Source organism: Nannobrachium achirus (assembly GCF_963921795.1).
Source record: "Nannobrachium achirus genome assembly, chromosome: 13".
NCBI lineage: Eukaryota > Metazoa > Chordata > Actinopteri > Myctophiformes > Myctophidae > Nannobrachium > Nannobrachium achirus.
In genome coordinates this window covers 2,848,748-2,920,836 of record NC_137833.1, presented here as the reverse complement: position 1 = coordinate 2,920,836, position 72,089 = coordinate 2,848,748, and the positions used below count along the sequence as shown (strand labels likewise).

The 72,089-nt window shown below is 43.5% G+C and overlaps 2 protein-coding genes across 2 annotated transcripts in view; both read left to right on the top strand.

Annotated features, from left to right (window-relative positions):
- Positions 1-18,721: 18,721 nt before the first annotated feature.
- Positions 18,722-48,271, top strand: LOC308296668 (FERM domain-containing protein 6; the record flags this gene model as incomplete). The annotated part of the gene is made up of 12 exons (XM_080739996.1): positions 18,722-18,799; positions 20,118-20,208; positions 28,260-28,339; positions 28,591-28,667; positions 30,032-30,230; positions 33,830-33,985; positions 37,534-37,599; positions 39,957-40,025; positions 40,850-41,024; positions 42,331-42,678; positions 46,479-46,549; positions 47,954-48,271. 12 exons carry the CDS (start codon positions 18,722-18,724, stop codon positions 48,269-48,271), a joined length of 1,728 nt encoding a protein of 575 aa, XP_080596122.1.
- A 5,686-nt stretch (positions 48,272-53,957) lies between these two features.
- Positions 53,958-72,089, top strand: part of tarbp1 (TAR (HIV-1) RNA binding protein 1) — a 62,775-nt gene continuing 44,643 nt past the window's right edge. Inside the window, exons 1-9 of the mRNA XM_080741058.1 lie at positions 53,958-54,382; positions 56,590-57,143; positions 57,305-57,482; positions 57,945-58,042; positions 58,725-58,794; positions 62,448-62,602; positions 63,151-63,203; positions 63,886-63,983; positions 65,780-65,915. Of these exons, the coding sequence (XP_080597184.1) occupies positions 54,052-54,382; positions 56,590-57,143; positions 57,305-57,482; positions 57,945-58,042; positions 58,725-58,794; positions 62,448-62,602; positions 63,151-63,203; positions 63,886-63,983; positions 65,780-65,915 (1,673 nt within the window). The 5' untranslated portion in view covers positions 53,958-54,051. The remainder of the gene's footprint in view (positions 54,383-56,589; positions 57,144-57,304; positions 57,483-57,944; positions 58,043-58,724; positions 58,795-62,447; positions 62,603-63,150; positions 63,204-63,885; positions 63,984-65,779; positions 65,916-72,089) is intronic.

Sequence of the window (72,089 nt, the reverse complement as noted above, 5' to 3'; positions counted from 1 at the left end):
TCCTGTTTTTAGAGTTACTTAAATAATAATCTATCTAGTCATGCAGAGGTGCTTGCCAAAACATAACTGAATAAAGTGGGCAAGAGTGAACTGCTCGCGCGACGCTGTCGCACAGAAGCCTATAGACAAATTAATTATGTGTTTTGAGTTTTACATCTCATTCAACCTTAGTATGCAAACCTACAACTTTTGTTTTGTTAATGTTTGGTCATGATGGCGCAAGGAAGGTTGACCTGCCTGCAATCAACATGACACCAACTTTTACCACTTAATCCATTGCTGTGACAGACAGCTGTGCTTGTTTGTATAATATCTACACAACCCATAGGAGTTCGGGTTCTTGTTTTATCGTCAACTGGGTCCAACTTAGTTCAGATTACCTTTGAACCCCGGTTCTGTTTGTGTTTATCATAACAAAAGTAACCCCCGAGTCCGAGCGAACCAAGAAAACCCATACGCAGGCAGCGTAACTATCAGTGAAATAAAACTAAACAAAAAGCTATTTTGGGGTGGTATTTAAAGGACCAATATTTGTAGAATCTCCAGAGTCAACAGTTCATACATGCTCAGCCCTGGACAAAACAGAGTCATTGGATTAATTTGATTTAGGGTGGCAGGCCCATAATTAGGGACGGCAGGATGAAAGTGGTTAAAATTGGGACAATCGCCGGCATAATTGCAGATACCTATAAGTCTAGTGTGTGTGTGTGTGTGTGTGTGTGTGTGTGTGTGTGTGTGTGTGTGTGTGTGTGTGTGTGTGTGTGTGTGTGTGTGTGTGTGTGTGTGTGTGTCCTTGTGTGTTTGCAGGGAAGAAAGCGTGTGGGAACCAGAAGACAACCTGGAGTGTCCCGACCTGATGGCTGAGTACATGATGCAAAAAGAGAGAGAAGAGAAGAAAAAAGAAGGCAGCGAGATGTCTGCAGACAGAGGAGAGGAGATAGCAAGCAAGAGGATTAAATATGAGGTGAGAAGAAAGGGATAGAGGAGGTATAGAAGGAGGAGAGGAATGGTCTTATCTTAAAAAAAAAAAGAAGAAAAAAAAACAGCAATATTAGAAGTACTGCTAGGATTTAACAGTAGTTCTGAAACATTTAACTGGTTAATCAGACTGCTCGATTTAGTCGAGTTTAGCTCCTCGGTTATTCGATTAACCTACATGAGCAAGATCTTTTTATTGCAAGGGTCTTCAACAGGGGGTCTGGGATGCCTAGGGGGTCCTCATAGTTACTACAGGGGTCCTCCAAATCCTTGTGTGATAGAAACATTTTTCTTCTTATTTATATGCATGTACTTGAACCCTAGTGTCTGTCCGTATCCTGAGAACTTGAGCCAAAAATAGCGAGGCATTGTGAGCTTGTAGATCGGCTCTTTTTGGCAAAGCGGTTTGGTGTAGAGGGGAAAAGTGCAGACCAATTACTGAGTGAAAGGTCAAGTTTATTAAGTATTGACAGTTCAAGTGGTTAAATATCTGAAAACACAAATTGACATGAATCCAAAATACACTGATGATCGTGCTGTCAAACAATGAAACTATATGGAAACTATGAACAGGTTGTGAGGGTCCCTGCTTCATCTCCCTCTCTCAACTAAGGGGTCCTCGGCCTGAAAACGTGGAAGACCCCTGTTTTATTGTATTTATGTTTTACAGGTAGTGCTCTCAGAGGACTCCTGGGATGAAGAAGAAGATGTGACGGTGCCAGAGGAGGACAGCTCTGACAGTGATTTTGATCCCAAGGGTCACCACAGCGACTTGACAGAGAGTGACTCAGGTATGAGGCTGCAACTGTCAGAATCAATTATTCTATAGCAAGGGTCTTCAACAGGGGGTCCGGGACCTCTAGGGGGTCCTCAGAGGCGTTGTGAGGCGCTGCGAGGCGTGAGCGTGTAGATCGGCTATTTTCTGCAAAGAGGTTTGGTGTAGAGGGGAAAAAGAGCAGACTAAGTACAGAGTAAAAGGTGTGTAAAAAGTTTTTGAGCCTGGCAATCTGCTGCTTTTGCTAAAATCCTGAAAAGTTACAGTTTTGGAGGTTTCCACGATAGATTGCTTTTTGGGTACATTTGTTTGGTTCAATTACATATTTGTTTATATATGAACAAATTGATTAACCACTTATGGCTATTTTATACGTAATCGCAACAACTTTGTGCAGAAATTGTGAAAATAACTGATCTACTAGCTCACAATGTGTTCACTATGTCTGAGCAAAATTTGCCTATAATTACATGAATTTGCCTATAATGACATGCCCAAAATTGGGATCGATTATTCATCGATTACTTTTTTCTCTTTTTTTTAACAATATGTTTATTGTTTTTTCATCAACAAACTTATAGAACATGGCAATAAGTTTTACATAAATGCATAGATTCATCGATTACTTAGCAATGTTTTTTTTTATAATCTCTTTAATCAATTAGTTTGATTAACTGTTGCACCTTTACTCAGGTACCGATGAGATTGACGAAGAGGACGGAGAAACAAAACGCCAGCTCTGTCCCCAATGTGGAAAGTTACTCTACAAGAATCATAAGAAGACTCACACGTGTGACGACTACACTCTCAAGCCCTATCCTTGTCATCTGTGTGGCAAGTGTTTTGTTTCCGAGGCTCACCTGAACATCCACAGCAGGATCCATCGGGAAGGCTACGAGCACAGGTGCACCTTCTGCCTCCAAACCTTCAAAGTAAGGGGAGACAAGGTTGCACACGAGAAGCGGCATCCGCCCGTGGAAAAACCCTACCAGTGTCCAGACTGTCCGGAGGTGTTTTCCAAGCGCAAAGAGCGCCACGACCACCGGAGGAGCCACCGAGGCCCCTACTGTCCCATATGTAACATGGAGTTTCCTAATCGCTTTAAACTGGACAGGCACATGGTTGTGCACACAGGAGCAAAACAGTTCGCATGTGAGGTGTGTCAACGTTCCTTCAGCCAGGCGAGCCACCTGAAATCTCACATGCGCGTCCACACAGGAGAAAAACCCTACCGGTGTCGACACTGCGATCAGAGCTTTAATCACAACGTTCGCCTGAAGAGTCACGTCCAGCGCTACCACGGAGAAGTCCCCTCTGACACGGGGAAGAAGAGGGAAAGGAACTGTTCTGAGGCTGAATTAGATGTGACCAATGAACTGGAGAACAATGCTGTGAGGAATGAACTGGAGAACAATGCTGCTGAGGCTGAGCAGAGTCAGAAAGACACAGAGTACAACCCTGAGGAGGAGGAGGAGATGGGAGAGGAGTTGAATAAGCGTGCAAAGAAAGGCTCTCAAAACGCCACAGGTAGACCCAGAGGAAGGCCTAAAAGAAATGTAATGCTCATCTCAGATTAGGGCGGGGCAATTAACCGAAGATACTGTATTTCGAAAACCGATATTTAGAACCTGCCTGTAATCTTAATACTTCATCTTATTGATGTAGGTTAATTAAATAATCTAATGAATCACATGTTTGTGCAGTTATTTCTTAGATGGCAACAACAATAATAATAATAATCTGTCTGAGATAAAATTATCATTCATTAATTGTAACAGAGGCAAAAGTTTGAAATTGTGATGTTTTGAAGTCACATCGCACAGCCCTAACTGAGATCCAAGTAAAAGGGTGGGACTCAAACCTGGAAGGACAGAGGGAGGTCAATGGAAGGTCCATTGGTTTGACTGTCCTGTAAATGACAATTTGCAACTGCAATTTGAAGATTTGTTTCTGTTCTTGCAGACGAGATTGGAAACCGTTCATCCACCAATATTGCTACATGAATCACTACTTGAACAGAACGTGTTCACCCACTAGATGGCAGTGTGTCCTCGGCTTGTACTAATAATATTGGGATCCAAATGAAACATGAGCATGTGACATTAACAAAAGGTTACTTGTTTTAACATTTCGCAGTGCTCCATTCATAATGAGTGTGAATGTACTACAACAGCATTGTAACTGTATCTTGAGTATTTAGGTTAACTTTCATTTTTTAATTTTCCCACTTGCCAGTGAAGGGAAATTCTAAAAAACACTGTTGGAAAGTAACAAAATACTCAACTTATTGTGTTGTCAGCTTCTCCCCAAAGGTTTGAAACTATTGAAAAAAGTTCTGTACTTTTACTTTGAAACTGTATCCAACAGTTAATAATACTTTTGTAATGGTCTTTCAGTAAAAAATGTTAATACAGGACTTATACTCATATCAGAGTTTGTTTTTTTAATAAATATTGAGGTATTGCTGCATGTATACATACTGCATCTGGGTTGTGAAAGGACCTGCCCCACCTGCCTCTGATTGGCCCACTGAAGTTGTGTTTGCAAGACCTAAAATTCAAACAGAAATGTAATTGCTATTTATATGTTCAAATGTTCAATGCCAAAAACACAAATTGTTAATCGCAATGATTTAAAAAAATAAATAAAAATAATAATAATTAAATTAAAATGCATTTACATCTCAAATAGTTCAAATATAGTAGATGTATGTGTATTATTACTAGGCAACACATCAGTGCTGATAATATATAATATAATGTATAGCACAGATTATTACATTTTTTTGTGTTTTCGGCATTGAATATTGGAACATAAATAACAACCATAACAACTAGGCTAAGCAGAGGCAGGTGGGGTGCGGGTATATTTTTGAGCGGTGCTAACCGCTCCTATAGACCGCTTAAAAAAAACATGATGTCACAAATGATGATGACATGAGTCCGCTAGACCAATGAAACACTTCGATTCTGTTGATCTGTCCATGATGTCATAGTCACATAGGCACCCGATTGGTTAACTCTGATTTAGAACGCGTTTAGGCCGCCTAAATTACGTCATAAAAAATTATTGAGCGGTGCTAACCTTGAATTTCATGTGGTTTATTTTCATGTATTATAGAGATATCCAGCTCAAGACAATTTTGAAATTCAAAGAATATAAATAAACAGCTTATAATTATCATGTAGATCGAAGTACGAGCTTTACCATGCCTAACCAACCCTATATCCTGGACACTTCATGGGAGCGAAAATACAGTAGGCCTACAGCCATCATTTTGCAAGAAGACATCAAATATCGTCCCAACAGAAATAACACTCTGCCACATGCCAGACTTGTCATTTCGAATGACTTTGTCTTCAAAGTATCTGAACATGACCTTTCAGGGTCATTAGAATGCACTATCCTCATGTATTCTAATTGAGCGGTGCTAACCGCTCCTATAGACCGTTTTTCTACCAAAACCATGATGTCACAAATGATGATGACATGAGTCCGCTAGACCAATGAAACACTTCGATTCTGTTGATCTGTCCATGATGTCATAGTCACATAGGCACCTGATTGGTTAACTCTGATTTAGAACGCGGTTAGGCCGCCTAAATACGTCATAAAAAAACTATTGAGCGGTGCTAACCTTGAATTTCAAAATTGTATTAGATCAGGACAGGACAGGAGTCAGGTCAGGACGTTCTTTGAATTTCTCTATAATACATGAAAACAAACCACACTTTTAGACAGAGCGCTTTAATCACAGGGCCCTGTCTAAAAGTGTGGTTTGTTTTCATGTATTATAGAGAATATCCAGCTCAAGACAATTTTGAAATTCAAAGAATATAAATAAACAGCTTATGATTATCATGTAGATCGAAGTACGAGCTTTACCACGCCTAACCAACCCCATATCCTGGACACTTCATGGGAGCGAAAATACAGTAGAACCTCCTTCTCCTCTTTGGATCTGCAACTACTGTTGAATTTTGTACAATCGGTCTCTCATCTTGCCGGCCTTCTGGCTAAACTGGGACAGTGATCATGAAGGTGATACCTATAATAATGTCATGTTTGGCAGATCCTAGCAAATCGTGGTATGAAATTCAAATACTTCGGCTTTGCCGAAATAATTAGTATAGGGTCATAAACAAAATCTAGAGGCAAATAAGGTCCCTGGTTGCCTAACTGGCTCTGGTGGTAGAGCTGGTTCTGTCCAGAGATGGTTCCGTCCTCTATATGGATTCGTCGTTTGATTGCTCTTAGGGCTACTAGCATGGCTCTTACCATTTACCATCTAAGAAAGAGAGAGAAAGAGAGAGTGATATCTTCTAAGACAGTTCGGGCACTTACAGAAGGTCTTCTTGAAAGATTCAGTCAAGTCAGTGGTCTTGAACATAGCTGACAGCTGTCGTACCTGGCTGACAGCTGTTGTACTTGGTTGTACAGCTGTTGCTGCAAGGTCTGTGGTTCCAGAACCTACAAGGCCTGCTCTTCTGGAGCCTCCTGACCCAGGTCCTGTTGCTCTGGATCCTCCTCACCCATGCTCTTCTATGGTTCGACCCTCCACCATCTTGAAGAAGGATCTTTTTTCTAGAACATCCTGACTCAAGGTCTGTGGTTCTGGAATCTCCTTGACAAGGGTCTATGGTTCTTTTGTATTCTTGCCCAGTTCTTCGGGCTGTTCGGGCCCAGCTCTTCGGGCCTGCAATTCTGGAGCCTCCTGACCCAGGTTCTGTTGCTCTGGATCCTCCTCACTCTTTTGGGAGTATTCTGGTTACCTCCAACATTGAATGACTTAATAACTCTTAACCTTTAATTGTATCTATTATTTATGTTGTGAATGATGTAAGACCTATGTCATATCTTCTAATATAATATTTTGAAAGCTTTATTAAATGTGTTTCTCAATATATACACCATTAGTATTAACCAATTAAACTTCATCTGAGAGATGACGTTATTGTGATATCACAATAAATGTTATATAATAGGTTAATCATAGAAAAGGATACATTGGTAAATGTTATGGGAATTTGTATTAATGCAGAAGAGGCTATATTATCAAATACACAACGTTCCAAACTGATATTATTTAATATCTTCAATTTAAAATTATTTAAAGAAAAGGCTTGAAAATCAAAGTCCACAGAGTATCATACTCCCTAAATATTTTTGCACCGCTCACTTCGCACCGGTGCGATTTTTTTTTAAAGGGAGTACTTTTTCTCACCACAGCCAAAAAAGCTGTTTTGCAAGCAGCTGATTTGGGGAATTCTGTATCCCATGGCAACGGCGGGGCCCCCATTGAGAGCAGCCTCCCCCTCCCCTCCCCTCCCCCACACACCAACTCTTCATCTCAACACATTTTGCACAGGGCATTGTGGGATTACGTAAGTGGTCCAAATCCAGCGTGGAGGGAGGGACCCTCATGCATGGGGAGGGAGGGGACCCTCATGCATGGGGAGGGGACCCTAAATTAGGCTAGTGTTAGAAAGAAGGATGAGTGAGTGGTGATCAAAGGAGAACACACTAGTGGATGGATGGCAGGGACATGTGGTGACCAAAACCACAATAATTGTTGTAAATCACTTTTGTGATGACAGTGATTATACTTTTTGATCAACGTAAAAGCAGCACTATAACCTTTTTTAATGTTTTTTTTTTTTACAATTGGCATTTTTTAATGCCAATTGTAATTATACAATTGGCGTGGCTGTATTCTGTCTCCCTGCTCTCCTGTCGAGACATATTTAGACGGTCAAAGATCATGTCTTACCGAGACACAGGATCTGACACCCTGACCGTTTGTCAGCCTTCTGATTGGTCCCTGAGACTCCCTGACTGGCCAACCAGAAAAAAACATTCACTTTTTGCTATCGGGGGTGGAGTTTGTGCAGTGGAGAATGTTGCTTCAGGCTTTCAACAACTGTCCGCACTGCGCGACACGGCGTGCGTCTAGTACGGCCACGCGAGGTGATCGCGATTTCGCTCAATATAATGAATAAGCTTCAACAAACTAGTTCACATGGACCTTATCAATATAACTAAGAGTTACGATTGGGTACATATATTTTAAATGGGCAGAATTACGAAAGCCAGCCTATTATGTGAGGAGAACTATAATCTGGCTGTCATCTTCCTACCCAAGATGCACTGCGCTTTACTTTCTATTTCTATTCTCTCTCTGATCCAGGGGATTAAACTAATTAAAACATATATTTTCGGGGGAAAACTACTGTTTTGCTATGTGTTTTTTTGGGTACTTTATATAGCTGTAATGAGGCTATGAAAAAAAGAAAAATCCCATCCACTTCCACTATAAAAGAATCTGCAATGGTGATTCTGTCCCACTGGGATTAAACAAATTAAAACATATATTTTCGGGGAAACCCCCTGTTTTGCAATGTAACTACTGTACCTTTGTCTTCCCTTTTTATTAATATCACCTAGATGTTTTTCCTTTGGTACTTTAAATTGCAATAATGAGGCAATGAAAATATCCTCTCCCCCCATTCACTGCCACTATAAAAACAATCTGCCCAGGGTCATCTGTACCACCATAGTAACAGGGCAGAATGGGGCGGGATTTGCAAATGGGAGAATTGTGACCTGATGATAGCAGTGTTCATTTTGTTGTTAAAAGTCTATGATTTGTTTATATTTAGTCCTAAGACTAACAATTTCAGAAGACTAAAGGCCTGTCCATACTTTGACCGAAACCGAACCTTTCGGTCAAAAGGTCCGGTTCGACTACAAAATGACATCACTCGTGATTTCTGAAAAGCATTAGACCGAATTAGAGTTCGAAAATGTGCACGTCGGAAACTCCAACTCGCCGAACATTTCGGAGATACTATGGACAGGCCTTTAGTCTTGATGCAGTGTTAATCTTGAATATGGTGTGTTATTCAAAAGACTTGGACTAATCTTTGCTGTCAAGATTTTGAAGTCGAACCGGACCTTTTGACCTATTTGCTCAATGATAAACGTTTCAGCACTTGCTCAGGAAACCTGGTCCAAACAGGGTAGAAGAGGAAAGCTACATAGATAGTGCAGCTTTAATAAATAAGTGTGTGTGTGTGTGTGTGTGTGTGTGTGTGTGTGTGTGTGTGTGTGTGTGTGTGTGTGTGTGTGTGTGTGTGTGTACAGTATGTATATATACATATATATGACTGCTAGATAGTTTGCTGGTAAATTACTTACATAACTAATACTGACTGACCATTTGGTCCAAGGCAGGCTATGGCACCATAAAGAAAGCAGATGTTTTACAGATTTGGCAGAAATCACAAAACAATAGCCTGATCATAAGTGACCGTCACACATAGGGCTGTAATAGGGAGTGAGACTGTCTATTTGATGTTGAAATGGAATGTGGGGCAGTTTATCTTTATTAAATGCATTATCACATGGACACATTTACTTGTGGGCTTGCTGAAAAGCGAGGCCATGTTCTCGCAAATCATTATACGGTTAATCTCCTCAAAAAAGATGAGCGACAGTACAAAGGCAGGGCCTTTAGCCAATGAGGGAGCAAACATGACATCACTCTGTAGTGTGACATCTTTATGCCCATATATGATGTTCCATGTTGGAGTGACCGTTGGCCAGATCTATAGTGTGTGCCAGCGGTGACGCAATTGTAGTCCTTAGCGGCCATTTCTTGGGTCAAAACACAGGTGTTTCAATTGTTTGATTGCATAGAACTAATGCTATAGTCTAATCAGAACACCTGTGTAAGGCTGTGTTGACCCAAGAAATGGCCGCTCTTAGAACTACATTTGGCACACCCTATATGCCCATACAAGGTTTCCATGCGAGCCCACACTGTTTCGTAGGAACAGTATTTCTAGTTGAATTGGTTGTGGTGAGGATGATGATGATGAAGTCAAACCCCTCAAGGACCCCTAGGGGTCCCCAGCAAATAGCCCTATTTTATACTTCAACAAGGGTAGGCTAGGTCTGCAATTCTTTATTTTTATTATTATTATTATTATATATATTTTTTTCCCCTTCATTTTTGATCCTTTTTTTTTTACTATAGCAGCTAACTTGTTATGGTGTTCATTATACGCATTCACACACTGATGGCAGAGTAAACCATGGCTGAACTCATACTTGGTTCAGTTCAGTGTCGACAGCAACAGTCTCCTAACCTCGCCTACCAGTCTGTCTGTCTCCTATTCCAACCCAAGCAGAGTCATGCCATGGGCATGCATGATGCCATGGGCATGCATGATGCCATGCGCATGCATGATGCCATGCGCATGCATGATGCCATGGGCATGCATGATGCCATGCGGGCGCTCTGACTACCTCCGTCCCCAAAAAAACAAACAATAAACTCTTCTCTAGTCTTCTGGGTGTGCAGCACAACAACTTTTCAGATGGGGGTGCGCAGCCAATCTCAATAAGGGGGTCCGACATGAAAGATGTTTGAGAACCACAGAACCACCCCTCCTCCAGCCAGTGAAGTTGGTACGGTCCAATCCTGGAGAGCAGGGGCGTCACAAGGGGGGGAAAAGTGGGACTGAGTTACTAGGGCCCAATCGGTGGAGGGGCCTGGAATTATTTTATACTTTAGCTATTGAGAAATAGCAGATCTACAAGCTCGCAGCGCGGCACCGAGCTTGTAGATCTGCTATTTGTTTTAAAGTCGTGAAAACGTGTGCAAATCTTTGAATAGACCTATAGGCCTATGTATTTTTTAAGCGAACATTTGTAACTCAAATTTTGCTTCTGGGCCTGGGGGGTCCCTCCCTGGAACTAAATATTTTGAGATGGGGGTCCGTGGCCAAATACATATCATTTTGGGGGTCCTTCACATTAAAACGTGTGAGTGAGCACCACTGACATATAGAAACATTTGAAATATCCAAAGACTTTTTTCATGATTTCTTCAAAAATAGCAGATCTACAAGCTCGCATGCAGCTCAGCATGCGTTCCCAGTCTAAATTGGGTTAAACCCCCTCCTCCCCCTATGAAGAACATTCATGGGGGGCCCCGCAGTGAATCCTTGTACCCAGGGCCCAGAATTTTGGTGTGACACCCCTGCTGAAAAAAAAAAAAAAGAACTTGTAGTGAATGAGTTGTATCAGTGTGTGTCTGCAACTCCATACACCACCACACCACACTATCATCACACAGGCTGTTCACAGGCTGAACCAAACCCAGCTGAAGTGCGTCTCCATGCGGCTCCGCTCATCAACATCTGATCTGCCAACAAACACAGCCATGGATGCAGTGATCAATATTATCCTCCTATGATGTAAAGGTGAGTTGGAGACCTTTGTATTGTATATTAAAAGCGACGAGTTGCAGCCTGCTTGATGCACTTGTTGCACCGAACACACACACACACACACACACACACGCGCACACACGCACACACACACACACACACACACACACACAGTTACACACACATTTATATGAGTTAAAGAAAAGGACCCCGATTGAAACGAGCCCCAAAGTTTTTTTTAGGTGTTAATCCTTTTAGTTTAATAGTTGACCTTGTACCAGCTAGTGAACTGTACTGTCATGAAACTGTACCTTTGTCCTTTTCCTATCAAACTTCTAATAAAGTCTTCAATTAATCAAACAAAAACACACACACCATTCAGCTTATAATTTTGAAGTGCTTTAATTGCTACGGTTTGAGGTTATAAGGTTTATTGTTGTATTATCATTATCATTAATATAGCCTATCTCCTATCATAGTTTTGTCTGTTCTCATATTTTACCTGTTTTGTCCAACCCATGCAAGATGTTGTTTAAAGAGAGGAAGCTATTACCTGCTGCAGCTCTTATGATGCTTTTTGCTTGACTTTAAAGTCAACCACATTATTAAACTAACCCGATTATTGCATTTACTTTGAATTCAAATAAGTTTAAATTGGACAGATTTGTTTTATCATAATGTGTGTATTGTGACCAAATGAAGAATTGGTTCATTGCTCTGCATGCACTCCAAACACACTGATGTCTTCTTGTTCATCTCTATATTCTATAATAATAATAGACTGCATCTCCACCTCTCAAAGGAGAAGACAAATGATTTCAGTTTCTCTTTGCAGACCTTCTCATCCATTGCGGTAGTGTTCAATGCATTCAGTGAGGGTAGTTGTGTTGAGCTTAATTTGAACAATTCAAAGGTCTAGTAGCCTGCTACCACCACCACCATGCAAGCGGGAATGTTTGTATTGTCATGAGGAGGGATTAAAACAGTCTTGAGGGGGAATTAAGGCATACAGATGGCTACTCATGTGATGAGGTTCCACTCTGCTAGACACCCCGAGACTTGGTCTGACTGATTGTTGCAGACTTGTTTTGAAGATGACGTGATGTCTTGGATAAGGTGCATAGGCCTTCATCACCTTATTTTACACTAGACTGGAGCTTTAGTCTAACTGTGTAAATTCATTCATTTAATTGGAAGACCTATATTGTATGCTTTTTGCTTTTGATCAATTATGGAGGTTTTTTTCACAGTACATCTCTGTTACACTTCCTTCACCAGCCTGCATTAGTAAGATTCTATGCTTCTATCTTAAAATAACATTAGCATTTCTCATGGAGAACAACGGATACAGTACTACCTGTCTGCAGGTTGCTGGTCTGTGACTCATTTCCGTCTCTAAGAAAGAAACACAGCACTTGTACAATACATGTGTATATACAGAATATTTTATCTCTATGACCAACACCTACTCTTTTGTTCTTGATGTGGTTACTGAAGGAAGGTGTTGTAGTTATAAAACTGTTAATGATTAAACCACATGATATTATAGGGTACAGTATACTGTGGTTGGCCCTATTATACTTTATATTATAGGGTACAGTATACTGTGGTTGGCCCTAGTATACTTTATATTATAGGGTACAGTATACTGTGGTTGGCCCTATTATACTTTATATTATAGGGTACAGTATACTGTGGTTGGCCCTAGTATACTTTATATTATAGGGTACAGTATACTGTGGTTGGCCCTAGTATACTTTATATTATAGGGTACAGTATACTGTGGTTGGCCCTATTATACTTTATATTATAGGGTACAGTATACTGTGGTTGGCCCTAGTATACTTTATATTATAGGGTACAGTATACTGTGGTTGGCCCTAGTATACTTTATATTATAGGGTACAGTATACTGTGGTTGGCCCTAGTATACTTTATATTATAGGGTACAGTATACTGTGGTTGGCCCTAGTATACTTTATATTATAGGGTACAGTATACTGTGGTTGGCCCTAGTATACTTTATATTATAGGGTACAGTAGACTGTGGTTGGCCCTAGTATAATGATATTATAGGGTACAGTATACTGTGGTTGGCCCTAGTATACTTTATATTATAGGGTACAGTATACTGTGGTTGGCCCTAGTATACTTTATATTATAGGGTACAGTATACTGTGGTTGGCCCTAGTATACATGATATTATAGGGTACAGTATACTGTGGTTGGCCCTAGTGTACTTTATATTATAGGGTACAGTATACTGTGGTTGGCCCTAGTATACTTTATATTGCAAGTCTGTCATTTGAAACATTTGATAGAAGAACAACCCTGAGAGATCACAAGTGGCTCTCTCCCCGATAATATATATTTTTAAAAACATTACCCATTTCAGTTTCAGACCCATTTAGTATTGCTAAAAATGTACTCTTGAATGCCAATCCTGCTCCCAGTGTGTCAGTAATCCAAGTAGGCCTACTGGTGTTTTGGGTGTTTGCACACAGCTCATTCAGACCTCCTTTAAGCTGTACTGAATGTCATACTGGTCCTGGTGCATACCACTGTGGCATTGCCACATAGGCATGGATGGATGCCTGGCGGCGGCGGCGGCGCCGGTTCGATTCCCGATCAGGACGACCTTTGCCGCGTGTCACTCCCCGTCTCCCCCCCCATGTCCTGTCAGTCTAGTCATAAAAGCCCCAAAACAAATCTTAAAAAAAAGAAGCACCATGTCATATAAAGCGTAAGAGAAAGGACATTCATCGGTTGACCGAGAACATTATTAGTTACATTGATTAATCATTTTGGAATTCAATATAAAAATAATGGTAAACATCAGAACCACTAAAGCTGTGTGAAACATACTCCGCCCTTTCTGAAGTAAACCTTGGCTCCGTAACGAGCTGGTAGCATAACGTCACTGTCGGGCAGAAACCTCCAATCTCCAAGTTTCAAATTTGTAATTTTTTTTGCAAAGTAAAGCCCTGCTTCATCATACAAGACTGTCGCACAAAAAGTAGTGAAAACAGCTGATCTACAAGCACACAACGCCTCGCGGTGCAAGGCGTTGTGTGCTTGTAGATTGTAGATCTGCTATTTTCACTAGTTTAGTTGATTTTTAAAATGATAAATACAAAACAACGAACGGTCCTTGGACATACAAGGTTTCCAGTCACCGACAACGACGATAATTTAGGCTACTGGATTTTCAGGTCTGTCTCTTTGCTCCGCTGGGGCAGATGTAGAAGAGGCTGATGTGTTTAAACATGTTCTTCCTTCAGCGCAGCGTCCTGTGACTCTAGATTAGAACAATCACAGCGTAGTTCCCACACCCTGGGTATTGGGAGCAGGGGTGTCACACCAGATCCTGGGCCCTGGGTCCAAGGATTCACTGCGGGCCCCCCATGAATGTTCTTCATAGGGGGAGGGGGTTTAACCCATTTAGACTGGGAACGCATTGTTACGCATTATTTTGTGCTTTAACTATTGAAAAATAGCAGATATACAAGCTGCGAGCTTGTAGATCTGCTATTTTTGAAAAGTCTTTGAATATTTCAAAACCTTCTAAGGTTTTGACATTTTTGTCTCCACCAGCCGAAGGCTGAGGGAGAGTATGTTTTCCCCTCCGTCCGTCCGTCCGTGCGTCCGTCCGTGCGTTCGTGCGTCCGTGCGTCCTCGCAGTTTGTGAACAGCTAATCTCAGTCACCGTTGGCCCGATCGCTGCCAAACTGAGCACACACACTCCCTGGATGCTAATTCAGAACCTCTGCCCCACAATTTTTAAATCAGCCTCATGGTGGCGCTATAACAGGCCGATTTGTGTGGCCTGGTTGTTACCAGCTAATCTCCGGCGCCGTTGGCCCGATCGCTGCCAAACTGAGCACACACACTCCCTGGATGCTAATTCAGAACCTCTGCCCCACAATTTTTAAATCAGCCTCATGGTGGCGCTATAACAGGCCGATTTGTGTGGCCTGGTGGAGACCTGTGCTCGGAAGAGCACTGCTTCTAGTTTTTAACTGTTTCTATGTCAGTGATGCTCAAACCTTTTCATGTGCAGGACCCCCAAAATGGGCCACGGAACCCCATCTCAAAATATTTCGTTCCAGGGACCCCCCAGAAGCAAAACTTTAGTTAAAAATGTTCGCTTAAAAATTACATACATTCAAACATTTCCACACATTTTCATGACTTTTCAAAAAATAGCAGATCTACAAGCTCACAGCGTGGCACTCGGTGCCGCGCTGTGAGCTTGTAGATCTGCTATTTGTCAATAGCTAAAGTATAAAATAATGAAGGCCCCTCTCTCCACCTTGGGCCCTAGTAACTCAGTCCCACTTGTGACGCCCCTGATTGGGACCTGAATATAATGACAGGTGTGAAGCGTCTTACTATCTTTTTTTTATTTTTTATAATCCGGCAGAGTGGCATGTCGCGTCATGTTGCTTACGAACAAGTATTTTCACATTATGAGTGCTTAGCTTCTGAAAAGCAGAGCTTAACAGAGAAACAGACGTTGTGTCTACGCACAAAACAATAATCCACTTGGTTCATTGAGCTGTTCCTTTTATGCAACATTCAAAGATATTTGTTTACTGCAGGGTTCCCCAATCGGCGGCCCGCAGGCCATTTGCGGCCCGCAGGGGGCTACTGTCTGGCCCACACCAACCCCAGTAATAATGGTGGTATAAGAGCAGCAACAACACTAGTATATCGTCGTTGTCGGGTGGAAATCTCGTATCTCCAAATTTGTACATTCTTTAGGCCGTCGCACAAAAGTAGTGAAAACAGCAGATCTACAAGCACACAACGCCTCGCATCTTGTAGATTGGCTGTTTTCACTAGTTTAAATCATTTTTAAAATGATAAATGCAAAACGAACGGTTTTGGACATACAAGATTTTCACCTGACAACGACGATATCTGAACTGTCGCTAGAGTAGCAGGAACGCCACCGTCGCCTCCTGCAATGTTGTGGCCCTCGGCTTGGTACCCTAGACATAATTCAATGTTGTGGCCCTCGGCTTGGTACCCTAGACATAATTCAATGTTGTGGCCCTCGGCTTGGTACCCTAGACTTAATTCAATGTTGTGGCCCTCGGCTTGGTACCCTAGACATAATTCAATGTTGTGGCCCTCGGCTTGGTACCCTAGACATAATTCAATGTTGTGGCCCTCGGCTTGGTACCCTAGACTTAATTCAATGTTGTGGCCCTCGGCTTGGTACCCTAGACTTAATTCGGCCCTTGGGGAAAACTAATTGGGGAACCCTGGTTTACTGGCAATCAGAGCGTACTTTGCTTCATGATTCTTTTAGTTTTTTTTTATTGTCCAGATTTAAAATGGATCAGAATGGTTGGCGTACTGTAGCCGTTAATCAGGTTAATTGATTTTGAAACTAAATTCGTACCAATTGCAGGACCAGGGGTTCACAACATTACGGGGAAACTTCGGGTGGGCTTTACTTTGAAGCCACACAGATTCTGCCTATTCTCTCTTCAGCAGATCTCAGCGTAATCCAGTTTTTACTTTTTATATTGTGTGCTGTTAGCAGGTTGTAATGCTGTTTCCCAAATAGTGGGTCACAATTAAATAATATATTATCCCTTTTTTACATTTCCTAAATTACAAAAAAAAGGAAAAAAAAAAAGAAAAAGAAATGAAACATTTTTCAAAAGAAATTCAGATATATATAATTTTTGAAAGCCCTTAAATGTCGTGGGCTGTATTTTCACTATTTCTAAAATAGGAGCTAAGTGATTTTGATATACCTCTCTACGTGTGGGTCCTGTGTAGAACATTTTTGCATAGGATTGTATCAGATTGGTTAATTGATCCATTATTGTTCCATTGTTCCATTTATTTCAGTTAGTATTTAAATCATTGAACAAAAAGTGAAAGCACCTTCCATTACAATGCCATTAATGTCGTCTGTCACTTACTTAGTGCCTTTATAAGTAATGGATTTAGTAGACACTAGACATTCCTAAACCGGTTCTACATCACTGCATCAATATATTTATTGACTGATTAATATTGGGTATGATTTCTTTCTTCCTGGCAGGAGCCCCCACCAGGAAGACGTAGGGCAGTGGTCTTAACGTTTTCAGGCCAAGGACCCCTTATTTGAGAGAGAGAGATGAAGCAGGGACCCCCACAACCTGTTCAGAGATTCCATATATTTATATTGTTTGACAGCACTATCCTCAGTTTATTTTGGATTCATATCAATTTCAGATATTTAACCACTTGAACTGTCAATACTTAATTAACTTGACCTTCCACTCTGTACTTAGTCTGCTCTTTTTCCCCTCTACTGTACACCAAACCTCTTTGCCGAAAATAGCCGATCTACAAGCTGCGAGGCGTTGTGAGCTTGTGGATCTGCTATTTTTGTTTAAAGTTCTCTGAATATATTATGGACGCTAGTGTTCAAGTGGTTGATAAAAAAAAAGAGAAAAATATCACACAAAGATTTGGAGGACCCCCTGTAGTAACTCATGGGACCCCCTGCCCCTGCCCAACACTTCCCTCTGACAGTTGCCACCCCAGCCCGTAGGAGTACGTGTGATAACCAATATCACCCTCCCCACCCGGCTTCCCTCCACCGAACACGGGGCCAATCTTGTTGTTCACATAGACGCCCACAGGGACGTGCTGGGCCCCTGATTCAGCCCGGGAAAAAGAGTTGGAGAGGCCCTCATTGCGCGCTATAGAGAGAGATCTCTCTCTCTCTAGCGCTGCTGCTACTCAAAGATTTGCCATTTCAGATCATGACAAAGTGACAAGCCAGTGGGCCAATTACATGAGTTATATTTTGTCGTTGTCAGGTGGAAACCTTGTATGTCCAAAACCGTTTGTTTTGTATTTATCATTTAAAAAATGATTTAAACTAGTGAAAACAGCCGATCTACAAGCACACAAGTAGATCTGCTGTTTTCACTACTTTTGTGCGACGGCCTTGTATGATGAAGCAGGGCTTTGCTTTGCTAAAAAAAATTACAAATTTGAAACGTGGAGATACCAGGCTTCTGCCCGACAATGACGATTTACTGTTGGCCGCCCAGCACCCAAAATGGAACAAAGGCCGACATTTTATTTGTATTTTTTTTCCTAATGGCCGGCCTGGACCGGCCGGGAATGAACCGGCCGTTTGGGAGTTGTCCTGCTTTTCCCAATGGCCAGCACGTCCCTGGACGCCCAACAAAGCCGGATGGTGGCGGGCAAGGAATAAATCTGAATTTAGGATGTGACAGAGGCCTGTTTAGAGTTAATGAAGGTGGTTGGATCATGGCAGGAATGCAGACTCTCTCCATGTTGTTTACTTATGTCTGGATATGGGATTTCTTTCCCTGGCTGAGTGACTGCATACCAACCAACATCACGTCAACACAAAAAGCTAGCCTACTACTTATGAAACGTTTAGGGAGAACAGTCTGAACACAGAGCTTAAGGGTTATCTTAAAGCTGCCCTCTGTAACTTTCCTGTTCTACCCCGGATTTGAACATGGGTCTCCTGCGCAAGACGTAACCTTTTTTAACACTGTGTATGAACAAACCTCACCTCACTGGATTGTTTAACAGTTCTGTTGTTGTCATGTTTCATTCCTTCAGAACATGGAAGAGGCGCTACCGCAGGACCGATAAAACGCTGATCGCGAGGCCCGACTCAAGCAGGGAGAGGATCATTTAAAAAGTGCACCAGAGACAAACCATCTTCTTCCTGGACGTCATGTCTGTCTCGGCCAAGCAGGAGAGAACCATCTGCGTCTTTCTGCCCAACAAAGAACAGCTGGACATCACTGTAGGGGTGTGTGGAGCTGACCGTCTTCTTGTTTGACCCAACGTAACCCATTAACCTGGAAATATTCTCTGGTCTATAAATCCTAATGGTTGTCTGTGTTTCTATGTCATTGATGCTCAAACTTTGTAAAATCAAGGACCCCTAGAATTATATGTATTTGACCGCGGACCGCCATCTCAAAATATTTAGTTCCAGGGAGAAACCCTGAGAAAGAAAGATTTGAGTTACAAATGTTCCCTTTAAAAATCTATATATTCAAAGATCTTTCAAAAATAGCAGATCTACAAGCTCACAGCGTGGCACTCGGTGCCGCGCTGGGAGCTTGTATATCTGCTATTTTTCAAAAGCCAATGCTAAAATGACACTGATGCTTTCCCCGTTTTAATGTTTCAGTGGTTCTCAAACATTTTCATGACGAGGAGGACCCCCAAAGGATTTGGCCACGGACCCCCTTTTGGGGGACTGCCCCATAGGTCGAACTCACGTTGGGTCGAACAGCGTTGGTAGGTTAGATAATCACCCGCGAGCGTCGGCAGGTTAGATAATCACCCGCGTCACGGTTACTGAGGTTAGGTTTAGGGTTAGGGTTAGAGTTAGGCATAGTTTTACTGAGGTTAGGATTAGGGTTTGGGTTAGAGTTTGGTGGTCGATCCAAAGGGTGTTTGACCTAATGACAAAATATGTTTGACTTGCAAAGTACACCGTAATGATGTCATCATGGTGTACTTTGCAAGCCAAACCCCAAAATCAATCCTCCAGTTCTAGGCCAGTGGTTCTCAACCTTTTCAGGCCGCGACCCCCAAAATAATAATATTATAACTGGGGAGTGGGTACCCCCCCCCCCCCCCCCCCCACCCTGACAAGCAATAAGAGTTGAGGCATTTTGCGTTGCGAGGCGTTGTGAGCATGTAGATCGTCTATTTTCACAATTTCAGCCTCTAATATTTGACATTTTGGCCAATGTTTGATTTGCCGTTTTAGAAATGTGCAGATACCCTCTAGTCTACAACTTTATGTTGGATTGTTTACTGTTGAGTGAGAAAACAATGCTGCACATTAAGTTAATCATCTGAGGACCCCCGCAAAATAATTTGGCGACCCCTCTGGGGGTCCCGACCCACAGGTTAAGAACCACTGTTCTAGGCAACACAGAAGGGGGGGACGGGGGACTTTTTTCTTATTTCCACATAACAACTCAAAGGTATATTAATGACATGGTTCAATATTGAAAATGGGTGGTTCTCCCTTTTAAGTAATGCAATTTCCTGTCTCCATGTTTGATGCATGTTATGAATTAACAAGCATACTTCCTCTCCTGCTCCAGCTCAAGTCTACGGGCCAGGATGTGTTCGACAGCGTGTTGGAGCTGCTGGGAATGAAAGAGCTGCACTTCTTTGGCCTCACGGTGGTGAAGGGTAAGCAGAGCTCTTCATCACAACCTGAAAACGCTGTTCAAAGCATTGCTTGACGATCACAACAAGACCTAGCCTGACACTCAGCCTGAATTGACATTTCGTTTCACTTCATTATTCAGTCTGAGGTCGCTTCCCCCCAGGGCGATTGCAGAAAAGAGGCAGTCTTCAGCGATTGGTTCACCGACCAACACATGACATAGTGTTGTTATCATGGTTGTTATGTGTGGCTGGCTATTGGCTAGACTGTTGCTTGCTAGTGCTACTTGCTAACCAAAGAAATAGAATAGGAGCACTACGAACTAGTAATCAAACACAACATAACATGCCTGCTACTGGTGTTTCATAGCGAGATCGATACGATCGCATTTTACCGCTATTTACTGCATTTTACCGCGACGCCATGCGCGGTACGGCGGCGGCGCTGGTGTACTTGGAAACACACATGAGTTCTGGGAAACCCCCACCCACACTGATCACAAGACGCTGATTCACGACGTTGATTCGCCATACAGATTTTCAACCGAGGCAGGCCTCTTCAATGAGAGCACTTCTAGACCCCTGAATCGCCAAAACAAAAAATGTAAAGGGGTGTGGCTAGCGATTCAGGGTCTGGAACTAGGCTAAACAAGACCCAGAAACCACTTAAGCCCTACACACTTCGTTATACCAGTGGTTCTCAACCTTTTCAGGCCGCGACCCCCCAAATAATCATATTTTAACTGGGGACCCCCCCCCCCCCACCCTAAGAGCACTAAGAGTTGAGTCATTACATTTTGTATAACACGGTTCTATTGTGAAAATAGCAGATCTACATGCTCACAAAGCCTTGAGTTGCGAGGCATTGTGAGCATGTAGGTCGGCTATTTCCACAATTTCTTCCTCTAATATTTGACAGTTTGGCTAATGTTTCATTTGTCATTTTAGAGGTATTAAACAGTCCTTAGATTGACACTTTAGAAATGTGCAGATATCCTCTGTACACTTAAACTTTATGATGGTTTGTTTACTGTTGAGTGAGAAAGCAATGTTGCACATTTAAGTTATCATCTGGGGACCCCCCGAAATCATTTGGGGACCCCCCCTTGGGGGTCCAGACCTACAGGTTGAGAACCACTGCGTTTTACGATGAATAGTGAAAATAGACAATATAATATCTCATAAGCTTGCAGATCTATATTTTCACTACTTTTGAACGTTTGTGAAAGTAATGGAAAAGCTTCACCAATAATGTTAACTGATCGTTATGTCCGAAATGGGGATTCCCAGGTTGAAAGTTCGCTTAACATGTCCATCAGACACACCATGTTTACAGTCATAAACAACACCATGTTTACAGTCATAAACAACACCCTATGTGCAGTGAAAGGCAGCAGTGATATAATTATTGTTTGGCGGTGTCCATTTACACAATATACTGTTGGAAATAGTTATGGTGGCAAATGTCTGCGACAACTAACAGGGTAATATCCTTCATTGTTACGTTCACGCTCTGATTCGGCTTCTCCCTTCGTACGGATGTGTGGCAATGCCTCCAGTAATCTGGTATGGGCTTCACCTCTTTGAACAAGCAGCCTTTTGTTTTTGTGGTGTCGGTCCGGCGACCACTTGGGCCTGGATTCCAACAATATTAACTTCATTAAGCCAGGAATGCAGGAGTGCATTCCACGCCTTCAGTGGAGGGAGGGACGGATTGATGACTGGACTGGGGGGCGGGGGGGGGGGGGGGGGGGGGGGGGGGGGGGTCTCAGGGGAACTGGACAGGGGTGTCGCACCAAATTCTGGGCCCTGGGTGCAAGGATTCACTGCGGGGGGCCCCCCACGAATGTTCTTCATAGGGGGAAGGAGGGGGTTTAACCCATTTAGACTGGGAACGCATTATTACGCATATTTTGTGCTTTAACCCTCTAAGGCCCACGGTTGTAATATTACAACGTTTGTATTTTATCCAAAAAAAGGTTTAAATCATTTTATTTTAGCTCCCCCTACCACCTAAACACCACCATTGGATTCTATTGTTTAGTATTACAATGCCATTGGCCACAATATTTGCATATAAATACGCCCCACAGGGGCTGACATTCACACCCGCCACACCCGCTGAAATTCCAGAGTTTTGACGAACAACATCTCACTTTTTCATGGAAGCTATACCTCAAAAAAACATAAGTAAAATGCCTGTACTATTCTTTTTGGTGATCATTAGAATGTCTAGAACATGTACATATGTTATTATTTTGAAAAATATCCCCCATATGTAAATTAGAGCATGATTTATGATTTTTGATTTATGGCTATAAAATCTTACAAAAACATTTTTTTGAAAAAAACATTACATTTTCCTCTTAATAGGACTCCTACAACACCATCTGATTTTTTTCAATTTTTTATTTCAAGTATTTCTTAATGCGGGCCTTAGAGGGTTAAAGTAGCCATAGTCAACTTTTTCTTGAAAAATGGATGCTAAAATAAAAATATTGTTTCGAAAACATTTTATTAAAAAATGATGCTTCATATATGTGTTTCTGTTCAGAAATGTCCACAAAAAGCGTAAAATAATGATAAAATAATAATTTTGGCCTTTGTCAGACCAACACTTTGTTTACGTCCTAATTTATTCTTTTATATGGATTGATAGGATGTAAACAAAGTGTCGGTCTGACAATTGCCAAAATGATTATTTTATCATTATTTTACGCTTTTTGTTGACATTTTTGAACATAAACACATATATGAAGCATATTTTTTTTTTATAAAATCGAACATTATTTTTAATTTAGCATCCGTTTTTCAAGAAAAAGTTGACTATAGCTCCTTTAACTATTGAAAAATGGCAGATATACAGGCTCGCAGTGCCGCACTGCGAGCTTGTAGATCTGCTATTTTTGAAAAAATCATGAAAAAGTCTTCTAAGGTTTTTTTTTTCTATGTCAGTGGTGCTCAAACTTGTTCATGTCAAGGACCCCCAAAATGGTATTTGGCCACGGATCCCCTATCTCAAAATATTTAGTTCCAGGGACCCCCCAGAAGCAAAACTTTAGTTACAAATGTTTGCTTAAAAAATACATATTCAAAGATTTGCACGCATTTTCAGAAGTTCTCAAAAATAGTATCTGCTATTTTTCAATAGCTAAAGTATAACATAATTAAGGCCCCTCCTCCTTGGGCCCTGGTAACTCAGTCCCACTCCCCCCCCCCCCCCCCCCCCCCCCCTTGTGGCGCCCCTGGAACTGGACATGACACAGACTTACAAAAAAAAAAAAAAAAACACCCCAGTGAAAGAGGAGTGGAAAGGTGGAGTGAGTCAGAGTGAGTCAGAGAGGGGCCCAGGACAGTGGCGTCAGTTCAGCAAAAGCTAGGGTATGGCAAAGATGGGAGTCCTCATGGAAAATAGGCATTACATTTTGGATAACACGGTTCTATTGTGAAGATAGCAGATCTACATGCTCACAACGCCTCGCACTGCGAGGCGTTGTGAGCATGTAGATCGGCTATTCTCACAATGTCTGAAAAAAATATATATACTTTTGTCAGTTTTTTACACAGGTTTCTACGGTTTCTTGGGCTGGATATGGCAGCCTGGAATGTTTTTTCAAGTGCAGCTAAACTTAATTGTGGCTGCAACTCAAGTGCAGCCACAATTAACAATAATGAATTGCACCTGTGCAGCTGACCTGTGGAACCTGGGAATATACCATTTTGTCAAGATGGGCAGAATACAAGTGTGGAGAATATAATACCTTGTTAAAGTGACCATTGCATTTGTAGTTATTTTACTGTAATTTAACAACATAATAACCAGCACAGATAGACAAAGAGACATTCATGGACTTATATTTAAAAGCAACTTTTATTTTCCCCCCTGGACCCAGGGTATGGCAGCTGGCAGCTGCATACCCCTGCCATACCCAATTGACGCCCCTGGCCCAGGATGAGATCACAGATGGATGGATGGTTGGAGGAGTGAGGTCTGAATAAGTAAATCCGTGGCGTGGCAAATTAGTTGCGTAACAACAACGGCAGTCTGGGGGGAAAAACAGGCAAAGCGGTGACGGATCGGGCCAACAATTTGACTCTTAAACCGCGGTACCAGAGGCAGGGTGGTACACAGGCTCTGTGAGATGATGTGATCAATGTTGCAATATGTCTGTTCTCGTGGTCGTTTTAAACTGCTTTATCAACCCCCTCTACTGAGACAGAACAACTTATCATAGTTGGAGATAAAACAAGACCAAGCTTTAGTATTTATTTCATTTCATTGCTTCATCCGTTGACGTAAACCACAGTAATTGCCATCCACATCAAGCACTATAACGGGGGTCTCCAACAGGGGGTCCGGGACCCCTAGGGGTTCCTCAGAGTTACTACAGGGGGTCCTCCCCGTTGTGAGCATGTAGATCGGCTATTTTCACAATCTCAGCCTCTAATATTTGACAATTTGGCCAATGTTTGACTGTCATTTTAGAGGTCCTTAAATTGTCACTTTAGAAATGTGCAGATACCCTCTATACACTTAGATTTGTTTACTGTTGAGTGAGTGAATGGGTAGGTTCAAGAATTCATTAAAAATGAACACCATGGGACATTAGTTAACCACGGCAACAAGAAGAAATCATAACTAGACACCATAAGGGTCCTAAAAAAATAGGTTTTGAAAAAATGTCATCCGGGTGCTGGTGGAGTCTTTCTCCTGCCCTACTATAGACCCGTTTCTTGTTTACAAACATGTTTACCGATTTCTACAAATGTCGTCTAAATCCTAAAGCCCCTATCATAGTAGGCACCGCGGTGATAAGCTATCCACCGCGGTGTAGTCTTAAAACCTTAAATTAAGTCATAAAACTGCAACATTACGTCATTACTCGTGGTGAAGAGCTATCCACCGCGTACCCCGACACATCTCTCTGTTTTTACTATCAGACAGATCGGCCCATCACCCCGTTCACTGATTGGTCGATCTCGACCAGTCAGTCACAGTAATAGGACTTCACCGGGACTGACTATGATGGCCTCCACTTGTTTTCTCACTTTAGGTGGATTATAAATTTGCGGTGGTAGGCTCTTCACCACAGACTCTGATAGGGGTTTAACAGTTTATGTTGCTCTATCAGTGGTGCTCAAACCTTTTATGTCAAGGACCCCCAACATGTATTTGGCCCGGACCTCCAAGATTATTTTTTTCTTTTGCACAAATGATCAAGATCTACAAGCTCATGTTATCAGCTAAAGCCTCTATCAGAGTCCAGGGTGAAGAGCGATTCACTTCACCACGTTGTAGTTTCCTAGCTATCACCTAGTATTTTTAGGTGATAGCTAGTAAACTACACCGCGGTGAAGTGAATCGCTCTTCACCCTGGACTCCGATAGAGGCTTTATAGACCTATCTGCTATTTTTGAATATCCAACCAACGTGCTATACAGTATATAGCTCAAATCTAAAACGACACAGATGCTTTCCTGCTTTTTTATGGGTTTACAGTTTACAGTTTACAGTTTAGGCATTTAGCAGACGCTTTTAATCCAAAGCGACTTACAATCAGCAGATAACATCACAATAATAAACAAGATAATATGTCAGTACATCATCAACAATATAACAAATGCAAAAGGATATCTATCTAGAAAAACACCATATAATCAAAGTTCTAAAAAACATAAAAAACAAAACAAATGCTAACTAGCTTCATGTATTCATTGATTTTTCTGTAGTGCTAAGGGTTTAGGTGGAGTCTGAAAAGGTGAGTCTTCAGTCCACGGCGAAAGCTAGCGAGTGAGTCCGTTGTTCTAAGTGCGACAGGGAGTTTATTCCACAACTTGGGGGCCAGGAGGGCAAACTGTCTCGGACGAGTGGATTTTTGCCCTGGAGTTTTTAGCGAGGGTTCTGTCAGCATCCCTGTGTTGGCTGATCTAAGTGACCGGGTGGGGGTGTAGGGGTTGATCAGCTTCTGGAGGTATGGAGGAGCCATACCTTTGGCTGCTTTGAAGGTCAGCATCAGTGTTTTGTATTCAGTGCGGGCCGCAACCGGGAGCCAGTGGAGGCTGCGGAGAAGGGGAGAGACATGTGAGAACTTAGGCTGGTTGAAGACCAGTCGTGCCGCTGCATTTTGGATCAGTTGATTTTTTGGATGGGTTAACTAAGTAAATGTAAGGGACCAGTCAAAAGAGGGGTTACAGTATTGGCATGCATACATTATCACTTAGTAATGCTAGGCATGAAGTATTGACTTGCTAAATCAACAATGCTCCTGCCACCAAAATGTGGAAAGCCTTACCGAAGGCCATAAAGGAGTGTGGATCATTAGCATCCTTTAAAATTGCCCTGAAAAACCACTTACAGGCAGCAGCCGTTCGCAACTGGTAAAAAGAAAAACTAACCTAGCCCACCCTACCCTCCCCTGCCCCTTCTTTGTATATACTTACTTACTTACTGTTTAGACTCTTTTTTTCTTTTCTTTACATATCTACTGCATAGTACTGTGTTCTATTCGTCTGTCATTCAATGTTATATGAGATACTTAAATGGTTTCCTGTGGAAATAAGCTTAGTCTTTTCATGGATCTCCTTTTAGTAGACCGTGTACCAGTGAACTGTACCGTCATGAAACTGTACCTTTTCCTATGCAAACTTCTAATAAAGTCTTCAATCAATCAATCAAACAGACACACTTGGCACTACATCGGCATGTGGACAACCGACCATGGCACGCACCTAATATGAGCTTGTTGAACCATGGCCATCCGCTTCCAAAAACATGGGCAGTTAATGCTTCCTTTTGAAGCCAAAGGTTGCCTTAATTTTGTGAAGGCTTTTCCTAAGATTTTGGAGTGTGAATGTGGGTGTTTGTGCCCATTCGGTCAGTGGAGCTTTTTGTGAGGTCAGGCGCTGATTTTGGAATGAGAAGACCTGGCTCGCAATGTGGCGCTCCAGTTCATTCCAAACGTATTGATGGGGGTTAAGGTTAAGGTCACAACAAACCGTCCATACATGTCAGGGCAGGCACGTGCACACATAGACAGCAAAGGGGGCTTGAGCCCCTGCCCTTTTATCAGTCTCTAAAAAGGTGCCCTCTCCAGACCATGAATGCGGTTTTTAACTATTGTGAAAGAAATGCAAATGCCCCTCTTTCCGTGCCATACCTGAAGGCAGCATTCAAGAGAATTGCCTTGTCCAAACTCTCATGAACTTTAATACAGCGTCTTATGTTGAAAGAAATGCCCTCTCTGTGTAGAAATCCATGCCGACCTCCAAACTCACAACGTGTCGCGGCGTGTACGCTGTGAGCTTGGAGGCCTGCTATTTTCGATATTTTCACCAAAAGGCCCTTTTAGAAATGTCAGCCCCTGCCTCTCTAACATTCTCTGCATGTCCCTGGTGGACTTCGCTTTGTCCTGCTGGAACAGCGGAGGGTCTTCCCCCAAACTGCTGCCACAAGATATCGTTGTAATGTTCTATTTTGTCCATATTGCCCAAACGTACAATCTTTTTTTAACAAATACCTAAATATTCATATTGTGACCATATATAAAACACATTTTTTCCCAAACATACAAAAATAGCAGCTCTACAGTACACTCACAACGCCTCATATCATGACGCGTTGTGAGCTTGTAAATGTGCTATTTTTGAACAAAAAAATAGAGCTTAAGTGATTACAACCAGGAAGAGACAACAGTTATGCCATATCCTGATATGATATCTGATGTCTCATGGTTTCGATATAATATCTATTTAGAGCTCAGCCCTATCTTTGTATCCTGTTGCATTAAGATTAGCCCATACTGGAACCAAGGGGCCTAAAGCCTAAAGCCTGAAAAACAGCCCTCCTCATCAGACTCGATAATTAGTAGGGGTGTCCACATACTTTTGGCCGTGTTGCATAGCTGTCATTCACCTCCCACTAGCCTCATTCACAAATCGCACAACAAGGTTTTTTTTCTTTCTTTTCTTCTAATTAATTCCTTTGTTAAGCAAATTTTACGCTCGGTTACATGATGCTTTTGTTTGGATACTGAGGCTGCTGTTGTTTGTCTGCCTGTCTTCTCTTCTTCCCCCAGACAATGAGCACATATTTTTAGACATGGAAGAGAAACTCACCAAGTACTTTCCTAAGGAATGGAAGCAAGATTCAGGAAAGGTAAGGTCATATTTATGGTGTTTTTATTATTATTATGTGGAGAAAAGAAATGATCGGAAAATGTTGTAAGGAGGAAATTTGGGAGCGTTTAACTTTGACCCACAGTCTTCATTAGCCTATGCCGCCCAGCAACAGTCGGCTGGCCTATTTAAAGACTGGCTCATTATTCTGTAGCATGACAAAAACGTATGCGAGCAAGCCGCGCATCACTAGGCTTAATCCTATCCAACATGGCTTTGTTTTCAACACAGGCCTTACAGAAGAGAGCCTTGCCTCTGGTCCTCTTCCTCAAGGTGCAGTACTACGTGGAGAACGGCAGACTTATCTGGTACGTCTCAGTGATGTGTTTTTCCACCTTTCATCAGCTTCTAATCTATAGTGTTCACATTTTGTGTGTTAATAGTTTTTTCATTTCATCATGTCCGATTTCACTTGTTTATCCTGTATGAGTTCTCTCTCCTGATGGGATGAAATTTGACTGGTATCTCCGACCATGAGAATGTATTATTTTCTTTTTAGTGAAGAGGTGAAGAGAGACTGGGAGACCCCTGTTATCTGAACAAACACTATAGCAATGATTTAACAGAAGAAAAAAAAATCACTTACACCCTTTTAATTCACTGTTTGTCAAATCCCGCCCCATTCTGCTCTGTTACTAAGTAGTACAAATTACCCAGGGCAGATTGTTTTTATAGTGGCAGTGAATGGGGGAGGGGGTATTTTCATTGCCTCATTATTGCTAGTTAAAGTACCAAAGGAAAAACATCTAGGTGATATTAATAAAAAGGGAAGACAAAGGTACAGTAGTCACATTGCAAAACAGGGGGTTTCCCCCGAAAATATATGTTTTAATTTGTTTAATCCCAGTGGGACAGAATCACCATGGCAGATTGTTTTTACATTGGAAATGAATGGGGGAAAAAGATTTTTCATAGCCTCATTATTGCTATTTAAAGTACCAAAAGAGAAACATCTACTTGATATTAATAAAAAGGGAAGACCAAAGTACAGTAGTTACATTGCAAAACAGGGGTTTGCCCCCAAAAATACATGTTTTAATTAGTTTAATCCTCTGAAAAAATCGGAGGAGAGTTACAGAGAACCTTTTTGTCTCAGGGCACCCCATGAATATTTTTTTTTAATCCGAGGCACCCCTACATTATAATTTTCACTCCCAGCACCTTATATTTATAGCATCGTCGTTGTCGGGTGGAAACCTTATATGTCCAAAACCGTTCGTTTTCTATTTATCATCTACAAAATGTACTAAACTAGTGAAAACAGCAGATCTACAAGCACACAACTATATCAGCTGTTTTCACTTGTTTTGTGCAACAGTCTTGTATCATGAAGCAGGGCTTTGCTTTACCAAAAGACGTACACATTTGAAACTTGGAGATACAAGGTTTCTGCCCGACAGTGACGATATTTTAGTGATTATGTTGCGAGGGAAAACGTTGAGATTATAGCCATTTTGGTTAGAACTGACTGAAAATAAGTGTCCAAATAAATTCCAACTATTATCAAATGATCTCGCGGCACCCCTGGACTGCCGTCACGGCATCCCAGGGTGCCCCGTCACCCACTTTGAAAACCCCTGCCCTAGTAGGGGTCCCGGACACCCTGTTGAAGACCCCTGCTGTAAACAGCTGTTGTCATAATCTCCTCTCTCTCTCTCCTGCATGGTACCAGCGAGCGGAAGGCGCGGCACCTGTACTACTCTGACCTGCGGGAGCGGGTGCTGCGCTCTGAGTGTCGCCAGCAGGAGGAGGTGTACTTCCAGCTGGCGGGCTACGCCCTGCAGGCGGACCTCACGGACCACCCTCTGCCCGGGGAGGAGGAGAAGGGGGGCACGCCGTACTTCCAGCCCAAGGATTACTTCCCTCCATGGGTGGGTGCAGTGGTGGTGTTGTTATCATGTATTCTTTTGTGCTTTAACCAGTGAAAAATATTAGATATACAAGCTCACAGCGCGGCACCGAGTGCCGCGCTGCGAACTTGTAGATCTGCTATTTTTGAAAAAATCGAACCTCTGTTCGAAGTGGAGCTGTGTGTGTGTGTGTGTGTGTGTGTGTGTGTGTGTGTGTGTGTGTGTGTGGGTGTCTGGCCTGGCCTGAACAACAGCGCCCTCGTGTGGTCACAAAAGGTCCTGTAGGCTACAGACAGACAGACAGACAGACACGCAGACATACCCACACACACGGCCACGTATAGGGAGCTTGTGTTCCACACAGCTCCAAAAAACCTAAAAGTCTTTGAATATTTCAAATTCTTCTAAGGTTTTTTTGAAAATCCTATGTTTCTATGTCAGTGGTGCTCAAACATTTTCATGTGAAGGACCCCCAAAATGATATGTATTTGGCCACAGACCCCCATCTCAAAATATTTTGTTCCAGGGACCCCCCCCCCAGAAGCAGAATTTGAGTTACGAAAAAAAAAAAATACATATATTCAAAAATGTGCACACATTTTCAACAGATCTATAAGAGTGCCGTGCTGTGAGCTTGTATTTCTGCTATTTTTCAATAGCTAAATACCGTCCACTTGGGCCCTGGTTAATCAGTCCCCACTTGGGTGTCATCGTGTGGCAGTGGACTCTGAAAGGACTGAGCAATTATTAGGGCTGTAACCATCGGGTATCTTAACTCATTCTCTGCCTTTTCAAAATGGCTGCCAAGTACCAGGATGCCAAAACATGTAATCTTTAGTGCACGGATCTGTGCACGCCCATGCCTAGATTGTGCACCATGTGTGTGCATGCTGTTCACACACATCTTTCAAACAAAAAAATCCGCTTGGAAATCCGTTCAGGCATTCATGAGATACTGTAGAAGCCATTATGTTTTCTTCAAATGTAAACAAACATGGCTGCCATGTTTGAAAGATGTGGTTGGTATGGGGGTTAAACATGCAATTTTGCGATCGCGATCATGCCTACTAAATTTTTTTTCTTCAAAATGGCTGCCAACTCGGGGAAACTCGGGCCCTGGCGCCCTATAACAACGATAATAACTCGGGAAACTCGGGAGGGGGCAACAAATGAGTTAACGATTATCCTGTTGATTCCTTTTTTGGCAACTGTTGCACACCTGGTGTCATTATGTGGCAGCAGCTTCTGAAAGCCATTAAAGGACAACTTTGTTTTTTTACAACAAGGGTTCATATTTTAGATAGTTATTAGAGCAAAGAAAAGATGAGTGTTAAAATGTTTTCATTTACTTCTTTCTATCGTTTTAGTGGTTTTTGCATGCATGCCCCCATGTTGGGGGCATGCATGCAAGTGGCTAAATATGTATTTATTTCATCCTTCATGGGCAGATGTGTCTTATGGGGGCTGGTGTAAATACTAACAAAGACATTGCCGGCTTATTGTGTCTAAAAAGTCAGGCAGAAATCTCCATATTCAAACTTTTTGTGTTTTTTCGTAAATTAATGCCCTAATTGATCTTACTACAGCGCCACACAAAAGCATCAAAAGGCCAAGGACCCCTTAGTTGAGAGAGAGAGAGAGAGAGAGATGAAGCAGGGACCCCCACAACCTTTCAGAGATTCCATATAGTTTAATTGTTTGACAGCACAATCATCAGTGTATTTTGGATTCATGTCAATTTGTGTTCTCAGATATTTAACCACTTCAATTGAACTGTCAATATAAAGTTGACTTTTCACTATGTACTTGGTCAGCTCTTTTTCCCCCCTACACCAAACCTCTTTGCCAAAAATAGCCGGCGATCTTGTAGATCTGCTATTTTTGGCTAAAGTTCTCAGAATAAGGACACTAGTGTTCACGTGGTTAATATAAATAAGAAGAACAAACGTTTCTATCACTCAAAGATTTGGAGGACCCCCTGTAGTAACTCTGAGGACCCCCCTAGGGTCCCCTGGCTTAGTTGAAACAACGGTAAACATGGGCGTCTCATGGTGGATAATGATTCAACGTGGGGTTGTAAATGAGCGGGTTGTCGGACACCACAGGGAGGATCAAAAGAGCGGCGCTTCTCTCCAAACGTTGAACTGTTTCCAGCCTGTAGCGCCCAGGGCTCTCTCTCTGCCAAGGAACGCTTGGCGCCAGGGAACGCTTGGGCGCTGGGAAGAGTCTGCCATAGACATGCGTGGCAGACTGGCAGCTCAAAAGACACTCCCTATGGACACGGTCATTAATGCATTTATGTTTTAAACAGCGATGCAGACATTGTGGTGGACGTATAACTGGATTCCAAGTTCAAACCGTAGTCTCCTGCATGGGGGGGGGGGGGGGGGACACAAACATCTGTTGTTCAGTGAACGGGGGCAGAGGGAGGGAGGTTTTGGGCTTAAGGCATGGCCACTCATTGCAACCCTTCTATTGTGTATACCAGGGGTAGGCAGCCTTAGGCATGGGTGCCAGCCAACATTGGCACAGGGGTGGGTGATCACTGGCACACTGGCAGAAGTGTGAGAGAGAGGATTTATATTTTAAAATCAAATGTTGTTTTAAACATGGTCAGTTACATTAAGTCACCCAATTTGCAGCAAATTACATCCTGCACATGATTCTACATTCATTACAATTCTGTACTTTGATTGTGGAGGGAATCGGGGAGATGGGTGGGTTATTGTCTAATGATCCTTATAACAATATCCTGACAATCAAAATATGTCAGAATCGTTATGGGGTGTCATTAAAATCTATGTTGACATGGCACACTGACTATCTAGAAAACAAAAATCAAACCTCGGTTCGAAGTGAAGCGGTGGACTTTTATTCTATGTGTTCTAGAGCTATGAACTCTGTGATCTATACATTCTACTAATTCTGAATGAATATCTGGAGGGCCGAATTGTCATGTGAAGCTTGGGTTTAATCATCCAATCATCAGACCGGGGCGGACGTTACACACATATTCTGGATGTACGGGACAGATAAAACCTGTTCATTCTGGACTGGAATGACCATATATGGACATGAACGGGACACACATGTACGGGACAGATAAAACCTGTTCACTCTGGACTGGAGTGACCATATGTGACTGAGCATGACACTGGGGCAGTCATTTCGGAAGCCACTACTTTAGACCACAGCTGAAATTCCTTTTTTCTTTTTTTCTAAAATGTGATAAAGCCACAAAAGCATGTCATAAATATCAGGCTACATTTCACTTAAACGCCAGAGCTTAACTCTGCATGTAAATAAGACTTTTTTTTAAATTAATGTGAGAGATCGGGACATAATTCTGTTGGTCCTCCCAAATTTAGAACTTCTCAAAAGTAGTATTTCAGCATGGCATCATTCTATAAGCCATATCTTCAAAAACTGTTGGGTCAATCTCCACAACCAATATATCATTTTGTAGCTATGATTCCCAGCTTTCAAATGAAATGAAAATGAACGGGACACACAAAGCCACTCCTTGGAAGCGGCTTTCACCGCTTCAAAAACATGGCCCTTGATTTCAAAAAGGTAGCTGACTCCTGGTGTATACGTACGTTTGTGTTTATTGTCTGCAGATCGTGGCCAAGCGTGGCGCCAGCTACCTCCTGGTCCACGGTCCCAAGGTGCACCAGGAGCTGTGGGGGATGCCGGCGCGGGACGCCATGCTGCACTTCATCAGGGAGTCGTGTCGCCTGGAGGACGTGCCCGTCACCTTCTACAAGCTGCAGAAGGTCAGGGGGCACACGGCTAGGGCTGTCACCATATGACATTTTACATGACGATTGATTGTCACTCAAATAACTGCGATTAACGATTTAATTGTGTTTTTGTCGTTGATAATTACATTTCTGTTCAGCTTGTAGGCTTTGAAGTTGCACATGGCAGATATGACACATAACCTAAATATACAAAGAAATGACTGACATATTTGACAACTTTCTACTTAAAAAATAACATTGGTAGTGGAAATAGCCGATCTACAAGCTCACAACGCGTCGCATCGCGGCGCGTTGTGAGCTTGTAGATCGGCTATTTCCACTATTTCTGAAAATGTTTATCAGTGGATGAACATTTTTCAACATTCACGATTATGACGATTATGAACAAATATGTGCGATTATGTCAAATAATTACGATTAGACGATTATGTAATAATTGTGACAGCCCTATCAGGGAGCACACAGCAACCCAGTACAACATGTCAGTGCTTCTGGCACATGGAGAACTAAAGCAGTACCCCCCCCTGCCCCCCCCCCCCCGCGGACCCCCATCTGAAAATGTTTTGTATGCAAGGGACCCCCAGAAGGGAAGATCTGTGTTAAAACATAACAAATTATTATAAAAACGTTTTAAAAAATGTCCGGGGCTTAAAGGGCCACTTCACCTCTGGGACAACCCGATCTTATTTTATTGTTGTTTGGGACACGATCAACACAATCCTGAGTTATTTTTTGTGTTCAATCTGTGTTTTGAGATATTTTAGTATTTCAGCATGTACTAGTGATGCATTTTGCATCATATGATGCATTTTGCATCATCATGCTGCATCATGTGATGCAAAATGCATCACTAGTCATGCTGAAATACTAAAATATCTCAAAACACAAAAAATAACTCAGGATTGTGTTGATCGTGTCCCAAACAACAATAAAATAAGATCTAGTTGTCCCAGAGGTGAAGTGGCCCTTTAAGTAAACTGAAGTGTGGCCTACATCTGGCCTAGATAATGGCCTACATCTGGCCTAGATAATGGCCTACATCTGGCCTAGATGTGGCCTACATCTGCCCTAGATATGGCTTACATCTGGCCTACATCTTGACACAAACGGCTCAAAGTGTGTTCTACGCCCAGGGTCCCCATTGACCAAGCTTCGCAGGACACTGATTGGGCTGCGGGACACTTGATGAAATTAACTCACAAATAGCACCGCTCACTTAACACTAGGTGTGATTTTTTCCCCCAAAAATAAAATTGCAGGTGTACTAGCTCGCAGCGCAGCATGAAGTGACATGCTGTGAGCTTGTAGATCTGCTGTGTTTGAATAGCCAACATATATTGTGACGCTAAATTCACTAATTTAGCTGGGGGACCCTCTGGAACCCACCCGAGGACCCCTTGAACTCACCCTGGACCCCACTTTACTGTAGTACAGGTCATTTCCATTCATCAGTATGGTGGTTTTTGCAAAGGTACTGTACTGTATATACAGTACATAAAACAGACGCACAGGGAATGCCAATGAATGTCATTACAGTGAGTTTACAGTATCTCCACTCGGACTATAAAACTCCACCTTTCCCTCTATTCAAGGTGTTTTAACTTTGTGCTGCTGAATGGAGGGGGGGCTGTGGGCCAGTTACATAACCTTGTATCTATCCTGGTTCATTGTTCTCTCCATTTTTAGAATTGTTCCGATTATCAATACCAGCATCAGATACAGCCTCACACGGCCGGATCGGGTATCACAGCATACGCAAGACTGTGTATATAATATACAGCTTGTTTATGCTGCACAGGCAGACCACAACACGTGCAGTGCCAATGGAGAGTGTAATGTTAGACTCAGCTAAAAATGTCATTGTCAAAATGGCGTTCCTTCTCTGTACTGTATGTATTTGTTTATGTTTCACGTTTCAAGTGTTTAACCTGAACCAAACACGCAACAATGAGCAATCATATCACATCCATACAGGGTTGGTAGTATACTGTACATCTAGTGTATATCCTCTGGTATTCTGTATTCTCTTCTGACTGACAGTATATGCCCTGGCATCAGAATCTGAATCAAAAATGGGAGAAAAAAAGTATGGACTGGACATTTCTAAATTGCTCAGCTGGTATGGGCTGGTACTAGGGATGGGACGATATTCACGATAAGAACATTTCGTATCACGAATATTGTGACAAAATAAATCGCGATTTACGATATTATCACAACTAGCCCTTACCCGTTCAAAGATATATGAGCTCTGAAATGATGTGCAGTGTGTGGGTTATGGGGTGTGCACTGTGCACACAGTATATGAGGGATGGAAAGTAACTTTAACTGGTGTTTGCATGATAATATGTAGGAGCATCAATGTAAGAAATACCCGTTTCGTTTAAAGGCTACAGAGATACTGTGTCGTCCCCCCCGCGCCCGCCCGCCCACCCGCCTGCACACACACCCGCCTGCCTGCCTGCACACACACACACACACACACACACACACACACACACACACACACACACACACACACACACACACACACACACACACACACACACACACACAGAGCTGGTTAAACATGTTGCCTCATGCTAGATGCAGAATAGATATGCCTCATGCTAGATGCAGAATAGATAGTAGATACACCATAAAAATGCTAATGTACAGCATACGATTTGTGAAAGTGACAAACGGGCTTCACAGTTATGTTAGGTGTGTTCATATGCTAATGGTGATGCGATTTCAGATCAATTGCTCCAGCCACTGAGGAGAAACGCTGTTACAGACAGACAGATACACCATAAAAATCATAAAAATGCTAATATACAGCATACGATTTGTGAAAGTGACAAACGGGCTTCACAGTTATGTCAGGTGTGTTCATATTCTAATGGTGATGCGATTTCAGATCAATTGCTCCAGCCATTGAGGAGAAACGCTGTTACAGACACTCAGACAGACAGACTTTTGGAAAATTATAGATAATCAGAATCCATTATCCTGGGGCGAAACATTAGCTGATCTACAAGCTCACAAAGCGCCGCGACGCGTTGTGAATTGATCCCAGTGCATGACGGAGGACCATGTCGCGATAAATTACATCTCCACGATGCGATTATCATGAGTGTTTTTCATCACGATAAACGATAATATCGCTTATCGTCCCATCCCCAGCTGGTACAGTGGTACACTAATACTATCACTCTTTAATGCAGTGTTAAGTAGAGCTGCCTGAGACATGTCTTTAATGCAGTGTTAAGTAGAGCTGCCTGAGACATTTCTTTAATGCTGTGTTAAGTAGAGCTGCCTGAGACATTTCTTTAATGCAGTGTTAAGTAGAGCTGCCTGAGACATTTCTTTAATGCAGTGTTAAGTAGAGCTGCCTGAGACATGTCTTTAATGCAGTGTTAAGTAGAGCTGCCTGAGACATTTCTTTAATGCAGTGTATCGTAGAGCTGCCTGAGACCTTTCCCATTGAAGTGGAAGAGGGGCTGCTGAGCGGTGCAAGGGTTTCTTATCTGAGGGCTCAGATGCCTGTCTTGACGTCTCATCTTTCATTTGTCTTTCAGGACAAGAAGGCAGAGAGAGGGACGGCACTGCTGGGTCTGACCCTGAGAGGAATGCAAGTTTATCAGGTGCGTGAGGAGTTGATGGAGAGTGTTATTAATGTGCACATGTCAGCATATACGTATGTAAGAAAGGGGGAGGAAAAAAGTAAAAAAAAAAAAAAAAAAAACGGGTGTCATGGAATGCTACTCTGTAGTGGGTTCAGTTCATTCTTATTTTCTGAATTTACAGAGATTTCACATGCTGCAACTGCAGTGCCTGAAAAAGGCATTGAGCTAGGTCAGGCCGTACCTAGCCTGGCTCCAGACAATAGACCCGCCCACTCTCTGAGTGAACGGCATCTCTTGGTCTGGATGTGTCATATGACGTGGCTCTTGCTAACGAAAACCTCTCAAACCGAGCGAAACCGACCAATGAATTCAAAGCAAGAGAGAGGGGGGGTGGGGTGAAAATCAACAGAAACAGTGGAGGGAGGGGTGGCTGCGTGGCTCACCAGAGTTCTTAATTGCTCCCTTTGAACTTCAAAAGGGCAGTCATTGATTGAGCCATACAAGTGTCGAATAGCTTGTTAGTGATTCTCTCTAATCAGTGAAACATCAAAGACAGTGACCTGTTGGGTGCATGTCATTGAGGGGAGGGGGAGGAGGGATTGTTTTGTGTGCAAAAGTCAAACAACCCCTCCCACCAGATCGCTTGTGATTGGGAATTTCAAATTTGAAATCCCCTCCCCTTTTCAATCAAATAGTATGCAGACAGGCTCAGACTCTTAAGCTCCAGCGTAGAGTCTTGAAATCAGGCTAGGCCGTACCCATGTTCCTCAGGTTCTATGTTCCCCACTAACCACCAACACCTAACCTTAACTCTAGAGGTTACTACCTTAGAACCTGGGGAACATAGGGAGGCCCGTCAGGCCCTACCCATAGCCTGGTATTTTTTCTTTTGTTATTGATACTCTTACTTAAAGGACGACTTTGCCACTTTTCAACCTATCTTCATATAATAGCCTACTGTAGGTCTTCACTAATGTTCATGATAAAATAGCAAAAAAAAATAATAATAATATTCGATCCAAGCCTCTTAGGAGAGCTGTGGGAAGTTCAGAAATCCATAGTCTTGTGACATCATAGTTTGACAGATTTTTTAACCATATCTTTGAAAGAATATTTGGATTTTTACTATCACAAGAACAATTGCTTCCACTTTAACATTGCAACTTTTCGGGTATAGAAAGCCTGCATTTTCTATTAGCATCCATCGATGATGTCACAAGACGATGGTTTTCTGAACTGCCCACGGCCCTCCTCTGAGAGAACAACATTATGCTATTTTATCATGAACATTAGTGAGGACCAATTATATGAAGATGGGTTGAGAAGTGGTGAAGTCGTCCTTTAAGTAATAGTTGGAGTACTTCTCCCACCACTGCTGTTAGGAATGCGTGGGGTTGCCACCAAGCAGCAGTGGTGCATCAGGAGATAGGGTCTGTTTGATGTGTCCATCAGGGGCCATCTGGGGGGATTAGGCCTCCAAGCATGGCTGATTACAGGGTCAACAGACCATCACATGTCTCAAGGACCCTGTCAGCTCATATAGTAATTAAGTCCAGATGCTCAAGAGAACAAAAAGATGATAATTAATTGCTAGATTAATTGGATCAGATATAAAAAAAAAAAAAGATTAATGAGGAAGATTATTCTCAAAATAAATCTGGATTCAATATTTTATAGCTTGATCCTAGATTACTGAAGCACTACACTGTCTCTATGCATTTGATGTATTACCTTGTGTTTACCTTGCTTAAAGTAAATCTCTCTGGATTAAGAGTGTTAAATGTCTAAATAATAATAATCTTTATTGTCCCCGAAGGGAAATTTGTCTTCTCAGTCTGTTCAAACAAAGAAACAACACAAACATATCACAAAGACAGATCATCAGTATCCCACTATACACAGAAAAACCCTCTTAGCGAAGCGGGTGATTGTTTAGCAGATTGATTGATTAGCAGATTGATTGAAGTGCAGCGATGGCTGAGGGGACAAAACTCCTGCTAAACCGAACCTTGTGCCACTTCAAGGTTCTGTATCTTCACCCTGATGGCAAGAGGTTGAAGTAGCGATGCAGAGGATGATCAGTGTCATTTGTTATTGAGAGTGCTAAGCGTGTGATGGCCTTATTGTTCATATCAGCAAGTGTGGGTGTGGGAAGTTGGATGATCTTGGAAGCAATACGGGTGATACTGTAAAGTTTGTTTCTGTTTGGCATGGACAGTATAGTGAAGAAACATGCAGAGCAGTACAACAGAACAGGTTGAATAATGCTTTTGTACAGTAATAATAGAAGATGGGGGGCAACAGATAGTGATCTTAACTTAACGGATTACATGAAGTCTTCTGTGTGTGCTTGTGTGTGTGTTTGATATTCATAGGAGGTGAACAACATACGGCAGCTGCTATACGACTTCCCCTGGTCCAATGTGGGGCGTCTCACTTTCCTGGTACGCACGCACACACACACATACTGTACACACACACACACACACACACACATACCGTACACACACACACACACACACACGCACGCAGTGGCGTCAGTTCAGAAAAAGCTAAGGTATGGCAACATGACTGGTGTCTTGCACGCGTGCCTTCGCGCACGTGCAAGACACCAGTCATGTTGCCATACCTTAGCAACAGGCATGATACATTTATTTTAAGATGTACATTTTATTTTTTCCCCCTGTTTCTACGGTTTCTTGGGCTGGATATGGCAGCCTGGAATGGTTGTTGAAGTGTTCAAACTTGGCACGTTAGTAAATGTGCCACAATTAACAATAATGCATTGCACCTGTGCAGCTGACCTGCGGAACCTGGGAATATACAATTTTGTCAAGATGGGGAGAATACAAGTGTGGAGAATATAATTATAAAACTTGTTAAAGTGACCATTTTGTAACATTTTGCAATTGTAGTTATTTTACTGTAATTTAACAACATAATAACCAGCACAGATAGACAAAGAGACATTCATGGATTTATATTTAAAAGTAACTTTTATTTTCCCCCCTGGACCCAGGGTATAGCAGCTGCATACCCCTGCCATACCCAATTGACGTGTGCGTGCGTGCAGGGGCGTCAATTGGGTATGGCAGGGGTACTGCCATACCCAATTGACGCCCCTGCACGCACGCACACACGCACAAGGGCACTTTCTTTTCATTGTCTGTTAAACAAAGTGGAGCCGTCCTAATTATTTAATGTGCTTGGACTAGCGCAACAATGGCGCGGGGTGTATTAAATTAATGCCCATGTGGTTTCCATTCAGGGGAAGAAATTTGAGATCCAGCCAGATGGCCTACCCTCGGCCAGGAAGCTGGTGTATTACACAGGCTCTCCGTTCCGCTCTCGCCACCTCCTGCTCCACCTGAGCAGCAGCCACCGCCTCCACCTCAGCCTCCAACCGGTGCTCAAACGCCTCCGTCAGCTGGAGGAGGTCGAAGGTAAGGGGAGCAGTCGGATGCATGCACACTGCACAGATTAAGTGAATATGGTGTTCAGTCTTTTCCATTATTTATTATGACCTATTAGGGCATTCACGAATAGTGATTTTTAGTATTCGAATTATTCAACCTCAAAGTATTCGAATAGAAGAATATTCTACAGGACAAACTGTCAAATATTAAGTCAGCAAGAGGCGAACATTGTGAAAATAGCCGATCTACATGCTCACAACGCCTCGCGTTGCGAGGCGTTGTGAGCATGTAGATCTGCTATTTTCACAATATTTATCTGCTGAACCGAGTCACATTAAATGTAACACCTACAATTCCAAGTGCTTGTCAGGGTGGGGGTCCCCAGTTCAAATATGTTTATTTTGGGGGTCACGGCCTAAAAAGGTTTGAGAACCCCTGGTATAGATTAGATTATATATAGATTCATCCACCAGGGGCATTGACAACTCATTCTTATGACTTCCTATCTAGCCAAGCTTTATAAACTAGACTATATATTTTTTAAAGAGAAAACGGTAAAAAAAAATGATGGTGAACAACGTCGAATAGTGACTTTGATATTCGAGTATTAGAATATTTGGTGAATGCCCTATGACCTATATTAAAAGGATAACCACTTGAGATGTATCATCTCATTTTCGAGAGGGTCCCTATTACAAAATTACAGAAAATACAATAGACAGAACAATGCATTACACACAATAACAAGACAACACAATACATCCATACGGACAGACAAGAGGAAAAGCTAGCCACTCCTCACCAATTCAACCCACAAACAGGGAAATTACTATATGTTCCACATCAACATAAGAAAACAAATGCTTTAGGATTTGCGCATTTTAAAGTTGTTAAACTGGCACAATAATCTTATGAATTGAATCGTAATTGAACATTTATTTCATTATCTATTATTATTGTTACACCATTGTATCTTAAGTCGCTGCTGGATTGGAATCCTGTGACGTAGGCCTATAGGACACGCTCTTGTTACTGGCTCACACCTCTAAAGGTCCCCAAAGAAAACGCTGAACTGGGGAAGACAGCCTTTTGCTTTAATGTCCCCACCACTTGGAATGAGCTACAGCTTAAATTCAAGAAGGGTTCTCCTATAACATTATGGTCATTTTAAATCTTTGATTGCAGATCTACCCACAAGTGTCTGCAACTGTTTCTAAACTTGTTTTGTAAATGTTCTGTAAATGTTTTGTGAATATTCATTGTACTGTGATGTATTTCCATTTCACGGTGATTAATGCACAAATGTTCCTCCGTTTCCCCTCGGGGCGTCCAGAGAAGAAGCGCTACAGAGAGTCCTACATCAGTGACGACATGGACCTGGAGCCCCCCGGCAGCGAGGGGGGCAGCCCTGGCCTGTCCCGTCACTCCACCAGGAGCGAGGGGGGCAGCCCTGGCCTGTCCCGCCACTCCACCAGCAGCTCTGGCATCGAGGTGGATGCCCGGCAGTGCAGCGTGTCCATGGACATGGACACCATGGAGGGAGAGGAGGAGGAGGAGGGAGAGGAGGTGGAGAAGTGCTTCAGCTCGGCGGCCAGCCATGGCAGCTCACACACCTCGGGCATCGACGTGACGGGCTGCAAGGCACGCACGGAGGAAGAGGGCTGGCACGAGGAGGAGGAAGGTCCGAAGCCATTACGTTGTATCTAAAGCACCATTTCCACTGTAGGGCCGACCCAGAACTAGAGCCAGGACTTTCAAGAACCTGTGAAGTTCTGGGACCAAGTTCTGCTTTTGTTTCCATATAACCAGAACTAACGGGGAAGGTCCAGAATTGAGAGCAGCAACGCTGTGGGACCCGCCAGCAGGGGAACCTATAACTCAGTTTATAGTCCAGTCATTATATGAAAAAACCTAAAACAAATTGCAATAGTAGCAAACTCAACTGATTCTGTATCCTCATTATGTCCTTAGTGAGGGAAAGAAAGTCCCAAGTCCCAAGGAATCCCATCAGGGGAAACTTACTATACACTACACTATAAAGGAAAATATGACTCCCAAAAAATCTGCTTTAAGTGGGATGTGAGGGGTCAAACTAGGGGTTTTTAATTATTCTGAATCCATTGCAAGCATTTGTTTTGCATGAAAAACATTCCTTGGGCTAAAAACGGACCCCAAAAGACTGTGAAAATTGATGACTCATCACTAAACCATCGTTTTGAGGGGCCATTTCTTGCCCAAGGAATGTTTTTCGTGCAAAACAAATGCTTGCAATGGATTCAGAATAATTAAAAACCCCTAGTTTGACCCCTCACATCCCACTTAAAGCAGATTTTTTGGGAGTAATTTTTTCCTTTATAGTGTAGTGTATAGTAAGTGAAGGTAGGTAGGGCGTTTTCAAAACTTTCCTGTGATGGGATTCCTTGGGACTTTCTTTCTCTCACTAAGGACATATTGAGGATACAAAATCAGTTGAGTTTGCTACTATTGCAATTTGTTTTAGGTTTAGCCTAATTTTGGCCTAAAATTACTGGACTATTAGTTCTACCTCAGGAGCAGACCCAGGAAAAAAGGTTCCTGGAACCTTGTCTGAAACCGGGCTGTGCGCAATGGAAACAAAACCAGAACCAATAAATTAGGTTCTGGTTCTGGAAAGTTCTGGTTCCTCCTTGCAGTGGAAAAGGGCCTCAAATTTGGCCCCCAAATTGAGGTGTATTTGTGATGTGGACCGTGAAAATGTTTTGAGCCAGGGACCCCCAAAGATAATAATAATTAAATTATTCAATGTTTTCAAAAATGGAAGATGTACAAGCTCGCAGCTGTGAACTTTGTATATCTGTTATTTTTTTGAATCCCCGTTTTAAAGCAGTGTTCTAAATCCTAAGAGATTTTCTGAAAAAAACTATGTTGAAAGTCTAAAATGACACGGATGCTTTCCCGGATTGTCTGCTGAAGTGCTACTGTGTTGATCGAATGAACGTGATTATGACTGGTTGCTAACTGTGTGAAATTGCCCCAACTTTTCTAATGACCAAACACTTGGTCTAAAAGGATAAGTCCTTGCGGCATTCCTTCCATTGGTGTCCTATGATTCAATTACTCATGTAAAAAAAAAGAAATACCAAAAATATAAATCACAAGTATAAAACACTTTTTTACTATATATACATATTTCTTTTAATATTTCAAATAGCTGATCTGCAAGCTCACAACGTACAGATGTAGATCAGCATTTGAAGTATTTAAAAATGTTTTTCAAAATAGTAAAAAAAAGGCAAAGAAGTTAAGGCATAAGGCAACAAGACCTGGATCATAATAGAGCCCTATGAGTCAAAAGGTAGAAAAGGGGGGGGGGGTCATTTCAGTATGGTGTGAACATTTATGAGATAAGGAAATTGTTATCCATTGTTTGACAAATAAACATGCTAATATAAGAAATGTCTCATTCCCAGAAATCCAGGCCGGTACCGGCAGTCCAAAGACTTTTGAAGACCCGGTGGAGATGCTTCACCTGGCTGATCTGTCAGTGGACTGTCCAGTAGTCACTGCACACACACACTGGCCCGGTAAGGACTGTCCAGTAGTCACTGCACACACACACTGGCCCGGTAGGGACTGTCCAGTAGTCACTGCACACACACACTGGCCCGGTAGGGATTACAATGCAGACATCCCAACTTGGAGATCAGCATTTCCGGGAGGTCCCGCGTGCACGCGAAAAAATATTTTTTTTTCTCTCTGATTTTACTCATTTTTCTACGGTTAAAAATTGTTAAAAACTGTTAAAACGCTTCTGAACGGCGGCGGAACCATTTAAGGCTTAATATAATCGGGTTAATTTATAGCATGATGTTTTTCTTGCCTATTTGGGAGAAAGTTCTGTCACTCTCTAGTGAGACACACAGCAGGCTGCCGTGCGTCGCACAGGCTGACGCAGCTATATGTCCAGTTGTAGTACGTTCAGAGAAAAAGAACCCACAGTTGTAAAGCACTGTTTATTCATATTAAGAAAACCTGTCTGTTTACTGCTACGAGCTGCAGCGCACTTGAGAACCCTCTGCATCTGAGACCAGTGGTTGGTCACTTTTAGGCGCCCACGTCTCCCACAGCGAATGGCAATCATTCATTTGCCAGATTGACAGTTTGACGACAAATGAGAACGCATCGCAGGTTTGCAGATCCGGTGTCTAGACCGGATCCAGCCGGATATGGCAGGCATTTTCGGGAGCAGACGGGATTTCCGGGAGGTTCAGTGCCACTCGCGGGTGAGCGGGAGGAGACGCTGATTTCCGGGAGACTCCCGCAACATCCGAGAGACTTGGGATGTCTGACGATGATTACATGGCTGCTAGAAGGGCTGCTCTCTTAACCCATTTAGGCCTAGGATTATTTAATGCTTTAGCTATTGAAAAATAGCAGATCTACAAGCTCACAGCGCGCTGCAAGTTTGTAGATCTGTTATTTTTGAATATATATATTTTTAAAAGAGGGGGTCCCTGGAACAACATATTTTGAGATGGGGGTCCACGGCCATCTGCTGCGTTCTTTCGTCCGAATACTGGAGCAAATTTCGGAGCACATGAATTAAAATAATCAACCTCACATTACAGTATGTCAATCATGTTTTCACACTGCCGCCGGGTTCGTATCTATTTTCGTAACAGGTTATATAATTTTTTTTATTCATTTTTTCGCAACTGTCTCCACTGGGTCCCTTGCTCTCTCTCCTCTCTCTCTCCTTGGCCTGAAAACACAACGAAAAAACAGCAGTGTGCAACCAGCTTTAGCAGGGGTGGGCAACTTTGGTGATGGAGAGGGCCACTATATTTCCACACTCACTCCAGTGGGCCACATTGCATATTGTTACTGTCGAGCAAAAACCTCTCATCTCCAGTAAGAGTATCAAAAATAGCCGATCTACAAGCTCAAAACACGTCGCGCTGCGATACGTTTTGAGCTTGTAGATCAGCTATTTTTGCTACTTTTGAATTGGAATCCTGAATTATCTTTTGTTATATTTTAATTGTAATGTAAATTTTTTATCTAATTTCAAATTTCATTTAGTTATACCTATGTTAACTTTATGAACTGAAATACAAATACATTGGACATAAAAAAAGACTAACATTTTAATACTACTAGTCATTCAACTACTATCTAGGTCGTCCTCAGACGAGCCCTCCATCGTTGTTTCCAGTCATCTCGGTTCTCCATACATCTGGCCAGCTCATTGGTGTTCTGTGTCCCTACGTCTTCAACTACTAATATAAACTGAAGTAATTAAAGCGGATCATGTTTGCATGGTTGGAATTTTAACTGGCTGAAATCAATATTATATCAGTATTCCGATATCAACCTGCGGGCCGCATTAGTGAAGGTGGGGGCCGCATGTGGCCCCCGACCCGCCAGTTGCCCATGTATGAGCTTTAGTCTTGTTTTCCATTTGACTGTTCTTATTTAGTCATGTTGTGTTCTAATCTACAGGAAGCACGGGGCTTCCCCCTGACAGTGATGAGGATCCAGGAACATTGCACAACCAGGACACTCTAGGACAGGTTTGTTGTTGTTTTTTCCTGCACTGTCAAATTGCCCTTATCTTCTACCTGTCGTATCAATTAGGACTATCGTGGTTGTTATGCTGTAGTTGTGGTGTGGACGAGGGATGGGACGATATGAAAATGTCACATCACCATTATTGTGACCAAAGAGATTGCAATTTACGATATTATCGCGATAATCAAAATCCATTATCCTGGGGCGGAACATTTGCCCAAAAAATTGCAGATCTACAAGCTCACAACGCGGTTGCATACCCGACGCGTTGTGAGCTTGTAGATCGTCTATTTTTTTAGCAAAGACATTTGATAGAGAGTGAAAAAAAGACTATCAAGTACGTATATTATAAGTACCCTTTACCAATTATAGAGGGTTTAAGTTACCAATTATAGAGGGTTTAAGTTACCAATTCTAGAGGGTTTAAGTTACCAATTCTAGAGGGTTTAAGTGGTACCGGATATGCAGCTCGGCAAACACAAGGTGAATTGATCCCAGTGCATGACAGAGGACGATATCACGATAAATATAAATCTCCACAATACGATTATCGTGAGTGTTTTTTTTACCACAATAAAGGATAATATGGCTTATTGTCCCATCCCTTGTGTGGACTCTTATCGTCCACTTCAGTTAAAACAATATAGTTATAATTGTTGGACCTGTTGGACCCCAAAAAAATCAGCTATTGAAGAAAAACAGAATGTCTGCACACAATATACTGCTTTTATTTTATTGTATCGACAATAATCAGAACGTTTTGCCCATGTGTAGGGCTTCATCAGGTTACAGGCTTATGGCTCTGGTAGGTCAGAATCAGGGAATGTTGGGGGGCACGGTGGCACAGTGGTTAGCGCTTCGCCTCACAGCTAGAAGGTCCTGGGTTCGATTCCCGCCGGGCGACGCTGTGGGCACTGGGGGGCGTGTTCCTCCCTGCGTGTCATCAGCACCCACACCCTTGGTGGGGTCGGCGATGGGGCCTTTCTGTTTGGAGTTTGCATGTTCTCCCCGTGTCTCCTAGGGGTGATACCCTCACAAAAACATGCAGTAATCCTGGTCTCTATACTGCCTCCCCCTGGCCAGCCGGGGCGCCTGATGGAGGGGAAAGGAACTGGTTGGAATAACGTGTTCCTTCCACGCGCTACGTCCAAACCAGGGAAATCCCCACTGTCAGGTGAAAAGAAGCAACTTGGACTCCTCATGCATAGAAGGAAGCATGAGGTCAGTCCGTTGTCTCCCCAGGCGCGGGAGAGCAGAGCCCAGGATTACATTGGCACTGGGTGAAAATGGGTTACAAAATCGTGGGATAAAAATTATATACAAAGAATCAGTGAATGTTGGCTCCAGATTAGTGTGTCTTTGCCTATTGACTAAATTGTAATCTTACGTTTTCTTTTTAAATATAGCTGCAAAAACCTGCTGCTCATCATACCTGCGTGGATGGACACAGCCTGAGTCTGGATGATGTGCGTTTCTTCTCCCTTCCGGTGCCACTGAGCACCGCGCTGCTGCCCGACGACGCCTCCCACAGCTTCACCTTCGGCCTCCCGGACCCCCAGGCCGTCTTCGGCCTCTCGGACCCCCAGGCCCTCCCCCAGACCCCCTCCACCGAGGGGGACCACCACGGCTACCCGGCCAAGCCTTCCTTCTACGGCCGCAGGTCCTCCAACTGCCTCTCCCTGGACATGCTAGGAGATGAGCAGCTGCTGGAATACATCCTCTGAACCCCACAAAGCATTGATCACCTTATGTTCCATTTACACTCCATTATAGAGAGGAGTTGCCGCATGTGGACATTTCTTTTTGCGTGCGTTATTATAGCACTGGTTCTCAAAGTGGGGTCTGCCTGGGGACCCCCAGGGGACTTTTGAGTGGGCTCCAGAAAAATGAGGAACAGTTTTAAATCACTTGAGCCCCCCCCCCCCCCCCTTTTTTTTATAATCGAAAATAGCCGATCTCTCGGCTTGTAAGATATTTTGCCAGGGGGTCCCTGGCACTGATCTTTTTTTAAAATTGGGGTCTGTCTGCAGCCAAATACTGTACATATCAGTTTCGGGGTCCTTGCCATGAATGTTTTGAGGACCGCTGCATTATAGGACTCATCTTTGTGGGGACGGTATTGAAGAAGCTGAGAAAAAGCTGACGAGAGGGCCTTCTTGCTATGCCAATCATGGTTTGTTCTATGTTTTCAGTCGACAAAAAGAACCTATTTATTCACACTTGTTTTTCTTTTATTTTTTATTATTGTATATTATGTACATACTTGCACTTTTTTTATTACTCATTTCAAACTTTGGAGAAAAACAACGGTCAAACTTTTAAAAATGTTTTACAAAATTGAAAAAGGTATTTTATGACTCGTACCTCCCTGAAACCGCATGCTGTTGAGCGCACATGAACTTTACAGTTCCAAAGTATGTGAAAATCTGGGTTATTCTTGCCATGTGACATGCAAAGGAAACAATACAGCAGGGTTCCCCAATTAGTTTTCCCCAAGGGCCAAATTATGTCTAGGGTACCAAGCCGAGGGCCACAACATTGCAGGGGGCGACGGTGGCGTTCCCACTACTCCAGTGATGGTTCAGATATCGTCGTTGTTGGGTGAAAATCTTGTATGTCCAAAACCGTTCGTTTTGCATTTATCATTTTAGAAATGACTTAAACTAGTGAAAACAGCCGATCTACAAGCACACAACGCCTCGCACCGCGAGGCGTTGTGTGCTTGTAGATCGGCTGTTTTCACTACTTTTGTGTTTTGACGGCCTTGTTTGATGAAGCAGAGCTTTACTTTGCGAAAGAACGTACACATTTTGAGATACGGGTTTTCCAACCGACAATGACGATATACTAGTGTTGTTGCTGCTCTTATACCACCATTATTACTGGGGTTGGTGGGGGCCAGACAGTGGCCCCCCGTGGGCTGCAAATGGCCCGCGGGCCGCCTATTGGGGAACCCAGCAATACAGTATATGGTCACATAAGTATTTGTAGCAGATTGCACGGGCCGACGCATACTCCACTTTTAGGTAGGCGATATGGAAAAATAGTATACAATATCACAATATTTTTCCAATCACGATACGTAACGCAACCTTATCGTCATTCTTGGGGAGTCAGTGAATGTCAGAACGGGGACGCACGGATTCATCTGGTTCATCATCAGATGACCCGTTTGTATTGTTAAACCGTGTGTGTGTGTGTGTGTGTGTGTGTGTGTGTGTGTGTGTGTGTGTGTGTGTGTGTGTGTGTGTGTGTGTGTGTGTGTGTGTGTGTGTGTGTGTGTGTGTGTGTGTGTGTGTGTGTGTGTGTGTGTGTGTGTGTGTGTGTGTGTGTGTGTGTGTGTGTGTGTGTGTGTGTGTGTGGTAGGGCATTCACGAATAGTGATTTTTAGTATTCGAATTATTCGACCTCAAAGTATTCGACAGGACTGGCCAAACTGGCAAATATTAATTAAGCAAGAGGCAAACATTGTGAAAATAGCCGATCTACACGCTCACAACGCCTCGCGTTGCGAGGCGTTGTGAGCATGTAGATCTGCTATTTTATCTGCGGAACCGAGTCACATTAAATGTAATACCTACAATTGCTTGTCAGGGTTCTTATGACTTCCTATCTAGCCAAGCTTTATAAACCATGAAGAAATATATATATTTTAAAGACAAAACAATAAAAAAATTAAAATAAGCGAATATTCGACTTCGGTGAACAACGTCGAATAGTGACTTTGATATTCGAATATTTGGTGAATGCCCTAGTGTGTGGTCTTGTCTTGCTCTCTTGTTTTCCTTTTGTTTTTAAATAGCACATGTTCTCAACGTTGGTTCTGTAACTCTGAGAGTGTACAAATGGACACTCTCAGAGTCTGAACACTTTACAGTGTGGATTGATGTCCCAGAGGTGAAACGGTTGGAACAACATGGCCAATGCATATATTTAAAAGAGAGACTCTGTTTTTATAGCATTTCATAAAATATGTTTTTGTGTAGACTCTATATGAAAACATTGTGTATACCTGTATAAAAGTATTATGAATGTAGAGAGAGTGTTTTTTGGAGTTGTTGTGCTGCAACAAACCTTGCTTTTCTTTATGATAACGTGGTCCAAATTAAATACAACGTTGTGGAAAATGCTATTCTGTCAAATCTGTGTGTTCATCCATCGTTTAATTGTGCTATAATTGTCTCCTACTGCACTGTTTCTCAACCTTTTTTCTGCATGGGCACACTTTTCATGTCCCAAGAATCCATGGGCACCCCAACTAACATAATACGGAGGTGTAAATATCGTCACTGTCGGGGAGAAACCTTGTATCTCCATGTTTCAAATGTGTACGTTTCTTCGCAAAGTAAAGCCCTGCTTCATCATTCAAGGCTGTCGCACAACAGTAGTGAAAACAGCAGATCTACAAGCAGTGCGAGGCGTTGTGCTTGTAGATCGTCTGTTTTCATTAGTTTAAATCATTTTTAAAATGATAAATACAATACTGGCTCTCAAGCAGTTTCAAGGGGCACACTTGACCATTCTTAGGGGCACACCAAAGGTCCCCAGGCACAGTGGTTGAGAAACACTGTCCTACTGTACCAATGTCATAACTAGCACACAACCATTCTAGTTGTAAAGGAATGATTTCTGTTGCCTTACGCCTTAATCCTCTTCGCTTCGAACGGAGCATAGGGCTTCTGCGATTTGCCTCCAGGCGACACGATCTCGGCTTTTCCTCTTGGCTTCTCCCCAGGTGATGTTGATCTTCTTTTTATGGTTGTTTCTAGTTCTTCCTGTTATGTCCTTTTCCACAGCTCCTTGTTGGTCATTTTATTTGGCCACCCACCAGATGCAACATAGATGTCTTAACTTTCTATTTATGAACGGTTGTAGTTTGGATAGGATGCCCTTGTTTAGTAGGACGGTTTTAACACCCGAGTTGAAGATCCTAAGTTTTGTCTTCAAGGGGATGGCTCTAGATCTCCAGACTTTGCTCAGGGTGGAAAACATTTGTTGTGCGTTTCTTTTTTCGGGCCGTCACAGGTTTATAGTAGATCTGTTTTTGTATGATGTAATCTGCCCACAAAACAAAGAGCTGCTTGTTCTAATTTACCCAGACATGTTTGTCCATAACGGCTTTGTTTGTATTAATAGTAATAATTGGTGTGTTAAGCATTCAATTCCCTCCAGCTGCCCAACCCAGATAAACTGAGCTTATTGGAAAGTGATATCACTTACTTATTCCACAACGATTTGTGTAACACAAATCATGTTTTAAGTAATCAAACTATTGTTGTTTAGACCTACACTGTCACCGTTTCAATTTAACTTCCTCATATGAGAGCAATCTTCAACTGGCAGGCTGACCTGGACATTAAAATGCAGAAATAATAATGCACATTTCAGAATCATCAGTTAGGCTATTTGACTATAGACCTACTGAAATGAATGTGTTCATCACTTTGGTGAAAATGAAGCATGCCCCCACACATGATGTGAGTAATTTAAGCTATGAATATGGAATATATATATGTATATATAGGCTATGTATATCATTAATTGGTTGGTTTATAATTAAGGGATATTCAAAATAATCCGCAAATACATCGTTGGAAGTCAAAACTATTTATATAAATAATTTAAATACATCAATTTATATTTGATTTCCCTAGTGGCGTAAGATTAAAATCTAAGTAAGTGTAAATAGATTTTACACTTTTAGATTACACCCACTGATGATATTGAAGATATAGCTAGAGATGGGATTTATGGTTCTTTGATGTGAGCAGGATCTCTGGGATCCGTTTCCTTTCAAAGAGCCGTTCAAAAGACTGGCTCATTTTATTTACTAGTTACTCTGTAGATTTTGATTATAATTACAAATCACTTCAACCCTGTCCCTATATACATTTATTTCTGACATATATAGGTACATACCTGGCACCTGCCATTTGAAAATAGCCGATCTACAAGCTCACAATGCGTCACGTTGCGACACATTGTGAGCTTGTAGATCTGCTGTTTTCAAATGATTTTTCTACATTTTATTCCTTTACTGTCTAGTCTACTATTGGTACTTTAAGTAGCTACATTTTTGATACCGATACTTGTGTAGCCTATTTTGGATTCCGAACTTCTACTTTGTGGCAGTGTATTTCAACATTGCAGTATTGATACTTTTACTTATAAGTAAAGAATTTGAGTGCTTTTTACACCACTGTTCATTAGAAAGGAACGGCTCCCAGCTACTGCGAACCGGATCCCATCGTTCATTTCAAAGAGCCGTTCAAAAGACTCGATTCGTTCGCGAACGTCCCACCTCTAGATATAGCTACATGTACAAAATATTCAAGCAATCAAACAGCACAAGAAATAGACAATAATACAAGAAAGAAAAAAGTTACATAAAAGCAAACGGACAAATAAACAATACTACAATAGTACAAGATAACAGAGCTAATCAAAGGGATCGGGAAAATAGATTATATAATAAAAAGTTTTACTTTTCTTTTTGTTATTTACTAGGTCAAGCGATGTAATTAACATATTGAACTCCAATTTGAAATGGGTGAAAATAGGTGAGAAATTGGCAAATGTTAGCTTGTGAATAAAACATTTGTCATAAAGAAGAATGAAATTAAAAATAAACTCAAGTTCACCATTATTTGGATTGCTATTATAGCAAATTATGTCCTTGAGATTAAAGGACTAGATTAATAGAATCGATTAATCGAACCAGTAAAGCCTGTATCAGAGTCGGCACCGCTATCCACCGCGGTGTAGTGCGGTGTAGTCTTTTTGAGTCATAAAACTACAACGTTAACGCTCAAAAAGACTACACCGCGGTGCCGACTCTGATACAGGCTTAAGACTCCCTAATCGGGAGATGGCTATGGCAGGGGTATGCAGCTGCCATATCCTGGGTCCAGGGGGGAGTTACTTTAAAATATAAATCCATGAATGTCTCTTTGTCTATCTGTGCTGGTTATTTTGTTAAATACTACAAATGCAAAATTTAACAAGGAATTATATTCTCCACACTTGTATTCTCCCCATCTTGACAGAATGGTATATTCCCAGGTTCCACAGGTCAGCTGCACAGGTGCAATGCATTATTGTTAATTGTGGCACGTTTACTATGCCAAGTTTAGCTGCACTTGAACAACCGTTCCAGACTGCCATATCCAGCCCAAGAAACCATTAGACATTTTTGGGGAAAAAATAGAACTTCTTTAAATAAATGTATCATTCCTGTTGCTATAAAGGTATGGCAACACCAGTCATGTTGCCATACCTTACCTTTTTCTGAACTGACACCACTGGGGGGGGGGGGACTACGACGCTTTTTTCCAGTCTCGTCCCGCGAGAACCAGCTATGGTGACGTATGCGGAAGTTTACATTCCGCAAACGCAAACGCGTGGTGTCTGCTGTGTGTCGCAGATCAGATCAGATCAGAGAGAGGAGCAGAACACTGAACAACAACAGCTCTCTGCGTATGGAAGCTCTTCATCATCATCCAGCATGATGTCTTCTTCTGTGTTGATCAAGGCTCTGCTGCTCTCCAGTCCTGACCTGGACGTGCTGTTCTCCAGGCTGTGCTGGGCGGCGGACCAGTGGCCGGTGGACCCCCAGCAGATAGACGCCCTGACAGCCTTCATGGAGGGTCTGGGACCCCTGTTGGCTGATCATGATGAGACCCAGGGGTCCTTAGGAGGAGAAGGAGGAGAAGCTCGTTTTACAGTCGCTAAAAGACGGCTTTTAACAGAGAAGATCGAGTCTGTGGTTTGGTCACAGTGCATCGCCCTGCTGGCAACCATCTCTGCTGAACAAGCAGCCTTGACGAGCACAGGAGGTACTGTATACTGTGGCAAAACAAGCCTTCCTAACGGGGGACTGCCCATAAGTCCGACATCTCATTCGTCCTACATCTCATTAGTCCTACATCTCATTAGTGCTAAATTGGTTAGGGTTAGTAGGTTGAGGCATAGTAGCATTCACAGGTTAACTTTCACCAGCGTCGGACAAATGGAACGTCGGAATAATGAGATGTCAGACCAAAGCCATTATAGCACCTTAGCGCTTGTCGCCCTGAGGCGTCTTACTAGTATAGTACTAGTGGGTACCACACTAGGTACTCTGACAACGGGTACAACAAGAAAGGTGCAATTCTGGGACATTGCAAGTGTGGTTGCACTGACGCGAGTCACAACAAGGAATCCGCTGACAAACTAAAGGGTCCCAGCATGACATTGTACAGTGCCAGACCAAACTATAATATCTGCACAGGCTTATGGAATGAATACATATTGACATCTTGAGCTGTTTCCTTCCCCAATATGGGAGGATACTGATGACAACAAGATTACAAAGAGAGAAGTAACTAAGATACAGAAGTGGTCAACTTTATCATCAACTTCACGTTGAAATGTGTTGTCCAGTAGATCATATCTCACACCAGGCCTGGCATTTCATCATTTTACGGGCAAGGCACTTGACATCTGATGTTTGTCAGGCTTTCGTCAGCTTTTGAGAACACCCGCCAAATACCAGAGCAGCATACTGTATATGGGTAACTGGTCCGATATAAATCACTGGCCAGAAGGCCAAGAATTGTCACATGTCGCCCTGAGGCGTCTTACTAGTTTTAGAGGTATTAAAAAGTCCTCAAATCGTCACTTTAGAAATGTGCAGATACCCTCTATACACTTAAACTTTATGTTGGTTTGTTTACTGTTGAGAGAGAAAACAATGTTGCACGTCAAGGTAATCTTCTGGGGACCCCCCATGCCATGATGGCACCTTCTAAAGTTCAATAATCCAGTGGTTCTCAACCTGTGGGCCAGGACCCCAGGGCAGGGGGGACCCGAAATTATTTTGGGGGTCCCTAGCCCTGGTCCATAGCGTTAGTGAGAACTCCACTAACGCTATGGACCAGAGCTAGGGGTTCCCCAGATGATTTGACGATACTTTGACGGGCAACATTGTTTTCTCACTCAACAGTAAACAAACCAACATAATGTTTAAATGTTCCCGGTTAGTCGGGTGTCGAAAAGATGACATTTATAACAGCGACACGCTCCCAAGCGCTAAAGGGCGAGGTCGCGCCATGTCTTGGCCATCTTGCCAGTGTACCCATATATGGTGATCCATGTACTGTATATGAGATATGCTGTGAGAGCCCAAACATGCTTACTCAGTTATTCATTATGTGAAAGTCCTATGAGGTCTATGACATCTGACATCATACCCTTTTATGCCCATACATGGAGATCTCTGTCTGTAGAACCAGCCACACAGATATGGGCTGTCTTGGCCATCTGTCTTGGCCATATATGGATTCTGTTAGTGTGGTATGTGGCCGATGTGGCCTCCATATATGGGCATTCCCATATGAAGTCCTGTTAGATATGGGCTTAATATTGATGACATCAGGGATCTCCATGTATACTATGGGCATAAAAGGGATTCTGTTAGTTTGGTTCCCCTGACACTCAGTGATGTCACCTGTGATGTCACAGTGATGTGTCAGGGGAACCACAGTGTCAGGCGTTATAGGCAGAGATACGACCAAGCTGTGACCATTCACATACTTTAGAGTTTTTCATATAATTCAAAATGGTGGGAGATCTAAAGGTCAAAAGTCAGAGTGTTCGGCATGAGGAGACCCATATGTGTGTCCAGTTTTCATGGCTGTATGTCAAACAGAGCATGAGCTATACCTGTTAAAAGTTTGCACTTTCAAAGGCTTCCTACAGTGCCACCCTTTGGCCGATTCTTGTAAAAAGTAATAGCACACGTTGTCGCCACAGTAAGCTGAACACATTGATGTTTGAATGGTGATTTTCGGTGTAAGTATGTAGGAGTAGAAAGGCGCCAAGGTTTTGAGGAGAACTTACTAGATAAATAAATAAATACTGAGGATAACATACGTGTGCTCGCTTTCAGCGTGACCACAATTAAATCGTTAATTGCAATTATTTGAGTGACAATTAATCGGCATGTAAAATGTCATAATCTTGACAGCTCCGTCTAAAATGTGTCGTCATGTCTCACTCACAGGTGGCGCCCTCAGCGTACAGGAGAGCACCAGCGCTGTGCTCAGGCTGCTGGGCGTGTGCGCCCCGCTGTGTGACGCCTCCGTCACAGAGAGACTGTGGCACTGCGCCCTGCCCGCCCTGCAGCTGGATGCGGGCGACCACGCCCTGCAGCTGGATGCGGGCGACCACGGCGATGCCGGCGACGCGGGGGCAGACACGTCCCCCGTCCCCCGTGGAACACTAAGCGTGGACGTCGCCGTGGAAGTCATGGCCGTGCTGTCGCCTACCCTGACGTCGTCGGACCGACACCAACACCTCGCGCACGCCGCGCTGGCGTCCGCCGCGTCTTTTATCAAACACGCGGCCGGCGTGGCGGCCGTCTCCAAGGTGGCCGTCAGGCTTCTGCTGAGCCTCCTCAAATGTCTCAGCGACGCCGGGGGTCCGGAGTTGGGGAGCGCGCTGCGCTTCATCCTGGAGGATCTGTGTGGGTGGCACGCCAGCGACCGCACGCCCGCGGTCACAGAGCGCACGTTACTGTGCCTGACGGTCCTCTCCGATCATCTGTTTCTCCCCAAGGTGTAGTGTAGATTAGCCTTTTTTATTTCATTATTATTTTATTCTTTAGATCAGGGGTGTTGGCCAAGGACCCCTTAGCTGAGAGAGAGATTCTCCACCATTTTTTATTTCGTACATTTTAGTTGACAATAATAATAACCCTGTTTCCTCCTCTGGTTCAGCAGGCGCCATGCGGTCACCCTGACCCGCGTCTGTCTGTCCACTTCTGGAGGATGGTCCAGGACGGACTGACGCACGTGGACACCGTGTCGCGCAAGCGTGCGTTGTACCTGCTGAAGAGATGTGTGGCCCGCTCAGAGGAGGAGGAGCTCCACTGTCCCCGCTCTTCATCAGACCAAGGTAAAAGCTGCTGCTTCCCACTGGCAGCCATTGGTGGAAATGTAGACTAGGTGCAATGTAGACTTACTTTGTGGCATTTATTGTGGTGTTGAAACCCTATTCTCCACGGCGGGATGCCTCTCAGAACGCCACCTTTTTTTGATGCCCTCAACACCACCAACCTACAGATCTGGTCAATAGCATTTTTCTCTCGCATAGCGTTGGAGCGAATTCGCTAATGCTGTGGAAGATGACAAGATGGATCTTTATTATAAGACAGACAGAGTTGGATCTTACTTGCAGCACTGGTAATGTTGAGTGTGGGGACCAAATGGACCCTCAATGGGTCTGTAACAAATGGATTTCGCCCCATTTGTACATTCTCAGTGTCGACAAATTTGTATCAAAGGTTGATATTAACTGACTTAACAGTACAGTGAACAGACATGGTTATCCAACACGATGTGTTCTACATTGTGACAGATGAGATCTTGTTCAGATGGGACCCTAGCAGAAGCAAGTTGCTCAGAGAGTTCTGGGAGGATTATGCACTGGTGATGGAGACCTTGGAGGAGAACCAGGTAGGTGATCCCCAAAAGGGTACTTCCAACATGGCCAGGGGTCTTCAACAGGGGGTCCGGGACCCCTAGGGGGTCCTCCAAATCATAGAAACGTTTTTCTCCTTTTTTTATATTAACCACTTGAACCCTAGTGTCCTTATTCTGAGAACTGTAGCCAAAAATAGCAGATCTACGCACTGCGAGGTGTTGTGAGCTTGTAGATCGGCTATTTTTGGCAAAGAGGTTTGGTGTAGAGGGGGAAAAGTACATAGTGAAAGATAAACTTAATTAATTATTGACGGTTCAAGTGGTTAAATATCTGAAAACACAAACTGACAATCCAAAATTACTTATGCTGTCAAACAATTAAACTATATGGAATCTATGAAAAGGTTGTGGGGGTCCCTGCTTCATCTCTCTCTCAACTAAGGGGTCCTTGGCCTGAAAATGTGGAAGACCCCTGACGTAGGCTATCCCAACCATTTCAGTGATGTAGTGTTGCCCCCAGCACCGCACCCCCACTTTTGCTTTCTATTTCTGAGAACGCAATATGTAAAAATGTCTCTAGTATTGTTATTGACCACAATCCACCATGCTCACCAATACACACTCCTTGGCATAATGTGCAACAATACAAATAATTCAGATTCCGATGTCGTCAGCAGTTTTCATTTCTGCTTGTTGTTTCCTTTTTCCTGTGCAGATTCATGTGATCCGACCGGTCCTGAACAGAATCGACATGCTGATCCAGACAACAGCATCTGACAGCGAAGGTAGAGTAAAGCCCTTTGCACACAGGCGCGTTTAACCGCACGGATAAAACGGACAATATCATTTTTTGAAAAGAATACAATGATTCTCTATGACCTCATGCACACCGGCTCCGAATTAGCCGTGCGACGAGTGGCTGCCGCCGTGCGTTTTTTTCTCGATCGAAACCAGTTCGATTCGTGCGTCTTGTCACATGCGGTAAAAAAACTCATCACTCCTTTTATGACTCCTTTTTGGATCCGCAGCGCCGATTCCGCACAGCCTTGCACACCAAATCCAATGCGTTTTATTCATGCCGCAAACGAAGAAAACGCAACTGTCCTGTGTGCAAAGGGATTAAGACTCCAGCAACAATGCAACCCAAGCACCATACCTGCATATACTGTATGCCAGGGGTCTTCAACGTTTTCAGGCCAAGGACCCCTTAGTTGAGAGAGAGATGAAGCAGGGACCCCCACGTTTGACAGCACGATCATCAGTGTATTTTGGATTCATGTCAATTTGTGTTTTCAGATATTTAACCACTTGAACCGTCAATACATAATAAACTTGACCTTTCACTCTGTACTTTGTCTGCTCTTTTTCCCCTTTACACCAAAGCTCTTTGCCAAAAATAGCAGATCTACAAGCTCACAACGCCTCGCAGAGCGAGGCGTTGTGAGCTTGTAGATCTGCTATTTTTGGCTAAAGTTCTCAGAATATGGACACTAGGGTTCAAGTGGTTAATATAAAAAAGGAGGAAAAAAAGGCTTCTATCACACAAAGATTTGGAGGACCCCTTGTAGTAACTCTGAGGACCCCCTAGGGGTCCCGGACCCCCTGTTGAAGACCCCTGCTGTATGCCTTCTACCTTTTTCACTTGATGTCTAATAGTAACCATAGTAACCACATGTACAGGTAACCAGCAGAGTCGCCAGAAAGAAACTTGCAGAGATTTTTATTCTTGTATTTGTTTTACTGAGAATGAGGTTAGAAATAACTTTAGGATTACGCATATCTTTCTGAGGTTAATATTAGAAATAGGGTTAGGTTTTGGCACCGTTTTACTGAGGTTAAGGTCAGGAATAAGGTCAGGTTTAACCGTTTAGCCATAGTTTACAGAGGTTTATAAGGATATTAAGGATTTCAATGGAAATTAACTAATAAGCCTTGCCTTACCGAGTTTCCTTTTAGTTGACATTGTATCAGTGAACTGTACTGTCATGAAACTGTACCTTTTCCTATCCAATACTTCTAATAAATACCTCAATCAATCAATCAATCAAAAGGCATAAACCATCAGCCCAGGTGAGTTTCTTTCTGGTGACTTTTCTGGTATTCCATGTAGATACCTGATACATTTTATCTAATACGTTATAATCTGATGTTTTCTTTTGATCTGTTTCTTTCCTATGTCCTTCTCCATGGTCGCCCTCTCTCTATGCCCCCCCCCCCTCTTTCCTGAATAACTATGAATGGTCAGTCTGATTGAGAGAGAGAATAACCTGGGTTCCACATTTCTGCAAACCAACTCAACTTTTCTGAACAATGCAGACCAAGTCGATTCTGTAAAAATGTTGCCATTGAAAAGGAGGCTGGTGCAGGGGTAGAAGTGGCCTTGAGCCCCATGGTGAGCTGTGCCCGAGGCAAGGTGCAAGCTGTGCCCGAGCTGTGCCCGAGCAAGGTGCAAGCTGTGCCCGAGGCAAGGTGCAAGGTGCAAGCTGTGCCCGAGCAAGGTGCAAGCTGTGCCCAAGCTGTGCCCGAGCAAGGTGCAAGCTGTGCCCGAGCTGTGCCCGAGCAAGGTGCAAGCTGTGCCCGAGGCAAGGTGCAAGCTGTGCCCGAGCTGTGCCCGAGCAAGGTGCAAGCTGTGCCCGAGGCAAGGTGCAAGCTGTGCCCGAGCTGTGCCCGAGCAAGGTGCAAGCTGTGCCCGAGGCAAGGTGCAAGCTGTGCCCGAGCTGTGCCCGAGCAAGGTGCAAGCTGTGCCCGAGGCAAGGTGCAAGCTGTGCCCGAGCTGTGCCCGAGCAAGGTGCAAGCTGTGCCCGAGGCAAGGTGCAAGCTGTGCCCGAGCTGTGCCCGAGCAAGGTGCAAGCTGTGCCCAAGCTGTGCCCGAGCAAGGTGCAAGCTGTGCCCGAGCAAGCTGTGCCCGAGCAAGCTGTGCCCGAGCAAGGTGCAAGCTGTGCCCGAGCAAGCTGTGCCCGAGCAAGGTGCAAGCTGTGCCCGAGCAAGGTGCAAGCTGTGCCCGAGCAAGGTGCAAGCTGTGCCCGAGCAAGGTGCAAGCTGTGCCCGAGCAAGGTGCAAGCTGTGCCCGTGCCCACGATGCCCCCATGGCTGCACTGTTGACTCAGCAGCAGCGCTCCAGTTGCAAACCAATAGGGTCTTTAAGTCGTTTATCTTCTTTCTTCTTTCAGGCTAATTCCCGAAAGAAGAAGATAAATCATTTCCACCCTCGCACCCTTTCTGCAGTGGTGGGGAAAAAGTCCTCCATTTCTTTACTTAAAGTATTAATACAGCAATGTGGAAATACTCTGTTAAAAGTATTCAAACTGTACTTAAAAGTGCAAAAGTACTGGCATTAAAATATACTTAAAGTACTAAAAGTAAAAGTACAGTACTCATTATGCAGAATGAAGTTATCAAATTTTGTCTAAAATGTAAAACAATCTTTTGAAAATATATAGTGACACCTTTATGAACACATTTTTGAAGAAAGCTATTGGTAAGCATTCAGTCCCCAGATTGGTCAAAGACTTGGCTGACTTTCCCTAACTAATAGAAGAGCAATAGTATGAGTTATAGTACTTACTGTAGTTACTTTACACCACTGTCGGTGTGCATATCGGTGGGAGAAATCTGTTTAGAAATTGCACCTATAGTACAGTAGTACTTTGCAATGATCAGTCAACATGGTCTGCATTTAGAAATATTCATAAAATGTATTTCCGGTTCATGGAGATAAAGTACACGTGCCTAATTAACCCATTTAGGCCTAGAATTATTGAATGCTTTAACCAGTGAAAAATATCAGATATACAAGCTCACAGCGGCTGCTATTTTTGAAAAAGTCGTGAAAATGTGAACAAATCTTTCAATATATGTATTTTCAAAACGAACGTTTGTAACTCAAATTTTGCTTCTGGGGGGTCCCTGGAACTAGATATTTTGAGATGCAGGTCAGTGGCCAAATACATATCAGTTTGGGGGTCCTTCACATGAAAAGGTTTGAGAACCACTGACATAGTAGTCTCTCAAGAACAGACTAACTGAGCTCCAGTTAAGTGAAAAGGACCTTTTCTTTGACAACGGCTGGCCAGTTTGCTGACATAGAAACATGGGTTTTTCAAAAAACCTTAGAAGGATTCAAAAGACACTTATAGAATCGGGTCAAAATTCGAATTTTCATGATTTTTCAAAAATAGCAGATCTACAAGCTCGTACTGTATCTGCTATTTTTCAATAGTTAGCATAAAATGTATATCTGCTATTTTTCAATAATTAGCATAAAATGTATATCTGCTATTTTTCAATAGTTAGCATAAAATAATGATACACTATATACAGTGTACCCGTTCTGAATGGGTTAATAACAACACTGGATCCTTTGGCCATTTGATCCCAGGTTGTTTGTGTTTAATTTCCTTGAAAGGTAATGGTTTCTGCTCTTGTGTGTCTCCTCCAGTGTCAGGCTGTGGTCTGTTCCATCCGTCGTGGCTGCTGTGTGTTTACCAGCGCATGTTTCACAGTGAAAACAAGGCCTTAATGAAGGAGGGGGTGTGGCACCTCCTGGACCTACAGGCCCTCCAGCAGCCAGCCTTCTCCTTAGCCTTCTCACAGGTCCACACAACGCACTTATCATATCTTCTTTCTTAACTTCACATGTACGTTCAAATTTGTTTATAATGATCTCTGATTTATAGTCTGCAATCAAAACAACAAGGCAGCCTAAATCAGATGCCATGTGTTGTGGTGAAATTGATGACCTGACAAAATAATGTGACCACCATGTAACGCCTATTAATATATTTAAATATTGCTAGATTTAACTCTGTTAAAAACAAACAGTAGAAGTTATGTTATGAAGTCCACAAGATGGTCACACATCTCAGCAGGTCACCAATATCATTGTAACCCTGTCATGCTGAAGGAGCCAAGGAGGCAAGGAATTGAGTATTGGGATCTACAGTGATCTGCCTATTGAGCAATCCGAGTTCCCAGAGGTAATATTTGAGATGTGGTATAGTTGTGCTGCGTCTGGTGTTTTCAGCACCCTCTGGTGGACAAATATGTGCACAGATAGCCTCATCACAACTAGTTTTGCATTTTTCAACTGAAAAATACTGAGATGCTTTGTTTGATTTTCCTGCTGATCTCTTGCTCTACAGTTCATTGTTGGCCCCTTCATGGATGTCCTCTCTGAAAGCTCCCTCTTTCACAGGTAGGAATCTTACCCAACTGTAAAGAAATTACCAACTGCAAAATGAATCCGCAAATACATCCCATGACACGTTGATTTGCCCCCTTCCTAACAAGGTTATAATAGTTTTGGATTTTTCCATTAGTTTTTATTTTGTATTAGTTTTGAGGTTTTGTTTTCAATTACAGTTTAGTTTTAATTCGTTTTTAAAGTGAGGTCGCTAGTTTCGTTTCGTTTTTATTTTTTGAAATGCTTAGTTTTAGTTTAGTTTTTATTAGTTTTAGTGTTAGTTTTAGTCTTTTACGTAATATGGGGTATTTGTCAGGGGTGAGATTAAAAAAGTTCCGGAAAAAGTATTGTCTAATAAAGAAAATCAACAACACATCATATTGTTGAGACTGGCAGCAATGTTGACACATACAACTTCTCTCTTTGACCTCACCAACTGGTGTTTTTTTTTTGTTTTTTTTCTCCACAAAAGACGAAAACTAAGGAGATTTTCTCTATAATTTTAGTTTATTTTAGTTAGTTTTGTAAACACACAATACCGTTTCAGTTAGTTTTCGTTTTTTTAAAAAGCTTAGGTTTTATTTTTATTTCAGTTAACTAAAATGTTTTTCCATTCTAGTTTCGTTTTTTAGTTAGTTTTCGTTTACTATAATAACCTTGCTTCCTAATGAAAGGGCTCTCTATGTCTTCCCAGGGCAGCCGGTCAGAGCGTAGGAGATTGTCCTGAGTTGGGGGTGAAACTCCAAACCTTCATGGTCACCTTCTTCAGTAGCTTACCGTTGGAGCACAGAGGTACAGATAATACCTTCTTCACTAGCTTACCGTTGGAGCACAGAGGTACAGATAATACCTTCTTCAGTAGCTTACCGTTGGAGCACAGAGGTACAGATAATACCTTCTTCACTAGCTTACCGTTGGAGCACAGAGGTACAGATAATACCTTCTTCACTAGCTTACCGTTGGAGCACAGAGGTACAGATAATACCTTCTTCACTAGCTTACCGTTGGAGCACAGAGGTACAGATAATACCTTCTTCAGTAGCTTACCGTTGGAGCACAGAGGTACAGATAATACCTTCTTCAGTAGCTTACCGTTGGAGCACAGAGGTACAGATAATACCTTCTTCAGTAGCTTACCGTTGGAGCACAGAGGTACAGATAATACCTTCTTCAGTAGCTTACCGTTGGAGCACAGAGGTACAGATAATACCTTCTTCAGTAGCTTACCGTTGGAGCACAGAGGTACAGATAATACCTTCTTCAGTAGCTTACCGTTGGAGCACAGAGGTACAGATAATACCTTCTTCAGTAGCTTACCGTTGGAGCACAGAGGTACAGATAATACCTTCACTAGCTTACCGTTGGAGCACAGAGGTACAGATAATACCTTCTTCACTAGCTTACCGTTGGAGCACAGAGGTACAGATAATACCTTCACTAGCTTACCGTTGGAGCACAGAGGTACAGATAATACCTTCTTCAGTAGCTTACCGTTGGAGCACAGAGGTACAGATAATACCTTCTTCACTAGCTTACCGTTGGAGCACAGAGGTACAGAGAATATTCACAGGAATGATACAGGCATCAACATAATGTGTTATTATCTGTTCACAGCTTCAGTCATTCTGTATTTTCTATTCTATTCTGTTCTCAATTCAGTTCAAACCAAATGTAACAATTTGCAGTTCAGGCATTTAGCAGGCACTCTTATCCAGAGTGACAATTCAGCAGAGTCTGCAGAGTCTGTTGCTCTCCCCAGGTTGGAGTGTAGCGCCCAGGATTACATTAGATAATTGACACCGGGTGAAAAAAAAAAATGGGTTGCAAAAATCGTGGGATAAAAATTATATAAAAAAAATAAACCAATCTAAATAATAAAAACATGATAACAAATGTATAATGGCATATTATGTGCACAGTAATCTAGCATCTATGAAAATGAATCGATGACACGAAGGCATACATTCAGAGAGGGAGTGCTAGGGGGTGAGGTGGAGTCTGAGGAGGTCTTCATTCACAGAGGGAGTGCTAGGGGGTGAGGTGGAGTCTGAGGAGGTCTTAAAGTCAAACTATGGCAGAACATCGGGAGTGAGTCTGCAGTTCTGACTGCAATGCGGAGTTTATTCCACAGCTTGGGAGCCCGGAGGGAGAAGAGTGTAGGACATGTGGAGCTCAAAAAGCCTCTCTGTATTGGCCGATCCCATTCACAACGGAGGTTCCATACGTTCATAACGCGCACACATATTTGATTACATTCTCTGGTCTGTATTTTATTTAATCTCTGTCAGGTGGAAACCTCAGGCCCAAAACTGTTACTTGTCAGGATTCAAATTAAAAAGTCGCAAAAGTAGCAGATCTACAAGCTCAAAGGGTGCTGCGTTTTGAGCTTGCATATCTGCTACTTTTGATGATTTCGTGTAACGCTGTAGTATGATCAATTAGGGCGTTGATTTACGAAAACAAAAAGTTAAAATACGGACATGAGATCTATCTTGAGGTTCAAGCACGATGCTTTTTAAATAACTTTTATGGTTTGAGTTGTGCAAGCCCAGTTGTAAGGAGACATGCCATCTGTATCTGCCCTGCAGGGTCAGTGTTGCTGCAGCTGATTCAGAGGCTGGGATCGCAGCACTGGTGTGCAGTACCCATCCTCTTCCTGTCGGAGGCGCTGTCCTGCCTCCCTGACAGCCCTCTGCTGGGCACCGACGGGCTCAACGCTCTCAGGTACCACACCATGTCCACAGACAACCTACAGTACACACTGTAGGCTGCACACCACACCATGTCCACAGACAACCTACAGTACACACTGTAGGATGCACACCACACCATGTCCACAGACAACGTACAGTACACACTGTAGGCTGCACACCACACCATGTCCACAGACAACCTACAGTACACACTGTAGGTTACACACCACACCATGTCCACAGACAACCTACAGTACACACTGTAGGCTACACACCACACCATGTCCACAGACAACCTACAGTACACACTGTAGGCTGCACACCACACCATGTCCACAGACAACCTACAGTACACACTGTAGGATGCACACCACACCATGTCCACAGACAACCTACAGTACACACTGTAGGCTGCACACCACACCATGTCCACAGACAACCTACAGTACACACTGTAGGCTGCACACCACACCATGTCCACAGACAACCTACAGTACACACTGTAGGCTGCACACCACACCATGTCCACAGACAACCTACAGTACACACTGTAGGCTGCACACCACACCATGTCCACAGACAACCTACAGTACACACTGTAGGCTGCACACCACACCATGTCCACAGACAACCTACAGTACACACTGTAGGCTGCACACCACACCATGTCCACAGACAACCTACAGTACACACTGTAGGCTGCACCACACCATGTCCACAGACAACCTACAGTACACACTGTAGGCTGCACACCACACCATGTCCACAGACAGCCTACAGTACACACTGTAGGCTGCACACCACACCATGTCCACAGACAACCTACAGTACACACTGTAGGCTGCACACCACACCATGTCCACAGACAACCTACAGTACACACTGTAGGATGCACACCACACCATGTCCACAGACAACCTACAGTACACACTGTAGGCTGCACACCACACCATGTCCACAGACAACCTACAGTACACACTGTAGGCTGCACACCACACCATGTCCACAGACAACCTACAGTACACACTGTAGGCTGCACACCACACCATGTCCACAGACAACCTACAGTACACACTGTAGGCTGCACACCACACCATGTCCACAGACAACCTACAGTACACACTGTAGGCTGCACACCACACCATGTCCACAGACAACCTACAGTACACACTGTAGGTTACACACCACACCATGTCCACAGACAACCTACAGTACACACTGTAGGCTGCACACCACACCATGTCCACAGACAACCTACAGTACACACTGTAGGCTGCACACCACACCATGTCCACAGACAACCTACAGTACACACTGTAGGCTCCACACCACGCCATGTCCACAGACAACCTACAGTACACACTGTAGGCTGCACACCACACCATGTCCACAGACAACCTACAGTACACACTGTAGACTGCACACCACACCATGTCCACAGACAACCTACAGTACACACTGTAGGCTGCACACCACACCATGTCCACAGACAACCTACAGTACACACTGTAGACTGCACACCACACCATGTCCACAGACAACCTACAGTACACACTGTAGGCTGCACACCACACCATGTCCACAGACAACCTACAGTACACACTGTAGGCTGCACACCACACCATGTCCACAGACAACCTACAGTACACACTGTAGGCTGCACACCACACCATGTCCACAGACAACCTACAGTACACACTGTAGGCTGCACACCACACCATGTCCACAGACAACCTACAGTACACACTGTAGGTTACACACCACACCATGTCCACAGACAACCTACAGTACACACTGTAGGCTACACACCACACCATGTCCACAGACAACCTACAGTACACACTGTAGGCTGCACACCACACCATGTCCACAGACAACCTACAGTACACACTGTAGGCTGCACACCACACCATGTCCACAGACAACCTACAGTACACACTGTAGGCTGCACACCACACCATGTCCACAGACAACCTACAGTACACACTGTAGGCTGCACACCACACCATGTCCACAGACAACCTACAGTACACACTGTAGGCTGCACACCACACCATGTCCACAGACAACCTACAGTACACACTGTAGGCTGCACCACACCATGTCCACAGACAACCTACAGTACACACTGTAGACTGCACACCACACCATGTCCACAGACAACCTACAGTACACACTGTAGGCTGCACACCACACCATGTCCACAGACAACCTACAGTACACACTGTAGGCTGCACACCACACCATGTCCACAGACAACCTACAGTACACACTGTAGGCTGCACCACACCATGTCCACAGACAACCTACAGTACACACTGTAGGCTGCACACCACACCATGTCCACAGACAACCTACAGTACACACTGTAGGCTGCACACCACACCATGTCCACAGACAACCTACAGTACACACTGTAGGTTACACACCACACCATGTCCACAGACAACCTACAGTACACACTGTAGGCTACACACCACACCATGTCCACAGACAACCTACAGTACACACTGTAGGCTGCACACCACACCATGTCCACAGACAACCTACAGTACACACTGTAGGCTGCACACCACACCATGTCCACAGACAACCTACAGTACACACTGTAGGCTGCACACCACACCATGTCCACAGACAACCTACAGTACACACTGTAGGCTGCACCACACCATGTCCACAGACAACCTACAGTACACACTGTAGGCTGCACACCACACCATGTCCACAGACAACCTACAGTACACACTGTAGGCTGCACACCACACCATGTCCACAGACAGCCTACAGTACACACTGTAGGCTGCACACCACACCATGTCCACAGACAACCTACAGTACACACTGTAGACTGCACACCACACCATGTCCACAGACAACCTACAGTACACACTGTAGGATGCACACCACACCATGTCCACAGACAACCTACAGTACACACTGTAGGCTGCACACCACACCATGTCCACAGACAACCTACAGTACACACTGTAGGCTGCACACCACACCATGTCCACAGACAACCTACAGTACACACTGTAGGTTACACACCACACCATGTCCACAGACAACCTACAGTACACACTGTAGGCTGCACACCACACCATGTCCACAGACAACCTACAGTACACACTGTAGGCTGCACACCACACCATGTCCACAGACAACCTACAGTACACACTGTAGGATGCACACCACACCATGTCCACAGACAACCTACAGTACACACTGTAGACTGCACACCATACCATGTCCACAGACAACCTACAGTACACACTGTAGGTTACACACCACACCATGTCCACAGACAACCTACAGTACACACTGTAGGCTGCACACCACACCATGTCCACAGACAACCTACAGTACACACTGTAGGCTGCACCACACCATGTCCACAGACAACCTACAGTACACACTGTAGGCTGCACACCACACCATGTCCACAGACAACCTACAGTACACACTGTAGGCTGCACACCACACCATGTCCACAGACAACCTACAGTACACACTGTAGGCTGCACACCACACCATGTCCACAGACAACCTACAGTACACACTGTAGGCTGCACACCACACCATGTCCACAGACAACCTACAGTACACACTGTAGGCTGCACCACACCATGTCCACAGACAGCCTACAGTACACACTGTAGGCTGCACACCACACCATGTCCACAGACAACCTACAGTACACACTGTAGGCTGCACACCACACCATGTCCACAGACAACCTACAGTACACACTGTAGGTTGCACACCACACCATGTCCACAGACAACCTACAGTACACACTGTAGACTGCACACCACACCATGTCCACAGACAACCTACAGTACACACTGTAGGCTGCACACCACACCATGTCCACAGACAACCTACAGTACACACTGTAGGCTGCACACCACACCATGTCCACAGACAACCTACAGTACACACTGTAGGCTGCACACCACGCCATGTCCACAGACAACCTACAGTACACACTGTAGGCTGCACACCACGCCATGTCCACAGACAACCTACAGTACACACTGTAGGTTGCACACCATACCATGTCCACAGACAACCTACAGTACACACTGTAGGCTGCACACCACACCATGTCCACAGACAACCTACAGTACACACTGTAGGCTGCACACCACACCATGTCCACAGACAACGTACAGTACACACTGTAGGCTGCACACCACGCCATGTCCACAGACAACCTACAGTACACACTGTAGGCTGCACACCACACCATGTCCACAGACAACCTACAGTACACACTGTAGGTTACACACCACACCATGTCCACAGACAACCTACAGTACACACTGTAGGCTGCACACCACACCATGTCCACAGACAACCTACAGTACACACTGTAGGCTGCACACCACACCATGTCCACAGACAACCTACAGTACACACTGTAGGATGCACACCACACCATGTCCACAGACAACCTACAGTACACACTGTAGGCTGCACACCATACCATGTCCACAGACAACCTACAGTACACACTGTAGGATGCACACCACACCATGTCCACAGACAACCTACAGTACACACTGTAGGCTGCACACCACGCCATGTCCACAGACAACCTACAGTACACACTGTAGGCTACACACCACGCCATGTCCACAGACAACCTACAGTACACACTGTAGGCTGCACCACACCATGTCCACAGACAACCTACAGTACACACTGTAGGCTGCACACCACACCATGTCCACAGACAACCTACAGTACACACTGTAGGCTGCACACCATACCATGTCCACAGACAACCTACAGTACACACTGTAGGCTGCACACCATACCATGTCCACAGACAACCTACAGTACACACTGTAGGCTACACACCATACCATGTCCACAGACAACCTACAGTACACACTGTAGGCTACACACCACACCATGTCCACAGACAACCTACAGTACACACTGTAGGCTGCACACCACACCATGTCCACAGACAACCTACAGTACACACTGTAGGCTGCACACCACACCATGTCCACAGACAACGTACAGTACACACTGTAGGCTGCACACCACACCATGTCCACAGACAACGTACAGTACACACTGTAGGCTGCACACCACACCATGTCCACAGACAACCTACAGTACACACTGTAGGCTGCACACCACACCATGTCCACAGACAACGTACAGTACACACTGTAGGCTGCACACCACGCCATGTCCACAGACAACGTACAGTACACACTGTAGGCTGCACACCACGCCATGTCCACAGACAACCTACAGTACACACTGTAGGTTGCACACCACACCATGTCCACAGACAACCTACAGTACACACTGTAGGCTGCACACCACACCATGTCCACAGACAACCTACAGTACACACTGTAGGCTGCACACCACGCCATGTCCACAGACAACCTACAGTACACACTGTAGGCTACACACCACACCATGTCCACAGACAACCTACAGTACACACTGTAGGCTGCACACCACACCATGTCCACAGACAACCTACAGTACACACTGTAGGATGCACACCACACCATGTCCACAGACAACCTACAGTACACACTGTAGACTGCACACCACACCATGTCCACAGACAACCTACAGTACACACTGTAGGTTACACACCACACCATGTCCACAGACAACCTACAGTACACACTGTAGGCTGCACACCACACCATGTCCACAGACAACCTACAGTACACACTGTAGGCTGCACCACACCATGTCCACAGACAACCTACAGTACACACTGTAGGCTGCACACCACACCATGTCCACAGACAACCTACAGTACACACTGTAGGCTGCACACCACACCATGTCCACAGACAACCTACAGTACACACTGTAGGCTGCACACCACACCATGTCCACAGACAACCTACAGTACACACTGTAGGCTGCACACCACACCATGTCCACAGACAACCTACAGTACACACTGTAGGCTGCACCACACCATGTCCACAGACAGCCTACAGTACACACTGTAGGCTGCACACCACACCATGTCCACAGACAACCTACAGTACACACTGTAGGCTGCACACCACACCATGTCCACAGACAACCTACAGTACACACTGTAGGCTGCACACCACACCATGTCCACAGACAACCTACAGTACACACTGTAGGCTGCACACCACACCATGTCCACAGACAACCTACAGTACACACTGTAGGCTGC